This window comes from Zingiber officinale, chromosome 4B, assembly GCF_018446385.1.
Source record: "Zingiber officinale cultivar Zhangliang chromosome 4B, Zo_v1.1, whole genome shotgun sequence".
NCBI classification, from domain to species: domain Eukaryota; kingdom Viridiplantae; phylum Streptophyta; class Magnoliopsida; order Zingiberales; family Zingiberaceae; genus Zingiber; species Zingiber officinale.
The window spans coordinates 4,992,494-5,061,846 of record NC_055993.1 but is presented as its reverse complement, the minus strand read 5'-3'; the positions used below and the strand labels follow the sequence as shown (position 1 = coordinate 5,061,846).

Here is a 69,353-nt window from a genome sequence, read left to right as displayed (position 1 = left end):
AGTCGAGCCCAGAAGGGGTTCCCGGCGACGACCCTCCGACGCTCAAGTCAAGCAAGAGGAAAACAATGAAGTGGCTCCAAAGATGAGAGATTTTGTACCTCCGGCGAAGTCTAATGGCTCTTATATAGAGCTGTGGGGAGGCTTATGCACACCTACCGAGGCGTACACGTGTCCTTTACCATACCTTAGTATGGGCTTACCAGAGGAGCATGCATGACACCATACTGCTACAGTCCGAGCACCTCTCTGATGGGACAGCAGAACCTTCCGTCGTAGGATTCTGCGTATGGCTTGGTCATCGAACATGCCTGTTGCCAGAAGATGTTCCCCAATGTCCCCTTGTCCTTGTCTATTTTTCCCCGAGCCGAGCGTCCATCCGCTCGGCAGGTATCGGTCCGACCGGGCGTAGGTATCGGTCCGACCAGGAAGGTTTCACTCCATCGCGTGCTCGGCTGAGACTGTTCCTTCACCATTGATGCTTTACGCCTCGGCCGAGCGGGCTACCCGCTCGGCCCAGCGACCCTGTTCACCATGAGCGTCGGAAACCCGACTCCCCGTCGGGTTGTCTTTGATTCCGCCCGGACCCGTTCGACCGGTTGACCTGACCCTTCTCCGATCGGATGGACCTCATGCTGACCCTTTCACTACAAAAAAACAGGGCTTCAGAAACAGGTTTTTAAGACGGAATTAAAATCTGTTTCAGATTTAGGTCAATCAGAGACAGACTTACTACAGAATTACTAATCTGTTTCAATTTAATAAAATATAATGTTTGGAAAATAAATTGAGACGGAAATTGAAATGAATTTGAGACGGAATTACAAATAAATTTTTATAAACAAAAAAAAAATACAGATTACAAACAAAAATTGAAACGGTAAAATTTCTGTTAAAATATTTGTTTAAAATTTAATGGAAAGTTAAGACAGAAAAAATTTGTTTTAAATTTATATAAATTAGAGATAATTTTTTTTTGGTAGAAATAAAATCCATTTCATATTTATGTAATTTAGAGAAAGATTTGTTACATAATTTAGCAGTCTGTTTATAAATATAATATTTTTTAAAAATTAAGATAAAAATAAAAATAAAATTTTGACAAAATTATAAATAACTTTTAATAAATAAAAATAAAAATAGATTATAAATAGAATTTTAAATTATATATTTTTTTATCAAAAATTCCTTTAAAATTTAATGACAACTTGAGATGAAAATATTTATTTTAAATTTATACGAATCATATATTTGTTACACAAAATATAGATGTATTCCATTTAAAAAATATAATATAAAAGGAATTTAAGATGAAATACAAAACAAATTTAAAATAATATTTCATATAAATTTATAAAAAAATAAATATTAAATACATATAAAATATAAATATAAGTATTTTTTTCCCTTTCTCTAAATTTCTTTTCCCTTCCTCTTAAATCGCTCCTAACCTAATTCCTTCTCGTAGCCGACCTCCTCGCTCGAGCAAGTTGTGCACCTCGCATGGCGGTGAGGACACCTGGGCCATGGCAGCAAGGAGGCGCACGGTGGCAAGGACGCCTGCGGCCGCTTCAAAGCGGCCATTGGTAAGCCTCCAGTGCTCAACATCGTCACCTTCGCTAAGATCGAAAGCAACCAAATAAAGGTTTTTTCTTTCCCCAAATCGCATTACAGAATCCATGTTTTTAAATCCACCTATGCTCCACCACCATCGACGACCTCCTCTGGAACCACAGCCACAGCCTCCCTAACGCGCTAATCCCCAAGTCTGTCAACTGATTCTCCTACGACGACGCCTCCTGTCTCCTCGAGGTCCGACTCTATGGCCCCTACTATGCGCACTATGAAGACGAACTCATCTACTTTGACAGCAAGGAACGGGAGAACCTCAGCTATGACACTTCGCAAGGTGATCGAGTGAGCGCAGGAGGAGTTGTTCCTTTAATTCCCGGTCAAGGGGATCATGGTCATCGATCCCAGCTCTGGCGTGATCCTCCTTCGCCTTCGACATGCCGCCAGAATGCCGCCCGGAAGTGGAAGAAGTGACCGTAGGAATAGGTGAGTTGGCCAGATTGAAAATGAAGTGATCTTGCTGGGTGGCATTTCCTTTCATGTTGGATTAGGGATTGATTTTGATGTGATTGCTACTGCATTTGTTGACTATTGGATGATCGGCATCTACCAATGTGCCATTTTCTTGATTAATATCCCATTTCTTCTGCTTAGTTGATTCTAGTTTTAGTCTGCATTTCCTTTTGTAAGTTTTGGCTTTTGCTTCTCCAAATCGGTTGAGTTCCACACACTAGAACCTTGCTTACAAGCAATTGCTTAATTATTTTGCTTCATTTCACTGTCAATAGCATGCCAACTTGCTTGCCAAAGGCTTGGATACTAGTTCAACTTGTGTCCTCCATTTCTGTCACAAGATTTCTAGATACTGTATTAAATTAGTTACTGAGATCATTTTGCAATTGCAATCTCTTATGGTTATATTTCCTCTTGAGTTGTGTAGTCATTGTCTTTAGTTTTGTTCCTTTCCTGTGTCAGGTGTGTGGCTTTGTTCTCTGCTACTTCAAGTACGAGTAATTTTTCATCACTATTCGAGTTGAACTCATTGAATGTATCAGGTGTGTGTTTTCTTATTGCAAAGGATTTATTTTCAACTTCCAAATCTCTCTAATCACCAAAAGCAGGTATTTCTTTATTAGTTCCTTTCCATGTTGTTGTTTCTATTGATGTAATGTATTACACTTAGCTGCTTTAATGCCCATTTTAATCATTTTTTTCTGGGTTTTCCTTGCAAATAACCTATAGTTTTAAAAGGACTTGATTTTCTATCAAACTTCCTTGCATCCTGGTTTATACAATAGCAAACATGGTGTTTGAAGGAAGTTATGAATTATGAATATTAGTTGAATAATAATTGATTGTTTTTCTCTAACATATAGAGAAGAAATTTTTTACCAGATTAAATTTTTAACTTTCTTGACTTAGCCGATAACTGATTTTTTTCTCTGACCTTTCTAATGAAACATTCACAGGTGTAAATAATACTTCTATTTATTCTGAATATTTGACCATCTTCAAGCCTTTACAAAGATTCAAAATATTTGTTGAAAAATCTACCTACATTCTTCTTTTAATTTTTAGCAACGGTATCAGAGAGTTCATGGACAATAAATCAGTTTGAGTTAGTGTAAGTAAAAATAATTAATTGTTCATTATTGTTTTCGTGTGTGTATCTCATTTTTTTTTTGTTTTTAAATTTTTTATAGTAATATAAGTTATTATATTATGAACAGGAACAAGAAAGAGAAAAATAAAATGTTGATGACTACTCTACTAATTCTTCATTCAATCTTCAATCATGATGTGATGTGGCGGGCGGCAAATTTTCTACAGTGTTGTGATGTGATGGGTGACTCATGTAAGGGGAGGGTGTATGAACTTGAATGCGATCGACAGTTTGGAAGATCAAACAATTAAAGTTTCAACATATTTGCTCTAATAGGAAGAATAAAGAATTATCACAAGAAATTGAAGACATGCATGCTACTGGCAAGAGGGCGGAGGGAGAAATTATTAAAAGGAAAAGAAAATTGGAATCGTAATGTGTAATTGCTTTTATCTCGAGACAATGTGAATGTTTATTTATCTTAATGGTAATCATATTGTACTTTTAGATTTAGAAATTAGTTTTTTTAATATTTTAATTTATTTGAAATTTGTGATTGCTTGTTGCAAAGTAATATGTAAATATGAAATATTGATAAAATTAGTGATAAATTAGCAAATAAATTTATATGTGGATTTATAAACAGAATTATAAATGGATTGATAAACAGATTAACATTATATTTGTTAGATAATTTGAGACAGACTAAAAACAAATTTAAAACAAAATTAGAAACAAAATTTGCATTTGAAATTAATTTCATTTAGTTAAATTAAAAACAGATTCATAAACAGTTGTTTAATCTGTTTTTGAAATTAGAGACGAAATATTTCCGTCTCAAAATTAGCTACGGGGCTTTCACTAACTGATTTTTGAGACGGAATATTCCGTCTCAAACATTCATTAGAGACAGAAAAATGACTTTCAGAGACGGAATTTTTCGTCTCTGAAGCCATGTTTTCTTGTAGTGTTTTGACTTCTGACCTTCACGTGTCATTGGTTCTCCACAAAGGGGGTCCCCCGTCCTTACTGCCGGATTAGTATAAAAAAAATTAATTTTTATTAAAAAATAGCTAATTTAAATAATAATATAAAATTTTAATTTTATTATTAAAAATATTTAATTTATATTTATAAAATAAAATATTAATATTATGAAAATTTTCTAATTTAAAAAGTAAAAGTATTTTTATAACTTAATCTATTTAACCTTCGTTCATCTTCCTTTCCTTCCAAATAAAATAACATGTTACGAACCTTCCCTCCCTCCCAAATAAGTAAGAGTTAAATACTTTATTTCTCCTCACTTCCCCTCCCTTCTTCTTCCGTTAATAAACCTTTTCTCATTCCATCCAGCCAGAGGATAAATTGCAAGTATATAGAACATTTTATTTGCTCATTAACAACTGTAACATGACAAATAAGACTTTGACGTTTAGAAAAAAACAAAGAATTTCTTTCCTCTTGAAGACTGGACATTCCATTGTTCAGTCGATAGGAACGAAATGATTATCTATTAGCCCTTTAACTCGATAGCAAGACTGGGTACCACTGATTGTCCTTTTGATTCAGTTTATTGGGTATGTGCATAAAATATGTTAAGCAGGGATGGAATTTGTGATAGTGTGCAAGGGCTGTCCAAGAATAAGTCGGGATAGATTTGGATTAGATAAATAGATGTGAAAATTGGACATGCGAAGTTTAAGCATTTAGTTAAGAAAGACTTGCAAGAAATACGAGTCATGGCATGCGGTAGACACATGCAATGCAGCACGAGGGATGGGTACATTTATAGTAATTTTAGTCACTTGAGGTGAATCTAGAGTAAGATGTTATGATTAGACTCTTTAATGAATTAGGAGTTTAAGAGTAAGGTATAACTTATTGTGAGATATTTTTTTCTTCATAGGATGGATCTTCACATGTATTTTTCTGATTTTTTTTTATGGATGAAAACTTTAATAGCCAATCCATCGGCTCTAATCAATTTATAAAGAAAAATTATATGTAAAAAAAATGGAAATACTCAGATAAACATATAAAATGATAGATCATTAAAACTAAAAATGATGGAACGTGAATTTATGTATCTGTCCATCATCTGTATATCTGATGTCAACCCACGGCGTGTCACAAAAGAGAACGGAGAGGAGGCAAGAAGAAGAGACGGTCAAACAGAAGTAACCGCGACGACTCCGCCCGCGCTAGGATCGGACTCGAAGTCGTAACAGTTGAAGCCACGTGTCAACTTCTCGATGGCTTCCAGCCTGTAGCAGTAATAAAGACCCAAACTGGGCGCCACCAATGAATGAGAACATCAAAATTTAAATCTTAATAAGACAAATATTTTAAAGGGACCTATATGTACGCCAAATTTATTATTCTTTTAATGATCCTCTTTTATATATATATATATATATATATATATACAGTTTTGTTTCGCTGCGGAACAAAACTTACGGAACTGTGCGGAGCGCCCTCGTGGCAAAGTCCGCGTCACGAGCTGAGAAAACGCGAAAACGCTGCCACTATTCCACTTAAGCCCTAACGCGCATTCCTCCTCGACTTTCTTCTCTTCCCGTTGCCGCCGCGCCCAATTCCTCTCCCTCTGCGTCGTGGGTTTTGCCCTCGCCTTCCTCCTCGCCTTTCTTCTCGCCGTGGCCTTTCTTCTCGTCGCAGCCGCCCTCAGCTTCTCTCCCTCGCGTTGCGGGTTTTGCCCTAATGCGCCAAGTTCTGTGAGGTTTCCTTCTCGTCGAGCCGCCGCCCTCTACTGATCCTCCCTCGCGGATGCTGCTCTCGGCCGCCGCCCTCTACTGATCCTCCCTCGCGGGTGCTGCACTCGGCCTTACGTCGAGAAGACTTCGACGCCCCACTTGCCGCAGCCATCCTCGTCCAGCAGCTGTCGGCCTATCTAGGGTTTCCATCTCTCAACGCAACCAATTTCTTTGCAGGTACAACCAGCAGCTGTCTCAAATCACAGATTCTGCAATTATGTTATCGTTTCTCATTTAAATTATTGTAGCAGTGTCCGCACCAGATTGATACTCCACTTTAATTGAACTTGAAGTTTTGTTCCTCTAAGATGAATCTGTGATTTGTTATGTTATATTTTGCAATATACAGTTTTTCTGTTGAATTTAACAGGCATAGGAATTATCAAATGGGAAGAATTTATAAGATCAATTAACAATATCAGTGTGCATGATCAATGTTTTTATAAGTTTTGATGGTTTCTGTTTTGATGTAACATTTCTGTTCTTAGTCACATTGGCCAAATAACTCAACATGCATAGGAATTATAACTAGACATTCTCCTATAATGTCTACTAAATTAGTTAGCTTCACACTACCCTTATGCGTGATATTATAAAGAAGTCTGCACCTAATTGTTTATTTATGGTTTCTGTAGTGCTTTAAGTTGCAATCAAAACTTTAGAATGCTCCATATATTGTCACTTGAATACCATATATATTTTCCATTACTTATGTAAATAATAATGAGGTTTTAATTATGGTTTTTATCTAATTATATTTTGTCAATTATAATGTGATGGCGCCTAGAAATGGAAGAAATTAGAGTTGATGATCAGGAATACATTCTCCAAGTTTCAGAAGATCGAAAGCCACAAATTGGAATGGAATTCTCATCACTAGAGGATGCATATTCATTCTACAACCAATACGCAAGAGAAGCCGGATTTAGTTCAAGGATGCACACGAGCAAGAAAAATAAAATAACAAATGAAGTAACATGGAAACAAATTGTATGCTTTAAAGAAGGGCATACAGATCTAATGCGGTGGAATAAACATGCAAAAGTTGATCAACTGACAAGGGAAAGAGCACGTGGGTCAGTTAGAACGGGATGTAAGTCAAATATTGCATTTGTCAAGAAACAAATTGGACCTAATTGGGTTGTCAGTAATTTTGTAGAAACCCATAATCATCCACTTGCAACTCCATCAAAGGTGCATTTGCTACGCTCACATCGTAATGTTTCTGCTGCAAAGAAAGCTTTAACTCAACAATTTTCAGAGGCAAATGTGCCAACTTGTCAACAAATGAGATTATTAGAGATAGAGTATGGAGGACCTGAGGGTGTAGGTTGCACAGAAAGAGATATTAGAAACTTTGAAAGAAATCTAAGGGATGAACAAAAGGGTATTGATGCTGAAACACTCATCGAGTGTTTTACATCTGAGCAAGAGAAGAATTCGGCTTTTTTCTTTGATTACGAGACTAATTCAGATAACAGATTTAGTAGGTGCTTTTGGGCTGATCATGTATCAAGAAGAGCATACAGTGTATTTGGTGATGTAGTGGTATTTGATACAACATATAACACCAACAGATATGACTTGATTTTGGCACCATTTGTAGGAGTTAATCATCATCATCAAACAATTCTTTTTGGCTGTGGGTTTCTTAGTGATGAGAAAACTGATTCGTTTGCTTGGTTGCTTACAAAGTTCTTAGAAGCTATGCCAAAAGGTGCACCAAACATTATCATCACTGATCAGGATCCTGCTATGACAAAAGCTATTGCACAGATTTTCCCTCAAACAGTACATCGATATTGTTTGTGGCATATATTGAATAAATTCCCAGATAAATTGGACCCTTTGACTTTCCGAAACCACTATCAAAACATAAAGAATGTCATTGCAAATTCTACAACACCTGATGATTTTGAAAAGTCATGGGAAGAAGCTATCAAGTGTGCTAACTTAGGGAATAATGATTGGTTGTCTTTGATGTATGAACTGCGACACAGATGGGTGCCAATATATTTTAGCCATATATTTTGTGCTGGAATGTCAAGTAGTCAAAGATCCGAAGGCTCACATGCATTTTTCAAGAGATATGTCTCAAATAAGAACTCATTGATGGATTTTATCACCCGTTTTAATAGAGCACTAAGACACCAAAGACATAATGAGTTGGTTGCAGACCATATTGATATGAATGAGCATCCTAAGATTAATACAAACTGGCCAATGGAAACTCAAATGGTTAAGGTGTACACAAAAAAGAAATGGCTTGAATTTCAAAGTGAGATGACCGAGAGTCATGGTTATTACGTGCAACATGCATTTACAGGTGTTGATTCAGTGGTTTACCATGTGATGAAATTTCAAAGTTTTTCTTCCTCCAAATCAAGGGTGCTCACGCATGATAAACAAAGAGATTACATATCGTGTAGTTGCACAAAATTCGAGTTCGAGGGCATTCCATGCAGGCATATGTTAGCTTTTTTTCGTATCAACCAAGTGTTTCATTTGCCCGATACATATATACTTAAGCGATGGACAAGAGATGCAAAAGTTGGAGCAGTATATGGTTTGGGTGAGCAAAATGTTATCGATGATCTAGATCCAGAAAGGTTTTTGATGTCGAGACATTCAAGGTTATCCTATAAAGCTTCAGTATTAATTGATGATGCATCTTTGACTAATGAGGGGACAACCTTTTTGGATGAACAATTTGATTGTATCTATAATAAAATTCAAGAGTTGAATATTAGTAGAGCATGCAGTGATAGAAGTCAAAGGAAGAAATCCATGGATGAGGGTCTTGGTATTATTGATCCTTCTTTAGTTAGAACAAAGGGATGTGGGAAGAGATTGAAATCAGCGAAGGAGAAATCAACCTCAAATTCCAGGCTATGTCATGGATGTGGGCATCGAGGAGTGTCACATGACAAGCGTAATTGTCCAAATTTACAGCAAGGGTAAGTGTCGATTAATTCTGCAATTATATTATAATTTTACTTGCAAGAACAGATTAATTTTATTATATTTTATAAATATGACAATGTGTTAATTATCAGGTCAACTCAAGATAATTGTCACAACAGCGTTGACGATATATATGAACCAGATTTGGCATCTATATCTGGTATGACAAAGTTTTTTCTGTTGAATTATAGTGTTTTATTGAGAAAATGGAATTAATAATTACTTTTATTGTTACATGTTCTAATAACATGCATTAGGATGCTAACTATGATTGGTATTCATCTATTTGCTTTGTTGGTATGTTTGATTGGTTTATTGTGTTTATTATATGTTTAGTGTTATGATATTAGTATACATTGCTCTGCACTTTATTGAAACGTAGTGTGTATAACTTTTGTTAATCCTTCACCTCTTAAATAAGATTGCATTCATGCACATTATTCCTATTTATTAGTAATTTTCATTTACTTGACATTTTTCTTAGCCACTGGATTTACATGCGAAGTCTGGTGATAGAATATAAAGTTGCTTGGACACCTTGATGTGCTGGAAACTGACTTTGATATTGGTATAGACTGCTCTGCATTTTATTGAAAAGTACTCTGTGTAGAGAATGTTTATCATCCTTTGAGAATTAAAGAAAATACAAATAGGTATTTTAGTGTGGGTTTAAAATTTTGAGATTTGATACTTGCTAGTTTTTTACTTGCTGTTAATGTAGCACAGCGCATAAACCAGATTTCATAGCTTTGAGTCATTATGTGATTGTAGCACAGTACACAAAATGTACACAAACAATTAGAAGAGTAGTGAATGATATATTTTGTTATATTTTACAATCCTAAACATCATATTATTGCATAAAATAACCTCACAAAGATCAACTTCTTAACTTTATAGATCAAACAAATTTAGCTACATGGATGTCATATTATTTATTTCTTATATTGTTAATCTGATTCACATACTGGTTTAATTTTTATTTTATGTTGTGATATCATATTTTTTATCATTCATATACTGTTTATATTGTTTATCCAATTAGGCTGATATTTTGCTGCGTGGATATCTTGGTTGGAAACTTACTCTTTTCAGCGTGGTGTTCAAGTGCTTGAAAAAGTTTGTAAGAGGCACAGAAGATGACAGTTTGATAATTGAGTAGGAATTGTATTCCTAATGGATGTATTATCTGACATTAAAAACTATGTACTTTGGTAATTGAGTAGGAGTTGTATTCCTAATTTATGTATTATCTGACATCCAAAACTATTTACTTGTGGATGCTGGATGCAGTTCATGGAAATGAAAATCCTGACAACTCTAATGGCATTGTGTTTGATGTGTCTTTGATGCTACATATTTTTTCTTTAATTCTGGCTATATCTCTCATTGATTTCTTGTATGTGCCTTGCACATAAGATGGCACTGAGATATATCTGTATAATATACTAGTCTGTATAATATTGAGTAGTTGTATTCCTAATTCATGTATTATCTGATATCAAGTTCTTCCTTTTCCTAATAAGTCTAATCTTACTGCTTAAAATGTGTTCTTTGCCCAAAATAACATCAAGTTCATTGCAAGCATTCAAGTACACTGCTGCCACCTTGATGAACTTTGCTCATCAAATTCATTGCAAGCAGAAGCATTCGGTTTGAAGGATGAGATGGTGTTTGGTTGCATGCAAGCAGAATCAGCGTTCATACCTGATGACGAAAACATGCAGGTGGCTGGTTAATGGACTAATCAAAAATTAGAAAAAAATGCCATATGGTAGAACATCAAGTGAAATAAACATGATAATAAACATAATTAATTATATAATTTATCATGTTTTGAGAAATAAAAACAACTGCGAATCATAAGCAGAAGTATTTCCCATCCATGTAAAAGGAAAAGACCAAAAGTTTAGATAATTGTTGCAACCAGCTGCAGCATAATGTTCTGCTCATTTTAAGAACAGAGACCAATCCAAATCGACAGCCCATTTAGAGCTAAAATTGTATAGAGCAATTCATAACTAAATATGTAGCATCAAAGACAGAATACAACAATTCAAAAAAGTTAAGATAATTGCTGCAACCAACTGCAGCATAATGTTCTGCTCATTTTAAGAACAGAGACCAATCCAATTCGACAGCCCATTTAGAGCTAAAATTGTATAGAGCAATTCATAACTAAATATATAGCATCAAAGACAGAATACAACAATTCAAAAAAGTTTAGATAATTGCTACAACCAACTGCAGCATAATGTTCTGCTCATTTTAAGAACAGAGACCAATCCAATTTGGCAGCCCATTTAGAGCTAAAATTATATAGAGCAATTCATAACTAAATATGTAGCATCAAAGACGGAGTACAACAATTCAAAAAAGTAAATATGTATAGAACTACTCAAAACAATTGATTCATTACAACTTACAAAATCCATCCAAAAATTAAAAAAAAATATTCAAATATCATCATCCATCATTACATTTCTTTATCACATTACAACACTAGCACTACTTAACTAGACCAACCAACAAACAAAACAAGTATATAGCCAAAAGAAATAAATTGACTATGACTAATATCCAAACCATAAGTGGTACATTCCAATTTCTCATATTATGTCCAGGATAAACAATGTGTTCACTTCCAAATCTTGACTCCGTTCTTGGCAACATCCTACAATGTATATCATTGGTGTCTACATTTAGTCCAGTATCGGACCTCACCCACTTTAACCATCCATGCTGCCTACATCCATAATATAGTCTTTCTGGGTTCTTGATCGATCTAGAGACTAGCACAAATGCTATTAATCCGCAATCCCTGCAACGTACAGTTTCATATTGCGTTTGGTTGATGGTACTGTTACTTGATGATGCCATTCAATAACAACCTAAAATTAAAATTTCACAAAATTAAGTTAAACAATAGCAGTTTGCATAAGTAATGAAAAATATAGATGGCATTCAAGTGACAATATCTGGAGCATTCCAAAGAATTGATTGCAACTTAAAGCGCTACAAGAATATAACTATAGAAAGACTTGTATTGTATCTCAAAGATTAGTGAAAACTCTGTCAGCTAAACAACTTGTCAACTGATGTCGAACTTAAACAAATTGAGACTGTATATATATACACCTCTGCTCTCTTGTAGAAACAAAGAGTAAATTAAATTCAAACAAAATATAAAGATATTCAATCCACTTGAAACAGAGAGGCAACCATTTAAGTTGACCTTCAGTGCTTGAAATGACATGATCATTAGTAATGCTACTGCTACTTATCGCACTTCCTCAGCTTCTCAGGCAGCAATCAATCAATCTATCGTGATGTGCTAACAAACCTAGTAGGCCATAGAAAATAAATCACTTTGCTAGCTAGCGCTGATTGCATGAGCCTCTGAATGATTGAAGAAATCTAAGGTTCGAGTTGGACGATGATGAGCATCTGTCGATGGATTATTGTGTTCAACTTAAATTTGCTTTAACTCAACTTTACAAAGCATGAAGACTTGGCCACAGTTCAACAGAAAAACTGTATATTGCAAAATATAACATAACAAATCACAGATTCATCTTAGAGGAACAAAACTTCAAGTTCAATTAAAGTGGAGTATCAATCTGGTGCGGACACTGCTACAATAATTTAAATGAGAAACGATAACATAATTGCAGAATCTGTGATTTGAGACAGCTGCTGGTTGTACCTGCAAAGAAATTGGTTGCGTTGAGAGACGGAAACCCTAGATAGGCCGACAGCTGCTGGACGAGGATGGCTACGGCAAGTGGGGCGTCGAAGTCTTCTCGACGTAAGGCCGAGAGCAGCACCCGCAAGGGAGGATCAGTAGAGGGCGGCGGCCGAGAGCAGCACCCGCGAGGGAGGATCAGTAGAGGGCGGCGGCTCGACGAGAAGGAAACCTCACAGAACTTGGCGCGTTAGGGCAAAACCCGCGACGCGAGGGAGAGAAGCTGAGGGCGGCGACGGCGGCGGCGGCGAGAAGAAAGGCGAGGGCAAAACCCACGACGCAGAGGGAGAGGAATTGGGCGCGGCGGTAGCGGGAAGAGAAGAAAGTCGAGGAGGAATGCGCGTTAGGGCTTAAGTGGAATAGTGGCAGCGTTTTCGCGTTTTCTCAGCTCGTGACGCGGACTTTGCCACGAGGGCGGTCCGCACAGTTCCGCAAGTTTTGTTCCGCAGCGGAACAAAACTGTATATATATATATATAATTCTAAACAAAATATGGGTGAAATAGGTCATCAAAAGTGCATCATTGTGAAATAATTTCAAGTTTAATTTTTTAAGTTATCAATTTTTTTGGTTTTTTATGTCTTAAAGGCTTAAATATTAAAAATAAATTATAAGCAAAAGCGTTTGATAATAAAAATAAAATAAGAACATGAACAAAGTGATTAAGATAACATTAAAATGTAACAATACTCATTACTACAAATTCATCAACGGAACTAGAAATTATATTTTACCCAAGTTAAAAAGACTAGACTGATAAAGCATCCATATCAGTTATCCTATTCAAAAATTTTATCCTAAATTTTGAATAGGGTAACTAAAAATCCTCTACATCATTTACCTTATCCATTTCCTAAATTTAGATTCGATGAATAGTGATTCTCTAAATTTAGGAAATAAAATCTCTATCATAAAAATAAAATAATATTTTTTTAATCTCTCTCCTTCCACTCAATCTCTCTCCTTTCACTCATTCCATAAATATAATAATAAAAATAGAATAAAGAGAAGAAAATAATAAAAAAATTAAGGATGATGGAAATTTTAAGATATTTAATGTAGTGTGTAGTGAAAAGTGATTATCTAAATTTAATAAAATGGATCATTTATCCTAAATTTTAGATATAGTAATAGAGAAATTGATGTGAATGCTCTTAAATTGATGGTGATATAAGATCCTGGGTTAATAGTGGGTAAATTGACTTTAAAATTAAGAAGTAATAATTCATAAATTAATATAATATTTGGATGGATCCCCGGGTTCCGTGAAGCTTGGATACGCCCTAATATGAATTTAAGATCTTTAGACGCATTGAACACTTTTAATCAAAAAATACTAGATATTTTTACTTAAAAATATTTGATGGTCTTAAGAGGGCAAATGTAAATGATCCCAAAGAACATTAAAAGGGAGAGACAAATCTAAAATTTCGTATTTAAAATTCATCTATATTTCTCTCTATATATAAAATATAGATAGATGAATTTAGTGGTCCATTAATAGTATAATAGTGTAAATTTGATGCCAATCTAAACCTTTAAAGTCATTAATACTTTTGTCTAAAAAAAAATAATGTCTTTAAATGACTCAAAATTTAAAAAGAATATTTATATGGATTTAAATGTTTACTAGAAATGGGAACACTATCAATTAGACATAAATGTAGTTGTTAAGATTAGACATAAGTAAGATTCACCTTTTTTATTTTTATCACAGCCTAATTTAAGTTCAATATTTTTATTAGACATACATGAGTAAAAAGAAAAAAGAGATATTGATAAACAATAAATATTAAAAAAAATGAATCTTTTTAGTAAAATATGGTTAAATAAATGGGTCGATTGCTCATGTTTATAATGTTTATATTTATTTTGTTAAAAAATTATAAATTTTTGGAGGTAGATGGATTTCTGCCTCATTTATTTCAATAATCAATCTAATGGACGGAGTCAACGCTGTCTATTAATTAGTTAAACGCACTTGTCGAAATTAATTGGGGTCTTTTTCTCAATTTATTTTTAAAAAAGCATTGCAACATTCTATTTTATTTAATTTTTTTATCATTTGAAATACGCTTTAAAATAAGCCAATTTCAGCACAAAAAATCTGTTTATAATTAGGTAGCTCTGCAATCGGTTGAAATTTAATTGATTTTAAAAATCTTGCCAAATTTTCATGGCCTAGAAAATTAGTTATCTGGGTATTATAATTTATTTTGTGCTCTTTAATTTATTATATTATATGTTATTCTTTCTCTATTCTACAATATAGAAAGTTTAAAGCCAAAAATTTACTTACTATTTTATTTTGATTTTAGCTATAGATAATTTTAAAGCACATGTAATTTATATATATACTAAAAAAAATTGATGTTGTTACATGTTCCAATAAATTCTTTTTTTTTTCTCATAACATGAGGTTTATATATTGGATTCAAAAATCATTTTAAAAACATTTTCCATTGATTTTAGTATCCCATTCCAGGCACGCGTCACCCTACGATGATGAACAATATGTGAAAGACGACTATCAATGTACTATCATGAGCACTTTTAAATTTATCTGATAGATAGATTAGAAGAGGAGGACCGCTCACCTCCTATGCTAATTAAAACAACAACAACAATTAGTGAATTAGTTGGTTCTATAAGAATCTTAACAGATTATAAAAATAAATAAACTAAGCAACTAGCACTATGTTTTTTATTTCATTGTAACAAAAGATGATTATGCTAATCTCAAACGTCCTGACAATCGTCCTCGGGTTAATTTCTCAGTCCAATATCCATGGCAGAGGCATTCATTCACTCCACCATATTGGCGCCCTTCGCCAACCACCCGATGGCGACTGCAAGCCCAATTCGCTCGCCAGTGCTGCTGCATGCCGAGGTTGATCTATAAGAAATCCCTCGAGCCGCTGGAAGGCGCCACGAGCTCACGGGCATGGAGCTGGCGGGAGCAGAGTGCGGCACGAGGGCTCTGTCCCTGGCGTTCGCTGCCATGGCTGCTCTCCTCGTAGGCCTGGACAGAGAGACCGAGACGGTGGTATTCATCAGGAGAACGGCCACTGCCAGGGATTTGACTGCCCTTTGGTGCTCACTCTCTCCATCCATTAATTATTAATTTGGTGTGGCAGTTAAATCAATCAGTTCGTATGTATGTATCTGTTGTTTCTGCTGCAGGGTGATGACCGTGACTGCTTCTGTGGCCGCCGGGTATCACTTTCTGCAGCTCTGCCGGAGCATGGCTTCGGCCGGCCTTGGCCGGAGTTCGAGTCTGCAGAGCAAGTTGGCGGCGTGGCTCCAGTTCCTGCTAGACCAGGTAAAGCTCTTTTGATTGAAAAGTCTTGAGACGGAAGTAGACTTTCGACCATTAATGTATTCCAATTTATTTATTTATTGAAACTCTATTCAGATAGCAACAAAGGTAACTTGTGTTAGACTCAGGTTCAACTCACTTTTACTATGTTGCGACTAAATTGTAGGGAGCCGCATATGCCACCTTCCTAACAACCATGGCGGGGCTCCAAGGGTCGCTGGTGGGGGTGTTCGGCGTGCACAAATTGCAATGGATGAAGCTATGCAACATCTACGGTAGGTTCTGCCGGGAGATCGGCGGCGGTGTGATATGCGCGTTAGTCGCAACTTTTACCATGGCAATTGTGGCGGCCATCTCCGCCCACCGCCTTTTCAAGCTCTATCCTCGCGGCTCTTTACACTCAAAGTAAGCTTTTGGCACTTGTGGTGTCGCAAAAAAATTATGTGAGTTTATGATAAATATTTAAAATGGTAAAATAAAATTTTAAATTAATTGAATCGAACTTTTAAATTCACTTGATTTGTCGGTTAATTTGATTTAATCAAACTTTTGTTCACCATTGATGTTTCACCAACAATCATTCACTCGTTCTCCAACCTGATTCATGTGGATTCGATCAATGATCGGACCGACGAATGCGGGGTTGATATATATCTGAAACCTTGGCTAGAGGCAGTACGTGAGAGATTGGTAGGACCATGAGATTGAAGGCCTGGCTCGAGCAGCATGGAAACATGAATGAATGATATTTGTCAACACTTTATGTGACATTATTTACTTAGATCTACTCCTCTTAATGATTGCAACAGCCGGCTGTAACTTTAACTGTAACACTTAATTATGTATTCTATCTTTGTATATCTTCCATATAATTTACGCTAATTATCTAGCTAATTAGAAATTAAGTTACTAATTACAAATGTAAAATTTGGCTGGCAGTATGTATTATATATATCACAGTCTCACTTGCGCGTAATGGTTCATATGGAAAGAAGGCAAAATTAAAATTCTCCCCTTCTTTTTTTTTCGAAAAAAGAAGGAAAATCTTCCTCTTCTATTGATTATTTATTGATAATTCAAACCAAAATTAAGCCAAAAAAGGAAGGAAAAGAAAAATGAAACAGTATGATCTCTGTCAGTCCTCATGGTCGTGGAGAAGGCTGAAGAGATCGATCAGCAGCGGTATTTCTTCTGCTACGTCATACTCGAATTCTCCGGGCGGCCAGCTGCGGCACGGGGACGAAGAGGGCGGCGAGGTCGGTGGGCACGGGGAAGAACCCCTCCGGCGGCGGCGCGAGCTTCCTCTTGACCGGCCGCGGCTTCCTCGGCGGCGGAGGCGGCAGCAGAGCCGCTTCCGGCTTCGCGGTGGCCGACTTGGGCGTGACGCAGTGCTCGTCCGCTTCTTCCCCTCTCTGCCTGAGGCATTCTCCGCCGCTCCCATCGGCGTCGCCGCCGCTGGCCCTGCGAGTGCTAATTAGCGGCAGGGAAGGCGGCTGGAGGTCGATGAACTCGAAGCCCATGGCGGTATGATGAGAGAATTGAGGGCGGAGCGAGGCGGTGGTAATGGCGATGGAGGGAGGAGGAGAGGAGGCGTGGAGCGACATGAGATGGAGGTGGTGGTGGTGATGATGATGAGCTTTTGTAGGAAGGGAAAGGTGCAGAATATAGAAGTCATTAAGGTACAGATCAGGCCTCTGGTCCATGAGCTCAGTCGGTTCGATCAATTAACCCGAAGCATGACCCGGCTCGACTCAAGCTCGGCTAGCTCTTTTTCAACAAAACAAAGGCCTTCACGTAGAAATCATGGTTGAGCCTGATCATGTGCCTTCTACTGCCTCGATCCGGAGAGGAAGGTGTTTAAAAGCAAAACTTAATGCTGCATTCATGGCTTTGGATACCACCATTACTTCCCAAGATCCATCATATTTATGCACTACATTTTGAGAAAAGAGATCATCTTCCACAAGGCAATTCCGATTCAATCTGTTACACAGGCACGTAATTAACCTTAATTATCTTCCAGAAACAGAGGCACTGGTTTCTTATAGAAATGATCATTGAGTAATTATCCAAATCAGGCTTAAATAATACCTGAAAAATGCCTAAGATCGATCTCAAGTCTTGTTTCTTTTGAAGACAAAAGTGCTGAAAAAATAAAAAGAATTGCTGAAGCTTTCTCTGCTTTTTTTCCCCCCTTCTTTCTTTAATCCAACAACCATAAATTTTAACAGCTAATACTGCTCTAATTAAAGACAAATTTATGAGATAATTTCTGAACGAAACAGTGTTTTTTTTCCCCCATTCATGATCATTGGACCACCTACTGGAAGAGTGCAGCTAGAGAGCTTGCAATTTATTTGCACCTCTGGAATTGGTGACCTGCTCAGCACTTGTTCGCAAGTACCATAATTGAGTTCTTCTGCTTTAAATCTTCAAAAGGTTGTTAGAGAGGCAATTAATACAGTTTCCATTACTGTGAGGTCGGTTCATTCATTCGGAAAGGATCAGTCAGTGGCAAAGCTGCAGTGAATCCGGTCAGTTCAAAACAGTCTCAGCATTCTGCTCAGGTTGAATTTCCGACTGGTTCAATAAGAGAAACTGCGGCCGGAGAAGCAGGCTGGTTGAACCTTGGTTCGGGTTCAAATCCTTAATTATAAGCTCAATTATATGGTAAAAGGTGATTCGTTCTCTTCAGTACCCCGTCAATCCATCTCTAGATTAACACGGAAAAGATAAATCACAAATAGTTAACCATCGCACCGCCCAGAGGACAATTATATGCTCAACTATGGAACTTAGCGAGTGATATAATTATCACAATTTACTTATATCATTATCATATGAATAAATTGCTTTGGCACAAGAGTAAGAGCTAGAAATCATAGGTTTTGGATCCCGCATTGGAGAAAAATTCACTGCCCTATTATCAAATTTATAAATACAAATAACACTTTACATACAGGTACATGCTATATCTATATATTTCATTGCAAACTATAGGAATTAAGTATCATACAAACTTTATACAAATTTATAATTATTAATGTAAGTTGTATGTATATTTGCAGCCCTATGCAAACAAATGAGCGATAGAGACTGGTGAAAGATGATTACGATTACGACTCTTTTGGTTGATCCAAAAAAGCTTGTTCTCAAGGAATATACATTTTTCTTTTAGAAGAAAAAGTTGAACAATCACATTGGATATTACACAGACAAACACTCTACGGATGTGGATAACATGAAGAATCCCTCTCATGCATTTTTTTTGTTCTTCCCGATTGGTTAAATCCTAAGGAGACTTTAGTCTTCAGTTAGTTGCCAACCCTAAACATTGTGGACATGAAGTATCTTACAAGTGACTTGACTACCTGATGATACATCACAAACATGTAAAATCATATCACAGATATCGAGTGAAAAAAACTGAGCAGCGAGACTGATTCAAAAAAGAAGAAGAAGAAGAACACATAGAATTTCTTGGTCGAAGTTCTGTCGCCGGTATTGAGGATCTAGGCAACCCCAACTTCTGCAGAGTTGCTCTGGAGACAGGTTATAAAGATATAAACTGATAGAAAAAGGGGGGGAAAATTGTTAGGAACAAAGATTAGTGAGGCCAGGTGTGCAAAACCTTGTTTAAATATTAAGGACGATTAGATGGTCATTCTTGCTTGCCCTTTCTTTTGCTTTGGCTTAAGCATTTGGCATGGTTGGAGATAGAAAATTTGAAGGATTCCTGATTATACCCTGCAAATGACAGTAGCATATATCAGGGAATCGAAACATATGGTGCAAACATAATAGCTGAAGAGCACGAGCATGTGATGGTGGCGAACAACTGTGAATGTATGGGTCTTTCCTTAGCTGAAGAGCATGAGCAAGTGAATTGAATGATAGTACAAATCAGAAGTGATCTAGGTCTTTTCCTTAGCTACTAGAGTTATACAAGAATCATGAAGGTGGTGTTTTAGGTAACTCAATTGGACAACTATAGGGCGGAAATACATGTTCCATTCGATCTGTCCATTTGCAGCTCCTCATTTGGCTCAAAATTTTCTAACCGCTTCCTTTTATTCTGGCACTACGCTCTCAGTTCCAGGCATCATTGTGGATCGCTATCTTTAAAACACCTATTCTCTCCCTCGCCTGAGGTGACGGTTAGTATGGTTCTTCCTCAGTAAACTACTGATGTAATAATATCTTTCAACCTTAGAAAAGATGACAAGCAACATCTTAATCAGTTAAGATAGTCAAAGAATTTAAATGTTAATTCAAAGGCACCATAGTTTCCAATCTTTACTGAAGTGGCAAAGTCACTGAGTTTAATTATCAATTTGCTTATGAGAATTATCTTGTGAATGAGATGTTAAGGGAACCTACACGTCATCAGCAATTCAAATGATTGCCTAGGTTCAATAAACTTCTTAAGGATTTTGTGTTGAGCTATATTATGCAAGCTAGGACCATATGAGCACTGAAGAAAAAGTTGCAGCACTTATACTCATCTCTTGAGGTTGGATGCAACTATGATCCCAACTATAGAGGTCCATTCACAATAATTCAAAGTTGTGCTTTAAATTTTTTGTCATATTTACAGGCAGTGAAGGTAGAATTTGCAAAGCTGAACTGATTTTAGAGACATCTGAAAGTGTTCAAAAATACCTAGTAGCAAAATAAAAGATCTGTTGCAATGGAAAATGAAAATGATTGAAGGAAAACATGTCCTAAGCACCTTATTTACCCATGCAAGTCCGCACGCATTGCACAATGTTCTAGGTCCATTAGGTCCACGACGCATCACTGGTGTCGATGTCGCACTGATTCCACAGTTAAGACATCTGACAAAATATGAAAAGAGATATCTATTTTCTCAATCAAATTGTGTGAGATTATATCACAATATGGTTGATTTTAAATAATTTGTCACGTGAATTATATCATGTGATAATACCATGGTTACGATCTCCAGGTACAAGTACAAAGAACCATGTTTATCATACTACGATGATACTAATTTCAAAAGCTTACTTATATACTTCTGGTTCCTGGTTGGTCCTTGAACTATCATTTTCAGTAGCATGAGAAGTGGTGGCACCAGAATTGGGATCTTCATGTTGTGTCTTAGATGATGTGAACCGACCCTTATTCCGTTGCATCCTGTATCAAGATGATCGAACTTCCAGGCATAAAAGGAAAAAATAAAAACCAATAATAAAATGCAACAAGACAAATGTTTATGTTCATCTATCCAGAATGTGCAAATGACCAATACAATCGTTCAAATAGAAAATAAAGGTTCTAGATGAATTGATATTCTGGACTATCTAGGAGTTAAAAGTACAGATAAATTACTTCTGAATTCCATTGGGTTTTTTTTTTTTCCAACTTCCAGATGAAAGAATTGCAGAAGACAATCATGATTGGTATTTCCAAGTTTAACTAAAATAGTTATGAAGATGGGCATTATGTCAAGGAGGGTCATCTAGCAAAGGAGATGAACCTCCAACCACTAGTAGTTATGGGGTTCAGCAAGTGGATCCTGGATATAACCTTCAATCTTCACTGCAATAAACCAGTAAAGTTTTGGCAGTTTTGGCAGGCATTATTGTCACTTTCTACTGATTGCTTGTCCTTTTCTTTCTCGCATTGAAACTGCTTAATTTCGAACATAACTACTAGTGGCTAAATACAAATTTGCTAGTTTCGAACATGAGTATTCACATCTTGGGTTAAAGCAATTATGTTCTTAAAAATCAAAGATCAGTAAAAGGACAACAACTTGTCTTAACTAAATTATATGTCATTGTTTGAGGTATTTCCTGAAATATCAAGCAGAATGACAATTCCCACATAGAAAAGGATTTGTGAGTGGTTTTAAAAGTGACATTCTTACATTAACAAAAACCTAGCATCAAGATCTGGAAAGCTATCTAGAACTTTTCTTGAAACCACAAAATTAAACCATTGGATTGAATGGAGAAACTAAAACACACTTCCTACCTAAGGGCGTCCTCTTTGCGAACTTCGCCACGTATATTATTTTTAAAATTCCTTGATTTTTTCTTCTCTCTGAAGCTCGTCAACGAACCAATTCTGTGAGGAACACCCATTCCCTATCAAGAATTACAAGAATACAGGAGGCATAGAAGGTGACACATAAATTTTCCTCACATTTTGGATACACAAGATACCTTGTTCTGCACATTTCCTGCCTCCCAAGCAAAACCATCACAGCTTCAACCTGTAAAGAAGTTGAACCAGCAAGGATCAACCACGATCACCCTATCTTTGAGACTGCAATCACTCTGAATAATCTTGGAAGTGAGAAGAAGAAGAAGAAGAAGAAGAAGGAGGAGGAGGAAACGCCACCTTTTCAGGAGAAACGTTGTCGACCACGTAGACGTTGCCTTGGAACGATAAGACGAGCTGACTACCTGCATCCGCGCCGGGCATGGTCCCCCCGTTAGCGTCCCCTTGATTGCTCGGTTCGGAAGGCCCCTCCATCTCTACCTTCTCATTCTCCCCGGGCGCATACCGGCCGTCCTCCATCTCGTGGCCGCCAGCGTCCGCTGCAGCAAACAACTCCCCAGCGGGAGGATTAGGGTTCTCGCTCATCTCCGGATCTTCCTCCTAGCCCGGATTCTCGCCGGCCGATACTCTGGAGAAAATGGGACTCCGATCTAAAACGGCTACAAGAAAATGATGAATCCAGGATTTAGTCGAACAACGAGGCTATCGCCGAAACAAGAATCAACGAGACGGAGAAATCCCGGCTGTATCGAAGATCTAAAAAACTCCTTTAAAAAGACAAATTCAAAACCGTTATCTTATTTTCGCGCTCAAATTACGAAGGCAAACAAACAACGAAAATTGAAACCAATGCACTAAATATTCAAGTTTCGACTGACCTGTCACACAGTAGATTATCACACGAGAACAGGCATCGAATCGGGATTTCTTGAGGCGAGCGAGTTACCACATGATCAACACCCAAAGATAACACAAGAATACTCATCACAATCTCCTTCTACGCACCATTAAAGATCCCAAATTTAGTAGCAAGCCACCTTGTTACAAAAAAAATATTCAAGCTTTACAAACAAGACGGGAAAAACATAGAGCTATACAATCGAATTCCCCAAGAGCAAACTCTTCGAATCCATCATGAAACGCCAACAGCCAGCAAACTATGGAGTTGACATATATAATTAGATGTCAATTCGATCTAACAAACTCGATCGATGTCCTAGACGGGAATGATATCGGTCTTCGAAGTGTCCTCGCATCTCAACACGATCCCTTCGAGGCTCGTGGGGAGTATACATCGAGCCCACTGGCATCCAGTAGAGAAGGGCTCCGACGATGGAACTATCATCAGCACATTTTCATTCCTTTGGACGATCCCCATCACACTGACAGTGCTTCCCTCTTTGATGTAGCTGCAGGAAAAGATGATACGATGGGAAAATAAGTGGAATGCCAAGAACACTATTTCAGAGGAACAACTTTGATTGTTGTATCAAGAAAAAAGTGAGCTTTGCTTGATTCATCTTCCAACTTACCCTTCCTTCAGTCGCATCACCCGATCATCCGCAGAGAGGTTTCTTTCCCGCAGCCATCTGAGAAATTCCGGAGACAGGTCGTTGTTTGCATTGATGTCCACGACCACAGATTCGTCGACATATGGTGTTACTCTAGCACCATTTCCAGTTTTTACCAGAGCTCTAAGTCCAGATTGGAAATCTGATATATAAAAGTCAACCACGTGCCTCTGCCATTTTTTTTACTTCTCAGATATCACAAGAAATTAAAGCATATGCAAGCACGACTGTTGTAAAAGAAATGGCAAAATGATAGAATAGACAATTGATTTATTTATTTTTGTTTGTTTTCACCAATTGATCTTTGAATCATTATGTCAACTGTCATAATTCATCTATTTCAAAAATACTTGAAAGACAAACTTGAGTAGCTCCACATTTTACAATGATTAATCTATTTGATCGATTCAACTGATCATATTCCATTTATCATGCAGAATGACTTACCTCCAATGATCTCAGTCCCCAAGTAAAACGGCGATGCTGGGTGTTGGCGGCCGTTGAATCCCATCCTCTGTATTCATATAAGCTTGTAGATGTGTACACACATCTCGGAACCTTGTGGAAAGATGACTCAAGAGGGACATTTCCACATGTAACAACCTATTGGAAAGTTAAACTTCACCACTTTTGAGCAAAAAGAGAAACACTTGATAATCATAATAGCACTATAAATTTTTTTAAGAAACATTTTAGCAAAGAACCAACTAAGGTAACTTGTCCTCAAAATTGATTTGCTGAAGGACAAACTATTGAATTTGGAGAAAAGGTCATGCATAAGTTCTCTTCAGCTTCCCTTTAAAACCTTAAATCAATATGAAACAAGAACTCATCAAATTTCCCACATTTGAAGCTATTAAATTTAGTAAGAAACATCTTTGAGGAGAACACACTTAGCTATATTTTGTCTTGAACACTGATTGAGGCAATTAAATTTACCCAAAAATCAAAAGATAACAATTTCAAAAAAAAAAAATCATGAATAAGGTCCTTTGCATCTTTATTAGAACATCTTAACATAAAATATATTATGAAATAAGAAATTAGCAATCACCAGTTCTTCATACGACAAGAATTCACATACAAAAGCTGAAATTCAAAGTTTGTTAAAATGGTTAGTCAAAGAATATGGAGTGAAACCCAGTAAAACACATGCAAAAAAAGGATGTGAAATAGCTTGTGGATAGTGAATTGCGAAGAAATACTTTGGAGAAAACAATTGATGGGCATTCTAGCTAACACAACAAAACCATTACCCTTTTTATATGTTAATATTGTTAGTTCCAATGGTTACATACCCCGGTGACCTTGACATACTGGCCATCTTTTGCATTTCTCAGCTCAGCATCAGGATAACGGGCAATGAATCCTGTGATTGCTCTCCTTCCAAAGCAAGTATTCCAAATGGCAAGTGCAGCAACAATTCCAAATATAACCAGAATGACTATGAGAAGAATGGCATTGTGAACAGCACCAAGGATGAAGCCGCCTGCAATAAACCCCATCACAAACAACAAACCCACACACCACAAGAATGCCTTAGGCAAACCATCACTGAAAGAATAGTCATCCTCCTCACTTAGTTTGGTGACTGCCTGATTATGAACAATAGAGGCATTGTGTAGCTTCATTGAACCAGCTGAATCCAGAGGACCAGATACTTTTCTTGGTGCACCAGATGAGTTAAGAGGTCCAGATGAAATTGGTCCAGACGTGATGAGCCCTGTAGTTGGAAGCACTGGTGCTATTGGACCCGAACTTTGACGAACCATTGGAGTGACTCCTCCAGATTGAGGACCAGATGATTTCTTCATTGAATCCCCATGTTTAAGTGGCCCAGAGTTAGATTTCTGCCTATTGGAGCTTCCAGTGATTAGTGAAGGACCAGAACCTGGAACTGCAGTTGATAGAGAACCGGAATAGCTAGACCGGCCAGAGTTATTAGATGTGATAGGTCCAGATTGAGAAGTAGCACCTCCAAATGATGTGTTCCTAGAAGAAGCATTAAGAGGTCCAGATTTTCTGGACTTCTCCACATGCAAATCAAACATCTTCCCTAGTTCTCCAGACTTCTTTATATCACCACCTGTATAAGGCATGGCTGTGGAGCTCATTGTTGGTGGTTTCTCTTTCGGTGGCTCAGGACGACCTGAAACATACAAGCCATTGCTAAGCTGATGCGATGGGAATCTGGAACCCATCAGGTTTGTCAAGCTTCTTCCACTAGTTGTTGAAGAACCGAAGCACAGAGAATGTGTATTATCTGTCTCTGCTATCAACAAGGCTAAGTCGCAAAAGCAGAGGACAATAGCTTTGACTATCAACCCTGTTAATAGAACAGTGAACCATGTTAGACATCACGAATGAAAGCCAAACCAATTGCTAGCTTACAGATGAAAAAAGATGATGGATATAACTTGCCACACCCAATTTTTAAATATTAAGAATAAAATAAAGTAGGCAATGCACTCCAAGTCAGAATAAATACTCAATGATAGACGCTACAGTACATGCCAAACCAATGGAAAAGCATGCATGCTAGCACAATAAAATTATATGGTCTCAATTTTAATTACTGCCTTACAGTTGGCCGCACTCACAATGGTCCAGCAACTTTTGTTGAAAATGTACATACTGAAGACGGAAAATATGAAGCTGTCTTGAAATTATGAAAACAGGATGTTTTATTTGACTCCAATTTAGCATATAAGACAAGATTTGTTATGTATAGATTTGTTACTGCAAACCTAACGGGCTCAAATATTTACTGAACCTTCTATGCATTCAATTTAGCTATGATCAATACAAGATCCAATTTAATTGATTAATACAAGATCTCCATAGTATACTATTCCAGGTTTATTCTTACAAAATCATCCCAAGCATCATAGAGCCTATCCTCAACGTTGTTGATCATTTAGAAAAGCAGAGAATCTAGTGATGCTTTCTAGCATGGTTCACAAACATAATTGCAATATCAGCCATCAATCATGGATTGGTAATTTAGTATAAAGAGCATCTCAACAATTCGCTATCCATAGTCTCTCCTTTTCGTAACACGTGTAACTATGGCAGGCATAAACAGAACTTGAGCCAGTAGCTTGCAGACATTTATAAAGATTGGAATTGAGTAGAGAAATGAATTTTGTTATGATCAAAATTTATCCAGAATGAAAATTTTAAAGTGCAACTCGCACCTAGGCCAGGTTGTACACAGGCCGAAACCTAGCCCTTGTATCTAATATCTGCACCTTGGCTAATCCATACATAATTGTTTCTGCAAAAACTTCTAAACATTAAATATGTCACAGATTGAACCTTGACGATTTTGGTTAGAACTTATAGCATCTAGAAACCTGATCATGTTTGGCTGTATGATCACATACAATTGATATAATTAGCTTTCATAATGGCGTCTAAAGATGAGTTCTAGGAGTCAAATTGTTCAGGAGAGGGTGTAGATCATGTCAAAGTGCACAATCCTTCAACACAGATATAATATGCACTGATATCAGGTTGGTCTAGCCTTGCCTTGCTAATGTGTGTCTGGCCCACTGAATGAAATCCCCCAATGCATGCTGCCTTTTTTGTCTCTCTTCTATGATTAATTTATAGTAAATACATCTAAGTTGCAGCCAAAGCTACACGTTCTGTGACTCATTTCATTATGATACCACCATCAACTGTACATGGTTATAATAACAAAGCCAAACAGTAAATATTCGCTAAACAAGTATTCTGTGGAAATACACATAAAGGTGCCACAATATTAGCAAAGCAGCGACCTGTGACACATGGTTTGTAGGTTCATATCCAAAGGCATTTTTTTAATGATAAGTACACAGGAGATAAATTACATTAATAGCATTCCTCTCCACATAACAGAGATGGAGAGAACCCAATAAGAGTGTGAATATAGTAGATATTATAATTGTTAACTAAGAAACAAATTACTAGTTAATGAGCTCATCTACTGTATAAACTTAAATGATAAGCCATGTTCTTCAATACCTTTTTACTTTTTACCTACCCATCCGTACCTGTGTTAGACACCTAACATTGATACTTCAAGTGGACACTTGAGCCCCCAAGATGTAGCACAGGCACATGGCATCTCTAGCATAATGGTTAGGGGTCGAGTCCCTGAAACTGACGACCTGGTATTCACCCCACCATACACCCAGCGCCTGTGTACTTGCATTTACCTTCATCTATACCCGTGGGGCCGGCTCTAGGGGAGGCCGTTAAGGTAGTGGTTCTACCTTTCAAGTGGACACTGGACGCTGTTGTTCATGTGTAAAACTTTTTGAAATAATTGTGTTTCAAACTCACACTCATGCCGAATACTCGTATCCCAAGTCCAAGTAGCATAGATCATGTTATAGAAACAGATTAACAATAATGCCTAATATCATATATATTAAGATGCAGGAATCTGGGGGTAGTAAATGTTATCCATATTATCTGCATGATTATCATTTAGCATTAACTCCCACTATATGAAGATTCAATCTATACATCAATCTCCTCGATTCAGGGCCATATGATGCATGTACAAGACAACCTCAAAGTATTCAAGGAGAGCATAGGATGTTATCTATTTGAAATAATGACACATGTAAAGAACCAGAAAATATTACCGGCAGAACAGAAATTATTTTCAATAGGCTGTTTATCACCATAATCTGTTATTCAATCAGAAAAAATGAACAAAAATAATCTAAATGGTTGTTTTTTATTAAAATATATCTATAACTAACCAAGGTAAAGTCATAACATCAGCTAATCTCATTCATCTTGTTTTTCTAAGTACAACATCCTATCAAACTCTTTCTTCATCTATTATCAACACTCTTATATAGTGGTCAACAAGAAAAGGAATAAACTAATCATGAAACAAACAACTGCTGCACATTCTAAGGAAATTAGTATAAGCCAAAAGGAAAAGACAAATTCAAAAGTAAAATATAAAACAACGGAATACAAGCATGATAGAGTGCCAAGGGTCCCCACAGATCTGTCCATATGGCTTGAAATAAAGAGAAATAACCACTTAAATTAGAGAGATCAAACAAATTTATGAAGATAAAAAAAAATAACTACACAATAATGTCACAGCATAGAGAGTAACAAACTACTTGAATCATCAACTTTTTACTGAAATAAGGAAAGCCCTGGTGACCAGAAAAGTAAAAGCAGAAAATACTGCAGCCAAGACTAGAATCTAACAAAATTAGTGTAATTATAAATTTGTCCATAAATAAGTCAATTGTTCAAATCAAGGATTACACATCAAGCTTTGTGATCAAGTCTATTAACGCAGCCACTGATAAAAAAGAAAGTTCATAGGGTATCCATTAGCAGACAACTCTATGGCAAAAGTTTGTTTTTGTTTGACGATAAAAAAACAGATAAAGATCTTTTAAGATACAAAAAAAAATGCTATAAACATGCAATTATTATCACAATAACTGGCAGTCATTTCATCAAAACAAGATATTTTTTCAAACTATTCCTGGTAAACCAGATCATCCAGAAGCAGTTCAATCGACAATGAGGGAAGACAGGCTATAAAATCCAAGTACAAAACAATAATTTCCACAACCACCCTGTGTAATTGTCCAACTTCACCTCCATAAAATTCCGTCCAGGTCAAGTGACTATATAACTAAAAAGCGCGCTTTCAGATCCACCTAAGAACAGTAGACAGTAAAATCCAAAACCCACAGAACCCTCTAAAATACGAACTTTTAAGCTCACATTCACTCAGATCTAGCATCCCCACGCGGGAGCATGCCCGCCTTCCCATCCTACTCGAAAGGAACAGCATTTGTGCTATTGCAAACCCCTGAGTTGAAATCCCTACAGCCCACGCAGAAAGATACAATTCGTACAGCGGATAAGGGGGAAAGATCTGTCCAAACCTCGGAGCGAAGAAGCAGGCGCGAGATCGAACCTGTCGGAGGTTGACGGCCGATCAAAGGAGACAGGAAACGAGCTTAACCTGCAAAGGATCGCACAGAAACGGGGACAGAGAAGCAGAGAGAGAGAGAGGCGAGAGCTTTGCGCTGAGTAGCCAAGAAAACAAGGAAACCTCCAATGGAAAACAGAGTAAAACAAAAGGACGGAACATAATTTATACCAATTAACTCCAAAAAAAAGTCGTTATTTTAAAAATACCTCCAAATTTTTAACGGGATTTTTTAAAAACATGCGCTTTAAAAATTCCACAGATTTTTAAAAAAATACTATTTATGTTGATATTAAAGTATGGGAAATAATAAGAATAACATGAATAATAATTCAAATACAAAGTGAAATTAGCAAACAAATATGAAAACTTATCTTCCAACCTCTTGTAAAATTACTATACTAACTCTCATCTACCAACTCTCCTTGGAAGGTATTGAAACACTCTCTTCAATTCATTTAAAAACTATTTATGATCAAGTATTGAAACTACTCAACCAATATTTTCTCTAAAAATTACTTCTTTTCAAGATACAAATACTTGCTTTTGGTTCACCTTGCTCACAATTGATAGAACCCTTCAAATATGCATCACTTGTTAGGGCATCTCTAATTATTATAATTTTATATGAATTTTTTTATAGTCTAGTATGTTATTTTAATACCATATCAAAAATATAAAAATCTATCGCTCTTTGCCGGACCAAAAAATCTCCCTACATTATCAAAATTTTTTACATCATTAATTATTAATTTTGAGGTGAAATAATATGTTTGAAATTTTACTAATGCTATTAAACTATAACCTTAAATCTTGTATCCATAATAGTTAGAGCTTTTTTTAAAAACAAAATTATTTCACAAACCTTTTTAAAAATCTCTCATTGAAGATGTCCTAAACCATTAGACAAAAGCAATCACCTGAAAGGGCACTGTTAAGTGGCAAGGCAAGCTTTACCCACCCTGCATCCACTACATGGTCATTGTCAGTGTGGTTTTCTTTGCACGAGGGAAACAAGCTTTTGGTTGAAGCATGATAAGGAGAGTGGTTGGTGATAGCTATTGGTTGGTCAAACCACTCCACTTAGATTTCATTTTTCCTTTGTTTTTTAGTTTTATTTTTTACTGCCTATGTGATTAGAACTTTCTTATATTAGATTTTTTTTTTAAAAAAAAAAAACTCACTTTGTTAGTTCATTAGGATTTGAGATCGAGCCCAACTACTAGAAGGTCATTTTCTAGTATGATTTAATCACATGTAACCAGAGCTGGAGGACCACTTGAATCAGCTTTAGTTGTATTCATGTGTTATTTTGTAACTAGTTCAACATTAGATGATCAGAGTAGAATGACAGGATTTTAGTCCTTGAGTCTGTAAAAGAGAAGTTAGCTTTTAACTTTTGCGTCTCTTCATCTGATTGTGAATAAAAATACTAGCTATTGTAATAGAGGAAGAAGATATTCATAATTTGGATTCTGTTTCTGTCTCTTATGAACTTTTGTTGGCTATGTTGTTTTGAATAATGAGTAGAGGTGTGCCGTGGCTGTTGTTTCCTTGGCTCTTTTCCTTTCTTTTCCTCCGTGTCGTGTTGGGATATGTAACACTTTACCAAAACCATCATGATGAAACAACAGGAAGGGAGAGGGTAATAGATATATTGAATTGGGGTAATAGATATATGGTATACAGATATTATTTATAAGGATTAATTTTCAACAATGACCTCTGGAATGAGTATAATCATTATTTTTTATCATATATATTATTTTTTATCCCCATGAGATATTTAATTAGGGAGAGGGTAGAACTTTACTACAATGGACCTTTTCTTATTATATATATTATTCTTGTATTCCCATGAGTTATTTAATTGGCTTTTTTTTCTCGATTTTATAAAAATTCGAATCTTTACAACTTTACCCTGGGTGCAATATCTTCTTGTAGTATATGATTCTTGATAGGTTATTTAAATTGTTCACAACTTCACATATTAATTTGAATGCAGAGGCCGATAACATCTAAAAATACATGAGCAAATAATAATAATAATAATAAAAGGGCGACCTCTTATTCTCCTATTCGTTTAAATAGAAAGCTTTATGTTTTTTTTTAAAAAAAAAATCAAAATAGGATATCATCATATTTTTTTTATCGATATCATACCTATTTTATTAATTTTAGATATTCTTTTATACAATATATCAATTTTTCTATAATTTATTCTATATTTATTTTTTTTCCCTTTTATTATTTAATATCTATTTTCATTATTCAATCTATTTTTCCCTCTTCTCAAATTAAATAATATTTTAATATTTAACAAATAAATTTTATTCCTTAAATTTTAAGAAATACTATTTATTAAATCTAAATTTAGAAAATAGATAGAAGGAGATATCCTCTTATCCGCTTTTTCAGACCAAAGGGAGAACCGCTTACATAGGGATGATAATGGGGCGGGGTGGGACGGGGGCGGGTTTACCATTCTCATCCCCGCCCCGTTCTTATTTTTTCGAGTTCGAAGATTCCCCGAACTCGAACCCATGGAAATCAAATTCTCATCCCCGTCCCCATCCCCACCTCATTCCCCAATTAAATTTATATTATTATTATTATTTAATAATTATTATTAATGATAATATTAATATCAATATTAATAATATTATTATTATTAATATTTTCAAAAATTTTAATATTAATATTAACACTATTATTAATACTTTTTAAAAAAATCATATTATTATTTATTAATATTAATAATAATAATATTCGGGGCGGGTTCGAGGATGAAGATAGTATTCCCATACCCACCCCAAACCCGCCCCATCCCTAAAAAATCAGAGATCCTTACCCCCATTTCAAATTTTCCCCGCGGAATACTAAATCCGTAAGGAAAATTATCATCTCTATACTTACATGTATTGATACCATGACCCCTACCTACTTTATATATGGGATCATGACTTCCTATCAATATACATATATAAGTGGATTCTTCTTATACATAAAAAGATTTAGGTTAAATGAATAGGATACTAATACATAGATTTTTTTTTTATATATAAAATTTATATGTTTAGGGAACTGATATGGATGCTTTTACCATCATTATAATTATAACTAATATAATAATATCATATTGATATTAATGAGTGATTTTGATTAAATTAATCAATATTTTTATAGTTGTATTAAAATAGTCCCCGGGATTATAATGTCACGAGAAGATATTCAGATTGTCACCAAGATATTCGTAGTTTGAACCTCAATTATGACGTATTTATAGAAATTTTTTCTCCAAATGGAAGGCGCAATTAATTGATGCTGGGCTTCTGAGTTAGCCGCCGTGTGCGCTTCCCTATTTATTCTGATGACCAGTAAAAAATTTTGTTAGGGTCAAATCGATCACCTAAGAATAATCAACGAAGTTAATTGGAATTATCTTTTTTTTTTTTATAATTGTATTAAAGTAATTTGATTAAATTTGGATAATTTTAATTAAATTTGAATCATTTTATCTGCATGTAATAATTTTAATTAAGTTAATAAAAAATTGAATTTATTTACTATAACATATTATATCAATTGTACGCAGTCACAATTATTACACATTCTATCTAATTATTACACATTCTACCGGTTACAATTATATCTATTATAATAATACTAACTAAAGTTAAGTTATTTTGAAGATGAAAAATATGATGGATCATTATTATTATTATTTATTTTAAAAAATAAGTGCCTTTTAACTTTTCCCCCAAGTATCAAAATTTAGTCTATTTACATAATCTGTACTAAAAGCACAAAGTGAAATTCTAATTTTTTGAACTTTTGTAGGTTGATATTAAAATTTAATAATTGTAAGGGTAAAATGAAATCTTCCCAAATACTTAACCAATTCCATTTCCGTAACGTACGAGTCGGGCAAAGAACATTATTCAATTAGAATTGTGGAAGAATAAACGTTAATTAATTGGGATATTTTAAGTAGGATTTGAGATTTGAGATTTGAGAATTACAAAATTTTAAAATCTTTTCATATGATTTCACCCAGTGATTTTAAAATCTTTTCATTGATTTGCACGCGTCGCCTCATCTGCACGCAGAATTCGGCCGACTCCCGCCGTGGCCGGAGCTCCCAGCCATGTCGTCCGCCTCGGCGGAGCAGTAGCACAGCGACCCCTCCTTCCTCTTCTCCACCACCTTGAGCACGCTCTCGAACGCCGCCACCTCGCAGGGGATCCGCAGCACCCCCTCCTGCCCGAACCCGAACTCCTCCTCCGCCTCCTGCAGCAGCGCCGCGAAGGCCCGGTGGCCCAGGTACTCCGTCGGGATCACGAACCGCCGCATCTCCTCCCCCACGCTCACCGCCAGGTACCCCTTCGGCACCGCCGCCTCCCCTGACGCCGCCGCCGCCGCCGGGTTCTCGGAGAAGGACAGCGTTCTCTTCAAGAACTTGTTGATGCCGCCGCCGCCGCTCCCGGCGGCGGCCCCGGCCTTGGGCGTCACCGCGAGCTTCTTCCACTTCCTGAGGACCTGCTGCAGCTTCACGATCTCCGCGATCTTGTTGCTGGCCTTCTTGGACGACTCCATGGCCGGCTCTGCAATTGGTTGGAGAAGCTGATCGAGCAGCTTGAGCATTTAAAGGGAGTTCGTTTCGGTTCGAGTCAAACAACCTTTTACCTTTTACCGTTTATTGAATCTCTCACTGCACAAAACTCGATCGATTCGCCTGCGCATTATACGTAACAGTTCATGATCTCCATGCACACATCGTACCGTACGTGATCCACGAGCTAGTCCTGATCACTCCCCTCGCATATGACCTTTCTTTAAGCATCAATCAGCACGCGACCACGTTGCCTGGATTATGATAACCCTACAGGACGTTGCTCTCTTCAGTAGTTTATTGGATTAGGGTTCTCGGAACAACGTGCATGGAAGGTGGGGAGATAGCAGAGTCCATGTGAAGCCCCCCGAATGCTCTTCTGCCCATGATCATTTTATCCAAGTTGAGCATCTCAAGATTCTAGTTTGTAGTTTTACTAGCTTCCAAGTTTTGAGAATCCAAAGCCCTCCGTCGTCAAGTTTCGATTTTTTGCCCTTGTTTAATCGAGATTGGTTCCTAGATGATTATAAAACAGAGTTAAATCTCTGACTGCTCGAATCTTGTAATTAAAACTGAACTTTGTTTACGTTCTTCAAAGCTGATTGATCATCAGTTAAAGTACTCCCTGATTGCTGCAGTTAACACTCATCAGTTACTTCAGTTGGGGACAATTTTTCCAACCCTATGACCGTCCTCTGGTCCCTCGGATTGACTCAATAATTAAAATAGAAGATCAAAAGAAATCAGATCTGATGCGGATAGTGTTGGCGGCAGAAAGGAAATTAGGAAAAAAAGAGAGGGGCACTTAGGTCTTTTGAGAAGCTAGGGCTTTGAATAGGGCGGTAGAGATGAGGGAGAAAAGGAGGAGGCCGCCGCCAGCAGAGAGGAAGGGAGGTCTTCTTCCTCCCCATCGGGTACTGTTCGCCGGGGCCATCGCCGGCCGCCACCGCCTAGCCTCTTCTCCTCCTCGCGTTGCCGGCTTTCAGCTTCCCTCGCCTGTAGAGATCTTCGGCCGCTGCTTCCCATCTCACGCACAACCTCCATGTGACGTCGCCTCCGCCGCCGGCGGGCCTCCTGTCGCCATCTCCACACGCTACAGCCACTTCCGGCGGACGCCGTAGTTAGCAGGCGTCGCCGACTTCGAGTCCAGCGGGCGAAGCCGCCTCAGGCAGACGCCAGGGCTTCCTTTAGAGGCTTTCAGCGCCTCCCGCCGGCCATGTGCCTCCTCCAGAGGCTGCCGTTACCGGCATCTCATGCTGTAGCCACCGCCGCAGCCGTCTTTGGCGGCCAACACCTCCGGTTTCCCGACCGTCGATTCCGACGGCGGTACAGCCGCTGTCCTTGCCGCGTGCGGCACAGATCTGATCCAGTGCAGTGTTTCTGGACATCGGTTGTGTTTCGTTATTCGGATTGTTATCATGTAGTCGGACCGTGCTCCGTCCTGCGGATCTATATCGCGTCCGGCTTCGAGCTACTGGAGCCAGCTACGCGTTTTGTGGACATTTATCTACTATTCGGGATCGCGACGACTCCGTCAGCTCACTGATCCATCCGAGGGCGCCCCCCTGGGCCAGGAGGCCGGGGCGACCCGGTCGCTGGATACAGGTACAGTTGACCGGAGGAGGACTTCTGACGATCTGGTCAACGCAGCGGACAGCTCATCGACCGGGTCATGGGGATGCGGTCAACCTTCCAGACACGTCACACCGGCAGGTTCGTTTTCTCAGCTTCCAGACAGGAACAAGATCTATTTTGCAATCTTCTTGGATCATTAGCCAATATTCAGTCTTCCACTACTGCCAAGCAGTTTCCATGTGAGGAAGTAGGAAAAGAAGCTAGCTAGTGCATGATGAAGCTCAAGTCCACCACATGACGAGGCCTAAAACTTTAGTTGGCAAATGATTGAAAATGTTGATGACATGTTTGAAGCCGGGTAATATAGCGATTATTTTACGAGCTGACGAATTGAGGAGAAGACAAGAAAAAAAATTTCCAAGAAATTTTTTATTAAAACTTGAGACCTTAATGTTTTAACATCCAAACATGACTCTTATATAGACCCTAACCTAAGATTCAAATAAGGAAAAAAATTATAATAATTATAATTAATAGATTTTAATTTCAATCTTGTAAAAAAAAAGAAATAGATTTTTATCCGAAAAGGAAAATAATTAGTTTAGTTATCTTAACTCAAATCAAGACACGGATCAAAAGAAATATCCAAAAAGAAAAAATATCAAAAATAGCAAAAATCCCTAAAAAAGGTTTAAACTTCAGAATTTGGGACTAAAAATTGACAGTTACAATTTCACCCATAACAAATGTAGGTTTTTGAATTCTTCACACGTGACGACAGACAAAACCTGATTCTCAGTCTCGAGTCAAAAGTTATATCTGTTTAAAGTTTGAAGACTCATATCGAACTTCAATACGGGTTGGGTCTGCATAGGGATGTAAACGATTTGAACCGAGCCAAACAGTATTAGGCTCGAGCTCGGCTCATTTAAGTTATATTCGGGCTCGAGCTCGACTCGAGCACGAATCGAACTTTTATTACAAGGTTCGAGCTCGGCTCGATTTGGAATTATCAAGCTCGCAAATAGTTCGAACTCGGACTCATTTTTGGGCTCATTTTGGAGCTCGTTTTTTTTTTTCGTTTTAAAACTTATTTTAAAGTTCGTTTTAGAACTCGTTTTTTTCTCATTTTAGAACTCGTTTTTTGACTCGATTTAAGGCTCATTTTTTGGCTCGTGAGCTTACAAACGAACATGTTCACGAGCTCACGAGCCGAATATCCTTAAGCTTGAGCTAAGCTCGATAAAACTGTCGAGCTCGAAATCGAACTCGGCTCGATAAGATAGACGAATGAACTATCGAACGAGCTTTCTATCGAACTGAGCTCCGAATAACTCGTTTACATCCCTAGGTCTGCATCACTCAGTTTGATTTAGAGGAACCCTAACTTTATAAGACAGAAGAAACAACTAACTAATGGTGAAGAAAGACAGAAAGAAGATGGGGACATGATCCATATAATTACAATGGTTGAAACTATTACTCAAGCATCTATATATTTTCATGTCTATATATATATAGAGAAATAATATTCATCTAAGGATGCAAGTTCTCCTCTCCGAGTTCTCTGAGTCTGTTGAGCTCTGGCAGTATGACCGTCGCAAGGTCCGGCCTGTCCTTCTTCCTCAGCTCAGCGCACTTTATCGCTATCTTGGCCAAGCTCAAAGCTTCCTCAACCGGCCAATCAGTCACTGATTGGTCTAACATTTCAGGGAACGTTCCCTTATCGATCGCATGGCCCACGAAGTGCGTCAGCCCCATGGGCGGCTTGGCAGTTATCAACTGCAGCAGCAGGATTCCGAGTGAGTAGACGTCAGATTTCGTACCGAGCATGCCGGTCTGCTGATACTCCGGGTCTATATAACAGAACGTGCCCGCCGTAGCCGTCATTCGGTATTGGGTCACGTTGTTTGCTACGGACGGAGGAACTAGCCGAGCAAGCCCCACATCACTGATCTTGCTCACGTAGTTCCTGTCGAGGAGGATGTTCGCAGGCTTAAGGTCTCTGTGAACCAGTGGCTCAGGCTTGGTTTGGTGCAGAAAGAGAAGACTAGTGCCGATCTCTGCAGCGATTCGAAACCTATGCTGCCATGGAATAGGCGGCGTGTTCCCTCGCTTGAACAGACGATCTTCCAAGCTCCCAAGCGCCATGTGTTCGTATACAAGGCAACCATATTCTGGACAAGCCCCAAGCAGTAGCACCATGTTTGGATGTCGAATACAACATAGGATTTCAACCTGCACGATGAAGGAAGTAGAAAGTTGCATTAGCCAGCTGCGATCCTACAACAATGAGACATTTATCACCGAACGGTACCTCTTGCTGAAACTGTGACCTTCCGTGTGTAGCATCTGGACGCAGTACCTTGATAGCAACAGGGGTATGATCCAGATAGCATTTGTAAACAGGACCATAGCCGCCTTCGCCGATTTTCCTATTCTCCGCGAAGTGTTCAGTGGCTTCTTCTATCTCCTCTATCGTGTACCTTCTGTACCTGAGATCTGTTTGTGATAAATCGTTAAAACCCTTCTTCTCCTCTGTCTCGTTGTCTGACTGGATCTCTGCACTGAACTTCTTTGCCGTCATTTTGGTTGTCTTGAGGGATGCTTCTTCCAATCTCTTTTCTTCACCTATCTTCCAACGTTGAAGTTCCATGGCCTAGAACAGTACCATGTTTGTAAACAAGATCGACTTTGGGGGGAAATCTGTATATGAAAAATACTACCTTCTGTTTGGCTGTAAGTGCCTCTTTGCAGGCTGTGCTGTACATGTCCATTGTTTGCTGGAGTTCTAACCTCAACCTTCGTATCTCTCCTTCGACATCATCCTATAAGTTGCAAACCATGCGTATGTTGTCTAACATCAGAACAAACCTCTCATTTCTTAATAACTAGAACTTGCAATTACTTCCTGTCTTACCATAGATTGAGATGATGAGCTTGCATGAGATAGGTAAGAGGATTCATTTCCTGCAGAGAATGCACCCGTAGACTTGCGCGATGATTCGAAACTGTATTCGTAACTATCCGACAAGTTAGAAGATCTTGGAGGGTATCCACTAGTGCTTGGCCTGTCATTGCTCACAAATGATATATCACTCTCTACAAATATCTCTCCATATGATCTTTGGGTTGAACCTTGTGTCCCTCCTCTATTGAAAGGCGACCTAAATGAGGAAGATGATTCACCTTTCAACAATGTCAGAAGAACATTGAAAAATTCTACATTATGAACATTTCTTACCCGATTAACTCATTCTCTTTTTGCATATTCCATGGGCTAACTGAGGCCGCACTTGTACCTAGGAAATATGCAATCTTCTTCAGTCATACAACTAGCTAAAATCTCGAGTTTTCCTTGCAAGGCCAGTAAATCAACAGAATCAATAAACCTTTCATGGCGTTCTTGATGCTCTGGCTTGGTGGATCATGCATTACTGTTGGTGGAGCCTCTATTTGAGCACGAAGAGGAGAGACAGCCGACTGATGTCGAGTGGCATTCCTCGTGGAGGAGATCTTCCCCTTCGAGATGACATAGATAGTGCAAAAATCAGGCACCCCTTTGTAGATGGTGGTGCTGAGGTCTATACTTTTGAATGATCTAAGGAATATAAGGCATAAGTATGCTATCACCATGAGTTGCAAACCTATTCAATCGTTTTAACTTGACAATTACCTGATGAATCCGCCTTTTGGTGATGCACCAATCACCAACTTCTCTACTGCTGCAACTGTGACAAACTCTATGATCGCTTTAGCAACATCGATGCCTTCAACTATGACATCCTTGCATCCCACCTGTTCAGAAAAGCTCGAGTTGGAACTATTAAGGCTTGTCTGATCACAAGAAACATCTAAACGAACTAATCACTCACATTCTTTCGCGTACAGAAACATCTAAAGGGATTGATGATGTCCCTTGTGATGCTAGCAACATAATTGGCTTCATCCTCGTAACCCCCTGCAGCATTGCATCCAGAGTAACTTTAACCACAATTTAAATTTGAAATTTTGAATGTTCTCCAGGATTACATACTCGAGCTCTTGTTGTTGACATGGAGGAGGGTGAGGGTTTGCCCTGCAGTGACAACGTTGTCCAGAGCCCATTTGAAGGCACTGTGGCTGCTCTTATCTCTGTCTACTGCCACTACGATCTTGGGGGATACTTGACCTTGACGCATAATGCTCCCGCTGCAATCTCTCGTGTATGAATTCTCTTGCCTCCTTCCTTTCTTTCTTCTTGTTCTCTTTGTTGCTTTTGGATCTTCAAAATCCTCTGGAGCAGTCTCCTTTTATCTCTGTTGGGAACAGAGTGTGTTCTGTTTTAGGCCGTTTGAATCGTTGGCCATGCAATTGTTAGGAAGGAGAAGGAGTGAAGACAACGAGATTGTGCACTAATAAAATATAATTGTTGGACAAATATAGTAGCTGCAAGCTAGGGACATGACAACTGTTTTTTTTCCTAAAAAAGGAAGAAAAGAATTACACAATTTACCTCTTGAAAATAATTGGAAGATCATTCAAGAGTTAACAATGAACCGTGTCGAATGCCGGTTCAGATCGAACCCTCGATGAACTAAATTAGGCCGGTCTAGAAGTACGAGCCATTGTTACTCGGGTCGGGCCCATGGTTTCATTAGCCCATCGGTCGTGGTCAGCCAGAACCCTAATTGGCCAACTGCGCTCGCCATCACTATAAATATCTGATCCCTCGCCACCGGACTCACTCCGACGCCATCTGTGCTTGACATGGTTCCTCTGCCAAGTAACAAATTCCGTCGAGTAGAGGAGTTGGCCTCTGCGTCCCGATCGCCGAACACGGCGACCCAGATGAGCAAAAAGAGAAAGGTAGGCTTTTGAGATTCTCGTTCCTTTTTTTCATTCTCGAAGATCTATTTGGATTTCCGTAAAAATTTCCTCTATGTGATATTCTCTTCTCTGTCACAGTTCGTCGCAGATGGGGCTTTCTTCGCTGGCTCGCGGAGGACGGGTACTCGGGCGTCGAAGTCCGTGTTACACGGATGCGGACGGAGATCATCATCCGAGCCACCAGGACGCAGAATAATGTACTTGGTACTAATATATTTTTTTTCGATTCTTGTAGAGTTTTGGATGTTGGTAGTTTAGGGTTTTTTTGAGTTGTGTTATAATTCTCGTCTTAATAAAGGTGAGAATGGGAGATGGATTAGGGAGCTGACTTCAGTCGTTCGGAAAAGGTTCAAGTTTCCAGAGAATGGCGTGGAGCTTTATGCTGAAAAAGTTAACAATAGATGACTTTGTGCTATTGCTCAGGCCGAGTTTCTCCGGTACAAGCTTCTGGGAAGCCTTGCAGTTAGGCGGTAAGCTTTACATTTCCCGAGTCATCATTTTACATTTACTTATTTATAACTAAAATTTTTAGTTAAATTGAAATGGAATAGAAATGTTGTTGTTTGCATTTTTGTGACTGTATAAATGCATGAGCATGGTTTTTTTTGTTGAATTTTCTTTTTTTCGCATGTTGAATTTGTTAAATAGCTCTAGTTGCACCTCTTTTTAGAAGTTCCTTTTGACTTTGTTTTTTGAACTGTAACTCATGGTGCACAAAGAAGATACTGTCTCAGCAATGGCCAGACAACCGTAGAGATGGATCCACAGATAATTAGTTTACAATATGACTCATCTACTAATTCTATCTGACATTCATGCTTCACAATATTTGACCTTGATTCTTCTATAGGGCTTTCCATTGTTTGATCAAACATATACTTAGGCCAACATGAAGCCGTTGTATATATATTTGTTTCCCGGTGGCTTTGTTGAGGTCGGTAGTTGCATCTGTAGATATAAAAAGTTCCGTGATCATTTTGTGGAACATTGATTTCCGGTGCACAAATAACAAGCTGTTTTACAGCAGCGGTCAGACAACCGTAGAGATGGATCCACAGATGATTAGTTTGCAATACTGCTCATCTACTATTTCTATCTCACATTTATGCTTAATGCGCGGGCCTGATTCATTTATAGTTTTGCTTATCATTCAATTAAACAGAAACAAAAAAATTAAGCTTTATTTTTTATCCTATTTCTCTGTGAAGATTTTACGTTGAACTTTTGTGGTAGTGGTAGTTGCACCTTTTAATAAAGAGGATTCTTCTAGTTATTTATGGATCTTTGACTGAAGGTGCACAAAGAAAAAGCTGTTCTGCAGCAGCGGCCAGACAACCGTAGAGATCGGTCCACTGATGATTAGTTTACAATACTTCTCATCTACTAAATCTATCTCATATTTATCTTTAAAGCAAGTGAGCTGATTTATTTCTAGTGATGCCCATGGTTTGATCAAACAGAAAATTGAGCTCAAGTATCAGAACAAAATCTGAAAGTGTTTATATATGTTTTCTTGTTTCTTGATTACGGCTCCATGTTAAATGCATGGACTCAGTTGCACCTATTGATAGACAAGGTTCCTCACTTCCTCCTACTGTTTATGGAACATTGCTTCTAGGTGCAGAAGAAAAAGCTGTCTACAGCAGTGTCTAGACAACCGTAGAGATTGATCCACAGATGATTAGTTTACAATTCAAGCCATCGACTAATTCTTTCTCATATTTATCATCCTCAAAGTGCATGAGCCTGATTTAATTGATTGTGATGCCCATCGTGTAATGTAAAAGAAAATTGAATGGAGACTAGCTAAGGTCTCTAGGATTTGGCTTCTCTTAAAGCCTAGGGTGTGTTGCAGACTTGCAGTGGAGTCAATTCTAAATGAGTAAATGTCATCTTGGCTTGGTTGTTTGCATAAATTCAAACTGAACATAACATCACAATTTAATATTTTTTGTGCCAACTACATGTGTTTTTAAATAGTTTCTTTGTATTTGTTTTTGTTTGGTCAACCCTAAATGGGGGAGTTTCTCTCTTCAGCAGGTGATTAATGTGTGTTTTTATAATTTCATTGAGCATTGTATGAGATGCACTCATTTTCGATCCCTGGTAAGAGAATTTGGGGTTCTCGTAGGTAATAGTGAGCGGTAAGCTCAGGTCTCAACGTACTAAATCAATGAAGTTTAAAGATGGCCATATCCTCCGGTGAGCCGGTTAAAGAATACATCGATTCTGCTGTCTGGCATGTGCTGCTTAGGCAGGTCAGGGCCAACTACGCCGGTGCCGGAAAACGTTACCATCCATCCTCCCAAAGAGGAAGATGAGATGATTAGGCGCTCTGGTGCCACCGGGAGGAATTTATTGGAGTTGTAGATACGGTTGTAAAATTTTTTTTGAAATGTTAATTTTCATCTGACTAAGTTGTCAAATTATTCTAAATAATACGTTTTTTTATTAGTTTGTCTCTTAATGTAGGCATGATTTATTATAATAAAAATTATTTAATTTTCTAAATTTATTGTTAGGTTTTCCATTTTTTTTAAAAAATAAATCTATTTGTTTCTATTCATTTTTAAACTAAGATTTGGTTGTTTGGTTGAGCGTAATATAATTGAGCTTGTAAAGTAATCAAATTTGTAATGTAATGTAATGTAATCTTGATTACATTATTACGTTTGGTAATGAAATGTATGTAATCTTTGATTACAAAAGTGATTATATTTTTTTGTTTGATGTTCATTATTTTTATAAAGAATATAATTTGTATTATTATAAAATAACAAAAATATCTTACAACTTCTACCTGCAAGCGTTATATCTCTGTCGGAGCTTATGGTGGCCACTGTCGTCGATCGTTGGGCGTCGTCGGCCATCGTCGGCCAGTCGTCGGCCGTCGGCCATCGGGGGGCGGTGGTGGGCGGTGGCAGTGGCGGTGGGCGAAGATGGGCGGAGGCAAACTAGGAGGAAATTTGACATTCAAATTTTTGTTAAAAGGTAACCTCGTAATATAATCGGATTATAATGTGTTTGTTTTGTAATTCAGATTACAAAACTTCATTATATTTTGTAATCCAGATTACATTACAAGTTAAAAATGAAACCAAACAAAATAATCAATTTTGTAATATAATCTAGATTATAAGATAGATTATACCCTACCAAATGCAGCCTAAATGTACGATAATTTTAAGATTTTATTCTTTCTATTCTTAACTCCTTTTTTGATTTTGATTGAAATTAAAAAATTACATTGATACTTCATTCAAAGTGGAATTAAAAAATAATAATACTTTTTAAAACAATAATAGTTTAAAATTAATAAATCATAGTAGTGGTGGGCAATAATGAAAAATTACTTTGTAATATCATTTGTTATTGTTTTTTTTTTTTGGCTTAGATTATTATTAGTATGATTAGTTTAAATTAAACTAACTAAGCCGAATTAATCGAAACTGAATTAATTATTATTTTTTTAAAAAAATAACCTATTATTTGAACTTATTTTAAATTATTACTTAATTAATTGATATTATATTTATAATAGGCAGTCAGGTTAATTTTTTTTTTCCTTTTTAGTTGTAACTTTGATTTATAAATAGAGAAACCTTTACTATTCCCATAATATATATATTTAATATATATATTTATGTGATAAAAGATCATATACATATTACTTTTTTAATTTTTCTTTTTATTCTGCCATAAATATACTGTATAAAAATTTATTTTTTTGAAATGAATTGATCGATCTTTTTTTTATATATGAAGAAAATTTCATTGATTCTTTTATTGTGAATTATACAATTTTGATTGATTTTTTTTTTTGTCATTTTTTTTCTACTAATACTAATGAGACCATTTGCTCTGATAAATTGTATAAAATTTAAATTTGATTCCTAAGTTAATGATCAAATTAAAATTTATTGCTAATTTAATGACTAATATATTATATTCGATTGCTAAAAATTAACGATAAAAAAAAGTTAAAGACGACAATTTCTATCCCTATTAGATCGTTAAATATATTTAGCTTCCGAATTTTTTATTGTAAAATTATCATTTTCTTGTAGTGTTAATGCATATATGTGTTCTTGACCGCCTTAATAAAAAAAATACTTAGTATCTTGATCGATAAACTCATTCCACATTGAATCCCTTCAAACAATGTTATTTAGCAAGGGCGTTTCAAGAATAGGGGGAGCAGTCGAGGTGCGGGAGCGGCCGGAGGTGTCATTATTTATATTTTAAATTATTACTAAACTAACTTTTATTATAATAACTTTTATTATAATTATAACTGTTGGATATTGGGTTCTTAATGGATCAATACAGTTTTGTGGAAAAATCGGAATGTCATCAATAGATAAAAGTCGTAATTGACTTCAAAATTGAAATCTACGTTTCGAGTAGATAAAGTTAGACTATTAATTTGCTCAAAACCGATTAAAGGTGAATGAGAAATTAATTGTTTAAAGTCGACCCAAATAAACATTAATTATTCATTAATTATATATATAAGGAAATACATGGAAAAATAGTCCTACATCGAAAATTTTCGATGTGCATTCTTTACTTATTAATGATGTTGTGTTAATGAAGTTAACTCAGAAAAAGAGCTCTCTTCTCAGGGGCGAGGAGGTGCTCGCACCTGTGAGCTCGCCACCCGTCACGTACGCAATGAGCGCTTTGTAGGCGCACTTTGCACTTGGCAAACGGATGACAACCGTTGATCAAAGAGGTGTGATGGATTGCTTGTGATGCGATCTAGAGCATTGGATTGCGAAGAGTCACGATTTGACCGCTTGGGATGAGATTTGATCTGAAGCGTCAGATCGAATGAATCAGTAGATCCAGATCGCAATCGAATAATCGAATTCATCTATTCTACTCTCTCTTGAGCATTCATCTCATTTTGTGCATTTAAGAGTCCAAGAAGCCTACGAGAAGGTTCGTTGGTATCGAAATTAGGAGTGCTACGATTCCAAGACGTTCGTCGTTATATCTTGGAAACGAATTACTGCTATCCGTTAGCTCCATAGCGAAAATATATTTAGTAACTGATAAACAATTAAATACTCATTGCAAAAATTGTCATTTTTTTAGAATCTTATATAAGTTGTATAATACAAAATAGAAATAACAATTGAATTTAATATTAAATATATTGATCGGGTTTATTGAATATATTTTGATTAGGGTTACTGATGAAGTATCAGGGCTGATTTTGATACAAACTCTTTTATTGTTTTTGATTTAGACATTAAGGACCAAGTTGATGGATCCGAGTTTAAGAGGGATCGGAATGAGTTGGTTTTGCGTCTATAAGAATTGTAGCCGTTGAGGACCCTATTCCAGTAATCCTGATGCCTTTCTTGATAACCTGAATAAAAAAAATTTAACGATCGATTTTAATTATAGAGACCAAATTAAAATTGATCACTAATTTTAGATGATTTGTCAAATTCAGCCCAAGAACAAAACTATAAAAGTTTAGGTTCAAAGTCAATAATATTATATTATTATGGAGATATTTAAAATCTCTTGATCGTAACAATTGGTATCAGAGCGAGGTCGTTTTTTATGAGATTAATCGTTGAAAGAAGCACGAGTAAGAGTCATGATCCAAAATCGAACCATGTGGGTGAAACTTTAAACAAAGTAGGAGAGACCCTGAGTAGGTCAAGAGAGACTCGATGCTCAAGGGAAGGTCCTGAGCAAGTTAAGAGTGACTCGATACTTGAGGGAGGATCCTCTATTCCTTTGTTTGAGGGAAAGATTGTTAGGATACATCCCCAGAAAGACTCAAGCTTCCATAACTTATGATGGTGCAACTTGGAAACAACTTCATTGGGTACAACAAATTAGAAACAACTCAATTGGATATATCCCCAGAAAAACTCAAGCTTCCATAGCTTGGAATGTGACAATTTGGGAACAAACCCATCGACACAGCTTGGGAGCAACCCTTCTATCCCTCAGTCCTACTGACTTACTAGTCTGGGTTCTGAGCTCTATATTAATTATTAGGACCGAAGGAATTATTCAAAAGGTCTCATATCACTTATGGAGATATTTTTTTTTTTATAAGTGCATGATCTTTCTCATATGTTTTCAATATGAAACTTTATTTTATAATTTTACAACTCTATAACATTTTTGATGTACATCACATTTCGCATTTAACGGGCCGCTACGATAGGATAAATACCTTTTGTAATTTATTTCTTTATAGAGAATATGAAGTCATCCTATAAAAGTCGTTAAAATGACGACTTTTTTTTTCAATATAATAGATAAATAAATTTTTATGAATCTTTCTCGAATTTGAAAATTTTCCGAGTATTATTGTATTCAGTCTTTACTTTGATCAGTGTCGAGTCATCATTAAGTTATGTTAAAAAAATAAAAGAAATTCATATAACATTTGATGGTGTTGACGATGATAATGTATTATTTCTTTATTCTCTTGATGGGAGTAGAAATGGGTGTAGATGGTGTGCCTTTAATTATCGATGTCGCAATGATGTGATAAATGATTTTTTTTTCACTATCAAACTTTAACTTCTTATTCAAATTGTCTTTATAATAACCTTTTGTTGAGATTATCAATTTGTTTCTCTTTTCTGTGCTAGGACCGGAGTTATCATCGATCCTTCAATATTTCTACTATTGTGACCAAGGATATTTTTTTTTCCAAATTCTCTAGTCTTATTTCATACTTAGCTTCAAAAATCTATAATTTATTAGCTATGTTTGGTGAGAGATAATTAATATTATCAAATTTGATAAATTTTAAAATTGTAATATTGTAAGATAATCTGAGTTATAAAAATATAATAAAATTTTATAATCTAAATTAGAACATGAACAACATATAATCTAATTACATTTCAAGTTCAATAATATTACAAGCTTAATTATATTATCTCTAATTAAACATAAGACTCATACACTTGTTAATGGAGGCAGACTTACTTGGAGCTATGTAGTGATGATGAAGAAGAAACTTGACTCTGATACTAAGTCTATAGTAACCGCATCCTATCTTGTTAGGAATTAGGAGAAAGGATGAGAGTAAGAGGATGGGATGATCATTTTAAGAGACCAACTTCCAATAATGATCAAGATTAACCTCTAATAATCAAAATAATTTGATTATTTAATTGAATCATTTTATTGTCTTCTAAAAATTACACAATAATTTTATAATAAATATAAATTAATATAAAAATTATTAATAAATCTAATAAATTATTCTAATATTTTGAAAGGATAAATAATAATAAATTTAATATTTAATCTAAATTAATAATAATCTAATCTAAATTAATAACAAATTAAATAGTTTATCATAAAGATATGTCTATTTGGATCCTATCACCCCGGCTTAAAAGCGTTCACGTCGGCTTCTCTTCCCTTTTGCTTACCGCCCGATGAAGACAGTGACGTCGACCAAAGCACCACACCCTAATCTACCACCGGTGTTGAAGACATCAGATCCTCCTCCTCGAGTCAGCTTCGGCATTGTCTCTTTGAAGGGTTTGCTTCTAACCCATAATCATGATTCGTCGAAATAATCACGGATTCTACTGTTCTAATTCTAATATCATTTCATGAAACGATTGCGACACGTATATATATATATATATATATATATATATATATAAACAACAACAACAACAACATAATAATAATAATAATAATAATAATAATAATAAAAATAAAATCTATTATATATATAATGTTAATAATTAAAATTAATTAAAATGTAATCTAATTAAATTTATTTAGAATAATAATAATAATATAAATAATAGTTAACATGTAAATAAATTTATATAATTCTATAGATTTTTTAATTTTTTTTAAAAAAATTAAAATGATTTTTATTATATCTTATTATATTATATATTAAAATGATTATATTTTTATAAAATGAATTTTATTTATTAAAATCCAAGCTCTAAAATTTTATTAACTTGCGTCTTCTCCGTCTCTCACTCCTCACGCGTCGAAGCCCTTAATCGCCGCCGCCGTCGCCGCCTTCTTCGACAGCGCTACAGCTTCCCGATCAGGCCACGCCGGAGCACCTCCGACGCCATTTTACGATTCATCCGGAGGTAATCATTTCCGTTCCGGCCGTTCCGATCCGTTCTTTTACCGTTATAACCACGTTATTTACCGGAACTTTGGAACGGCGTGAGCCGTTCTTGTGCCGGAAATCCCGTTCTGGCCATTCCACGTCCGTTCCGACGAACCATGCCATAACCCTAACTTATCTTCTTCTCATACGCTAGTAATACTTCCGGTTTTCTCACACCTCGCCCCCAAAAATCCGACAGCCGAGCTTCCTTTCTCCTTTCTCCTGTTGCTCCTCCTGATTTGGAAAATTGCCTTGCAACTCGGTCCGCATACTCCGATGGCGTACCTCGCATATTTCTGGATCTTCTAGACACTTTGGGGCCGATGAGGACTGATGCCAGCCTCTATAGTTTTCTATTTCATATTAGTAACCTTGTCTAGTTGCATATTGAATGAATAACATTGGTGAAGAGGAAAGTTGGATCAAATGAATGGATAACATTTAAACATGCTATGTTACTGTTAGAGTGCCGTTGTTAATTTTGGGTTAGCTTCTTATATGTGTTTACAATCATCTATTGCATAATTCTGGTAAGATTTTGTCTTTTCAGGTTCCTTGCAGAGGTTGATCTTTATAAAAATGGTTGAGCTTCTCTTTGAAGACATCTTTACTTTGACAAAAATAGACCCAGATGGTAAAAAGTTTGATAAAGGTATGCTACATGATCTATGTTTGTAATAGATGTTGTGCATCTTATGACTTGTGATATTCATGTTTTGATGAAACTAGTAGCAGAATTGATTTGTTATTTATACTTTAAACTGTGAGAAGAAAAATTGTTATGCTAAATATTTGCATCATGAACAGAAGGTGGTTATTTGTTTCATTCTTCTGTTATATAATGGTTTTTCTGTTGATAATCGTGATTATTTGTCAGAATCTTTGTGTATTAATCTCAGAATTATATAGCTATTAAATCTGCATTTTATTTAACTTTATAAGTTCAGTCCTATTCAAAAGCTTCCGAGCGAAATGGAGTGTGAGTTTTGATTTGTTTCAAGCATTGTGAAAGCTCCTTTAAGGGTGCTGTGCCTATTTCCTTAATCTTAAAGCTTGGTCTGGTAACTTCCATACAATACTGCCTTTTTGAGCCTAAAATTCAATTTATACCTACTAGATTCCTTCACACCTTTTGAAGGTTCCAGAGACACCCTTTTTACCGGTCCATCCCTAGCTTTTGGAAGTTTGATTTTCCATTTTTAGTTTTGCTACACACTCCCCATAGTTCGTAGGATCGTGATCCTATGCAAGATTGATTTGGGGTCAGGATCGGTAGGATTGGATCGTTAGGGTTTGGGGTCTTTGGGCAAAAAAAAGGGCTACAAGATGACACAGTTTAAGAGCAACCCCAACAAAACAAAATGTGTAGACTCGTTGTAATGTCGCATCGTACTGATTTTTCTGATCCTATTCAATCCCACTGATTCTACTCCTGTTCCACCACAAAAGACGAATCCAAACGATCTCGAATCGATTTGGTATTTCTGGATCATAGGATTGTACGATCCGGATCATGATTGATCCTCCCTACTTATCTCTTAAAATTTATAATTTTCGATTTCAAGTATATAATTTAGCAATCAATACATTTTTTAGAAAGGTGATCAGATGATGATTGATTAGTTAGTGTATTGGGTTATATATATATATATATATATAAATGCACTTTTGGCATATTAGCATGTGCCTAATGTTGAACTAATACTCCTATTTCCACCATTATCATTAAGTTGTGCCATTATCAACTATTTTGGGTTGGTTGCATAGATCTTATCCCTCCTTTGAACTTTACTCAATATTTTATTGCTAGCAAAAGTCTCTTGCTGCTAATAGTCTCTTCTCTCTAATAGAATTTTCTTTAATTTCCTTTTCTCTCTTTCCTTGTCTAATAATAATATTCATTGATTGTCTTGTTTCATGTTACCATGTGTAGTTTGATGTATTATCTTAATGTTTAATTTAATGGTCTCTGCATGTTATTTAGTTCCAACTTGCTAGCAAGCATAGTTATTAAAGGCATTTGCCTAGCTGTGCAAGGCGCAGCCAGACGAGCCTCTTGCTCTTGTGTGCCTTAAGTGCGCACCTTGTGAGAGGAGGAAGAAATCAGTCTTGAGAAAACTGATGAAGATTCAGTTATACAAATCTGAAACATCTGGTGATGATGATAATGATATGATTGAAGATGATGAAGATTTAGATATTTGATGTTTTTTTAATGTGAATTATGTGCATAATGTATTTATTTACTAGTGAATTTTATATTTATATTTTTGTTTAATATTTTATGAATTATAGTTTTGTTAGCAAATATTTTGGCAGAAATTCCCTATATATGTTTGAATTGAAAAAATTTATACCTAGAGTGTCTTACTTCAGTAAGGCGCCTCAGGTCCCATAACACCTATACGCTTTTGGGCGTCTCACGTCTTAAATAACTATGCTAACAAGCATGTAACCATGCTTCATTGCAAGTGAGAGCCTTATCCAACTGTAGTTTTTTATGTGGCTTCTCTATCATTCTTTACCATATGCTTGAAATTATTTTACTTGATGATTAAGTTGCAGGAAAATATTATGCAAGTGCCTTGTTATGCAGTATTCTAATAGTAGATTTAAAAAATAGCTCCAATTAAGTTCTGTCATCGTATCTGTCATGTGACTTGGAGTTAGAGGTTACGGGTTCAAGTCTTGGAAGCAACCTCTTGCAAAATAGGATAAGGCTACATACCCTTCCCGTGACTCCATATTGGTGGAAGTTTTGTGCACCGAATTACCCTTTTTTATGGTATCTGTGAGACTTATATCGAATGGCTCATTTACTTTTTCTTTATTTTTTAAATTTCAAGTTATGTTCAGAAATATCAGTATTTTGCTTTAATGCGAAGCAACTTTTGTTGTAGTTTCTCGGATAGAAGCACGCAGTGAGCAGTTTGATATGTTCATGCATCTAGATGTGAACACTGAAATTTATCCACTCCATGTTGGAGATAAGTTCACAATGGTTCTATCTCCAACACTCAATCTGGATGGAACTCCCGACACTGGTTACTTCTTGCAGGTACTAATTAGTATGACTGTGAGTTTTATTTCTTTGATCTTTTAAATTTTATCAAGAAGGTGAAACTCTTGTGCTTGATGATCGAATGTGTCTATTTATTTAATTTTTTGTTTGTTTTACTTATTTTGAGTTAATATCTCAAATCATATTGAAGGTTATCATTTATGTTACAGTTTTATTCACTATATTTTTTCTAAGAATTATCGGTTTATTCTCAGGGTAACAGAAAATCACTTGCCGACAAATTTGAGTATGTGATGCACGGGAAGCTATACAAAATCTCAGAGGAAGCTTCAGGCGGACAGAATATTAAAGTGTATGTTTTTTTCCCTTCCTAAATGAGAATTGCCTCTTTTTTATTTTGTTATAATCAGACTTACAAGTAGGAGCAAGTTCTTCAGCAATTGACCAAAGAATGCATTTAAAATTGTGGAATTCTCAAAAGACATACTTATTTTTCAGATTTCTCAAAGGGCGCATTTGTTTTCTATTTTACCCCTCTCGTCATCCACTGTAGTACTGCATTCAAATAACAGTACCACTATGCTACTGCATTTCAAAAATCAAAATCAGAGTGGTGTTGTTTTCATGATAGGTTTTAGGATTTATGCAACACCAAAGTGACAGTGTCGTTCTTTGAATGCAACATTAGTGGTTGGCGGGAGGAGTAAAATGGGAAACAAGTGCATCATTTGTGAAATCTGACAGTTTGATGTGCCTTTTGGGAATTCCGTAATTTTAATTGTGCTTGGTCACTTGTTTCTTTTATCTAGATTATGTATGTTTCTTCGTTATGCTTTTTTACGTCCTCCCAGAATCGGGTTCTGATGCTCACACAATTAAAATGCAAATATTTACCGGAAAGAATGGAAATTAAGTTCACTGGAGGTCAAGTTATGCACTAGGCATCCTCACACTGTCCATTCGTGTGAGAGTGACAAGGTTAAACTCCGCCCGACATTTGCTATTATACATATTCTAACCCTATCTGAATCTAGTGAATCTGGCTCGCTTACCACTAGACTAAGCAAGCATCGACAAATTCAGGGTGCTTTGATATGGTTCTAACTGCTTTCTTTCCCTTTTTCATTTCTTCAGAGAAATATATGCATCGTTCGGAGGACTGCTTATGATGCTCAAGGGCGACCCCTCCAATGCCGCTCAATTCGAGTTGGATCAGAGAGTCTTTCTTCTGATAAGAAAAGTGTAATTTGTATGTTCCTCAGATATGACTACTCATCTTGAGGCTAGATAATGACTTAGCTTTTGAGACTTTTGTCTTTGGATTCTGCATGATGTGTACTTGGATTTTCTGTTTCCTTATTATTATGACTCAAAATTATCTAGTGAGTTTGGTTATATTCTGACATTATGAAATCTAAAATAATCTGGTTTTCATCTTTGCTTTATAATAAATTTTTGTATTTGATTGGTTGGGGGAAAAATTATACATGATAATCAAAAAGTATATCTTCCATCATTTTTAAACTGAAGATATAGTTAGGTGAAGATTTTGTTTTCTGGAATTTAATTTCATCAACTGTTGTCTGTGAAATAAAATGGAGATTAAAGTAGCTAAAATAAAATTTTGTAAATGAGCCAACGCGAAGTTCGTGGTATTTAAATTTATTTGACAAGATAACCTAGTCTAGTTTAGTCTCCTCTGTTTGGAAGGGGTGAGGTAAGGTTCATTAATGGAAGGGGATGGAAGGGGAAGGGAGGGAAAGGAAAGGAAAGTAATATATTTATCTTACCCTTGTTTGGAAGGGAGGGAAAGTTTATGTGAGAGGAAAGGGATGGAATGAAGGTTAAATATACAAATTTATAAAAATATCCTCTTATTTTTTTAATAAATCTGCATGTGAAAAAATAAATAAGGATATAATTGTAATAATTTCCCCTTACCATTCCTTACACCCCAATTTGGGGTGTAAGGAATTTCGCTTATTCCCGAGCATGCAAGGGGAGGTTTTACCCTTCTCTCTCCTTCCCCTTCATAGCTTACTCTCTCCCAAACAAGAGTAAAAATTCATTTTACCTATGTTTACCTTTTCCTCCCCTTTACTCACCTCCTCCCAAACAGAGGGTAAAATAGAATGAATCACTATTGAAATGGTTATTCATGTTTAATTTTAGTTTGATCTTTTTTAGCTTGAGTTTTAGCTTAATTTTTTTAAAATCAATTTAGATATTATTGGCCTCTCAATTTTATTTTAAATTTGATGTTATTGAGCTCTCAACTCAATTTTAAACTTGGTTGGTTGGATATTAAACTTAATAATATAAATTTATTTGTTCATTTTGAAATAATTTTTGTTTGTTTAGAATGTTTGTTTATAAACATTGTTTACGAATATTAATAAGTTGAACATATGTGTTCAAATTTGCTCGCTTAGTTTAACGAGTTGTTCATTTAATTGATCTATGTATATTAAATGAAAAAAACAAGTTATTATCAAGTTAGAACACCAAATTTGTTTATTTTGATTTTTTTTGTTAATTTAGTATATTTGTTCATTCATATTGTTTACGAAAAATTAACGAGTTGAATATATGTGTTTAAACTTGTTCATTTAATTTAACGAATTATTTAAATTTATTTATATAATTAAATTTATGTGTATTGAATGAATATAAATAAATTTTTATCAAATTAAATACCAAACTTGTTGACAAATATTCAATTTATTTACATCCTGTGAATTTTTCTGATGCTGCGAAATTTTTTGTGTTCTAATTACTAAGTTATCTGCAGCGGATTGTGGGGCTATTTCCTTGGATCCACTAAAATTATATTTTTTGGTAGTTAAAATGGCACCATGCTTTCCTCGGCGCCGATCTCAGGCTTCGTCCTCTGGCCGCCTTCTCCTTCATCTTATCTCGCCGCCTTCTCCTTCATCTTATCTTCCACTAAGGTGGGAGAAGCAGAGTGAAGGGTAAAGAAGAAAAAGGAAAATTTAAAATTCTATTTGAAAGAAGTTAACTGTGGAAAAGAAAGATAAGGAAGGATAAGTATAACCCTTCTTACCCATGAAATTAAAAACTTTACACCTTGATTTAGGATGTATGGAAGGATAAAAGAACTAAAAAAAATTTATGTTCCAATTTTATTTTTATTTTATTATATTAATTTTAGAAATTATTATTGTGTTCTTTGCATCGTGACTAAAAATACTCGCACCGCTAGATTTACACAACTCGATGCTCGTACTCTATCGATGCCGACGTTGACTTTGATATTGATACCGACTTTTACCTTGACTTTGATGTCGACATCGACTTTGAAGTTGACGTCGACATCGACTTTAACAAATAAGCTATAATTGCTTGAATGCGTAAGTCTTAACTAATAAATGTGTACAAGATGCACTAAGTTTCTAAACACGTAAGCCTTTAACAAAATTAAGGATAATTTTATAAATTTATATATTTAATCTTCATTATCCTCATTTTCCTTCTAAGTATAGTAGCACATGTTATCTTAATGACTATTCCCTCTCTCTCAAATAAAAAAATTATAAATATTTTACTTCTCTTCCCTTGCTGTTAATGAAGCCTCACTCACCCTAACCAGAGGATAAGATTTCACTCTCCCTTCGCCCAAAGCACTGCCCTCTCATAGACTACCGACCCTTAAAGAAAACAAGAGCTTCGAGGTAGGAATCGTCTCATGCGAGGGATGGTACTCTTATGCCATCTCCCTCCTCAACCCCCTCGCCGGTGCTCATATTCATCTCCCCGAGGCCGATCTGTTCACCAGAAGAATTCAGTATAACATGCACTTTGACCCCCTTCATCCCGAGGCAACGATGGAGTACGTTGAAATTCAATACTTAATCCACCGGATGGCGATGTCTTCTAACCCATCGTCCAACACAGATTGCACCATCGTCGTCATATCAGCCGTTGGCAAGGCATTGGCATCGCTTCGCATGGGGGTCGATGGCTCTTCTTGGAACTTGATGAACAACCAGAGCAAGTACGAGGATGTTACTTATTTCTGCTGCTACCCTCATCTTTTTTTGGCTGTCGACTGTTTCGGAGAAGTTTCCATTATTTCAGGCGCCTACCTTAATAAACTGTGCACGATGGTCTTTGGTTTTTCTTCAATGCTGCCTAAAAAAGCTGATGATTGGAAGTTTACAAATTTGTCCACCAAATATATTAGAGTCTATCGGAAGGTAACTGATCATGAGGGATACATATATCCTTTAAGGATAAAAAGCTGTCATTCTACAAAACCAAGAGGGTTAGTGAGTAAATCATATTTGGAGATTGCACTGGTGGTTCAGGATTCATCAAGCTTTTCAGTATGAAATCGATGAATAAGGTATGTTTTTATGGAATGCCATCGCTGCCCTATAAGTGTTCGGGTTTCTGAAGGTCATTTTGTAGACATCTAGTCAGAAAGTGAACCTGATGTCTATTCGGAGACATCCGATAAAATTGGAACAATACAGAGAAAGTGAACCTGATTAAAGTGAGGCTAATTATGCATTTCTAATTGTAAAAAGTTGCAAGATTTATTTGGGTAAAGATGGGGGATCATGGATCCTTTCATCCATTGAAATCTGGGTGAAAAGATACGATACAACATATATGAGAGTTGACGAACTGTTTAGTGAAGCCGATCATGAATGGGAAGAGCTATAGCTGTTGTTATAGCCATTGCAAGATTTCCATGGAAATATATATAGAAGTAATACTTCAAGCCTTTTAAAGTATTTTTGATTCATTTCAAGAAGAAAACACATCAACTGTTCCAATAAGAAGTTGATCCCTTCACAAGTTTATTGAAATTGAGCATTTAATATATATTAAATCGAAAGGAACTGAATGGAATGATCCCAGAAACCAGTTTATCTTTTGCCAGATGAGAAGGCACCGAGATTTGTCATGGCGATGCTAGTGAAGTTGTTCACTTCGGGAGATTGTCTTAGTGATGATGATGGTCTTGAACATAACGAAGACCACAGTATTTGCAGACAGCAGGTGTTTCCAGGTCAAGGCAAATAAACTCTATTGGATGGCCGAGGGCAGGATTACTAGCTGCATACAAGGAACGAACAATTAGAAAAGCTCGAAGCCATGGCAGAACCTAGAAGTGTGAAGTTGGGATTACCTCCTTCACAAGCAACAATGCGCCCTTCAACTTTAATTGGAGGCACTTCGTTGATCAACTCCATCGGTGATTTCTTGCTCATATCCTGTTGTTTATTTTCATCAGTCAGTCAATTTAAACATTTAGGTGTGAGTCAGATATATTTATTATCGAGAAGAATGACCAAAAGGAATTAAGCAATACAAACAAAAAATAGAAGAAACAACCGCCATACATTCTTCGCAGGAATTCCAATTTGGTAGACCATGCTTGATGTTAGGGATAAAATAAGACATTGGAGCAGGAAAATAGTTCTTAGAATCTAGAAATATTCACTTTGTATGAAATATCACACTTTGATCAACATGCTGGACATTATTGTGAAGGCAAAAACCACTTTTTGCCCAGATAAAGAACTATGGACTATATCTAATACAGTTATGTAGGGACAGTAATGGGTTAATTGGGGTCTGCCACATCTCCAGTGCAGGACGGTGAAATGACCAGGGAAACTTTACCATTCTTGTTCCCATTCCCATTATTCTGGGACTGGGCTGAGAAAGGAAAATGAAAACACTAAAATATAGGATGAAAAAAAAGAGATTAACTTTACATTAAAAATTTAAGTGTGCCAAATGGGAAAATGGGTGAGCAGCAAAACTATAGAAGATAATCTTAATTTGATCTCATCACCTGTCTTATTAAAGATTGGGTACACGTAAGCTGAGCAATAAACCAAATAATTTCTAACAAATTTCATTTTACCTCGTATTTTCTCCTTAATGGACCCTTTTGTCACAATTCAAGGTATGATTCGTTAACTTAATCTGACTATAAGTAGATCAACATTATTATTCTTACAATAATGTTCAAACTATAAACTAAAAAGCTAATTAAAAGATTAGAAGCAACTAAACAATGACTCAAACAAAAAACAGAAAATACTAGAGTAATTATTGGTATAGCCGTGATCCTAGCTTTGCTAATACACCTCTTATAGCAGTTACTAGAATGGTAGAATAATTCATGACCACCAACTAGGCAAATCCATGATTTTATCTCATTCCAAACTTAAATTTGTCACCTTTGTTTTTGGTTTGGCTAGAAAATAATTAGTTGCAGCATCAAACTTTTTAATTGTAATTGTTGCTTAAGTTTGGCCCTCTAACCAATTATTGCAAGAGACATTTATGTTTGTGGCCCAAGCACATATGCAACAATTACTACTAGATTGTCTATACAATTCAACTAACAACTCTAATATGAGATCATTGTAAGTAAATAATGTAGTTTATCAAGAATCCAGTCATCGGAAACGCACACAAGAACCAAATTAATGGTCAACTAACAGAGAATGTGCTTGTGTTAGATTTTCCCCACTCTACAAAGGATGACACCCAGTAGACTGTAAAATCTATCACAGAATATCACAAGATCTTATTTTGATAATGTATGCAAGCAATCCCCACTTTGGAGAATGCAGATTTTGAACCCAATGCAACAACTTCCAAGGTTTTTCAAAAACCTGATAAGTTGGCACCTTCCTGCGCAGGAAGTTATCTCAAAATGTGGTGCTGAGACTTGGATCTTTTAACCTCGTAGTTCTTGCATTATTTATTTTTCATGGATCTCATTTTAAACTCTAGTAGTCTTGTAAGAGAACACTAGATATAGAACAATCCATCTTAATTATGTTTAGTGTGCTTGGGTAGCTAGAAAAAAGGATGAAGTATCTTAAATGAGTAGCCATCTCACCCATGTCTTTGACTACTATTCATTCCTTCTCAATGAAGGCACATTTCAATTGAGGAACTTGGCAACAACTTCAAAGGTTGTTATCAACTTGGCAGTTGGCACCTTTAGTGACCATACAATGACATGCATTTTGAATCACATCAGGGTACACCGTCAAGATGAACTGCCTATCTGAGACCTATCATAGCATATATCTCTTGATGTTTTTACTATTTTTATACAGAATGAATTGCAAAATTTTACTGCTTCTGTTTTCCATTGATGTTAACAATCAGATAGGTTCTACCACTTCATATCCTAGTTGGCTACCCATTTTAACAAAGAAATACTCTTCTATGCAAATCTTTGTCTAATCCTTTTGTTTGATAATTTTTTTTTTAAAAAAAATACTAGAATTCTAGAATATTATCATCCCATAGAACTAGATTGATTTTCATTAGATTGACTGTGCAAAAAAAATTCATTTTCACAAAACATGAATACCTATATAACAAAGAAAGCCGGCATATTTCATGAAGCCGGAAACTTGTACTATTTATGTGTATTTACATAAATGTTCTTCTGGACCTTAAGTTTCTAAGCTAACCCAAGCAACAATGTAACTCATACTAATGATTTTAGTCTTCCTCAAGATCCTATTTCTACACCTTACAAAGAAATTTTCCTCAGAAGCAAAGAAATTTCAACTGAAAAATTCATCAGTAGCCAACTGACACCTTCAGATTATTCGGATCACTTAAGCATAAAAATCCATACCTTTTCCCTTCCAGGAAAAAAAAATACGGGAGTAAATCCATTTTTGCGCCTACTGCAAAAAGATCTAACAAGGGCAGACGAACATGAAATACCAAGAACTCATTTAAAGCTGTAGAAAATCAAAAAGGAACTACAAAATTCAAGGGGGAAAAATATCCCAGATCTGAACGACGACAAATACCTGCATCCATTTGGTAGTGTGCTCGCTGACGAGAGAATTGAACGCCCTCGCCCTCGAAGGATAGCGGAAGGGATTTAGGGTTTTCAAGAGGCCGGGAAGGTTTCGCGTCGCCATGCCCGAGATCTATTGTAAAGATGAGAATTGAAAAATTAATTGTAAAATAATATGTTCTCAATAATAATGAAGATAACTCTATTGTGGGCCGAGATGTTTTTGAAATGGGCCGGCCCAATATATTTTACTATTTAATCTAGTCTGGGAGAGTCGGAGAGAGAGGCAGCAGCCGCCGATCCAGTCCCCTCTGCGTCCGGCCACTTCCATGGAACCTTCACCGGTCCTTTCGGCGGCGCAACCTTCTCAGTCGGCGGAGCTCGACCAGGACGTTTCGCCGCCGCCTTGTGTACCGATTGCAACGGCTCTTTCACCTCAAGAGCCGGCGGAAACAGAACCGGGGCCGACTGAACTAGTTGCGCCACTCCCTCCACCGGCACAGGACACGGAGACGAAACCCCAATCCGATCCGGTGGTGGAAGCGTTGCGCCTCAAGTCCCTGGCGGAGGATAAGCTCCGCTCGTCATGCCTCAGGTCCGCCATCAAGTACGCGAAGCGCGCTGCTCGGCTTGCACCCGATCTCGACGGCATCTCCCAGATGGTCGCTGCCATCAAAGTCCTCCGTGCCGATTCCTCCGACCATTACAAGGTGCTTCGCCTCCCACCTTTCTCGTCGCCGTTGGCCGTTCGCAAGCAGTATAAAACCCTATCCCTCGCTCTCCGCCCAGACCATGCCGCTGCTAGCCTACCTTCTTGCGCTGAAGATGCCTTTAAGTGCGTCACCGAATCTTTCCGAGTCCTCTCCGATCGCTCCCTCAAGCGTGACTACGACCTCCGTCTCCGCCTCTCCCTTTCGTCCGCCGCCGCCACGAAGGATGGGAGAGCGGTCCCTCCCTCCACCTTCTGGACTGCCTGCACCACCTGCCGCCTCCTCCACGAGTTCAAACGCAAGTACGTTGGTTATCGCCTTGTGTGCCCTAGCTGCCGCAAGAGTTTCCTTGCAGTCGAGGTCCCCGGTGATGGTGGAAAATCCTGCGCCAATGAGAATGGAGTGAAGATCGAGGAGGACACCGTTAGGATAACACATTCGAGGTCCAATACTAGGTCTAGGATTCCTCGATTCCCGGAGCCGTTGGGGGATAAGAAGAGGAAAACAGAGAGTCCCACCTCTGCTGTCGCAAAGACACCCCGATCAAGACCAGAGAAAACTTTGGCAGAGATGGTGAAGGAGCTGTGGAAGTCAAAAGAGAAGAGAAAGAGTGGGGGCGCAGGCATGGATGGGGGTAAAGGAAAGGAAGCTGTTTTGGGGCCTGTGAAACAGGAATACGAGGACGTGAGCCTTATGGCAGTGGAGGACTCTGATTTCTATGATTTCGACAAAGATAGACTAGAGAAAAGCTTCAGGAAGGGACAGATTTGGGCTATATACGACGATGATGATGGGATGCCTAGGCTTTATGGACTAATTGATGATGTGCAATCTATACATCCTTTCAGAATGAAGATGAACTGGTTAGACATTCAGAACAATGGGAATGGATCTTTGGTGTTCATGGAGAGGTCTGGATTGTGTATCTCTTGTGGACAGTTCAAGTTGGGCAGGAGTGCCGACATAAATTCTGTCAACTTCTTCTCCCATTTGGTGAACTGTGAGAGGGCCGCACTGGAGCTTTATAGGATTTATCCTAAAAAGGGTTCTGTATGGGCTCTTTATGGCGAGCAAAATGCAGGGGAAGAGGGAAGATACTATGACATAGTTGTGTGCCTCACCAGTCATAGTGAGGTTTATGGGTTGAGCATTGCCTTTCTTGAGAAGGCGAAAGGGTATAAGACAATATTTAAGAGGCAAGAAATTGGATGCCATGCAATCAAGTTCCTTCAAAAAGACGAACTGAAGTTGTTATCACACCAAGTACCTGCCCGTAAAATTTCAGAAGCTGAAGGATTAGATCTCCCAGGAGATTGCTGGGAGCTGGATCCTGCTTCACTTCCTCCACATTTACTTAAAATTTGTTGTGCTTGACAATTGCAAAAAACTTTTTGGACACTGGCTGTGCGATGCTTCTGAAGGAAATGCAAAGGCAGGATTCTTTCAATTGCTGGTCTGTGGTTTTCTTTCTCCATATTTGCCGCCACCAAATAAGTTTATTCTTGTATATTTTGGTTTTTTAACTCAGTTTTCTGGTTTTATCTTATGTGAAGGGCAACTTCTTATTTCAGAACCAAAATGTTTAGTTTGCACTATAGCCTGTCTTAAAACTACAACCATCTGGAAAAACATGCATGCTAGATGGTGTTCTTTGCTAATTTCCTCCATTATATTTAGATACTTACACTTGTGTTTGATGCAGTATATCATGCGTATGATTTGGCAAAACACGATTTTCTTACTTAACTTTACCTGCTGTGACAACTCTGCAACTGTTTTTTTTTTCCTTTTGTTAATGATCTTGCTTATCTGATTCGCTGACAATATAAATCAAAATTAGGAAAGGCACTATGGCCTTTTTATGTGGAATTGCTTCACCTAAATAAATTGAACCCATCTATGGGTCCAATTTTTATACCATACCACATGAATAAATAGACAACCCAACTCAATATCAGTCCACCTAGCTCTCCAATCTTGATCACTACATATCCACACTGTTGGATCAGCAAACACATATCAGCTACACACTGCAATACTTCTTGCAAACCAAACTTACCAGTCGAGTTGTTGTATCAATTATACCATCACATCACCAAGGACTATCTACATCAATCGGTTAAAACATACAAAGATCACCTGATAGAATGAAAAGTAAATTGGTAGGATCCTACCTAGGTGATCAACATCTACTCATTCCATATGCAGTTTTTCCACTCTATATTTGATGTATAAACAATTATAAATCATAAGAATCATGAAGTCAATCAAAAATCACTAACATAAACTCACAAGAAGCACACTATCTCCATTATCATCACATTGTTACCTAACATCGCATAGGATCAAATCATTGATCTAGTCACTTTTGCCACACCAACAAATCTCTGGTGATGGTTCAGAGAGCTGCTCGAACTGCAGGTTGCCATAGTGTTGCTGTAAAGGATCAACACAGTAAAGTAAAAGGGATTCAATTTTCAACTGCTAATTGGTGAAAAGAAGGGAAGGGGTGCAATGGGTTGAGGTTTATGGTTGGGTGAGGGGAAGAAGACTTGTGTAGTGATGGGTGCTGCAATGATTGTCAAGGGACCTTTCATTGGAGAGGAGCTATATGTGGGAGGTCTCAACAAAAAAAATGGCATTGTGGAGGGGGAGGGACTGCAGTTCTGTCTACTAGCAGGAGGGGAGAAAGAAGGTGCAAAGTGATAGTGGAGGGGCCACAGAGGGCTAGGCCGCCAAGTAGATTGTCTGTCTATGCTGGTGGAAAGCTGGTGGTGGCTGAGGGCTGTGGGAAGAGGCTATCATTTGGAGTAGATGTGACCATAATGGCTTGTCAAACAGGACCAGATAGACGTTGCTTGAATCATTCTGGAAAGGGAAGGGACTGCTGAAGATAGTTTTAATAGCTGGGGAGGCTAGGACAGTGAGTAATCGACAGTGTGTTTGAGAACTCAGAGATTTCCAGATTACATTATAGTTAGTGTGATTGTGCATGTATAAATGCCCATAGTTGCAATGTCGTTGTTGAGCTATGTTACACAGTGATGTTGATAGTTGCATTGTGGATGATTTTGTTATGAAACTCAATGATGGTTGAGATATAGCGGATATATTGTTACATTTAAGTATAGTTCTATTATTGCATCCATGATAATGGGTTACGATGCATTGTTACTATTTTTGTTGATACACCACAAGGCTTGTTTATACCTTTAATCATATTCTCATTGAATTCTTGTGACATGTGCACACCTTGCTTTGCTTCTTGTTTCAAAAAGGATTATTGAGTTGGCTACTATAGGGTTATCTCATGTTTTAATATGTACCTCTTTGACATTAGTAATTATTGGTCGTTACCCTCTCCTAATTCGTCGGTTGCATTGACAGGAAAAGGCTTGATGGATACTTTATGAGATCCCACTTGAACTAATAGCTGCACCATTGTTGTAAAGGATGCTGCTTGCTATTGAGAATGTTACAAAGCCTTTGATTGAGCTCATCCTGCATCTAATCTCCTTTTGACACCCTGCGTGTGTTCATGATCTGTCACAGATGTTAATGTTTATGATATTCTTAACATTGAGCAAATCAAGGAAGCTGCAACTAAGCTTCTCGTCAAGCCTATGATTCCAAATTCAAGGATTCACTTGTACATTCGTGTGTACACCCCAAGTCTGATTGATCTGGTTTTTTGTTAGATCAATCACTACTCCACTTGTACCCTAGTGTTCTGTTTTGCTTATGCTAATTGGCTATCTGTTTTGGCTACGTTATTGTGGATGCAATACTCTGTTGTTCTTTAGTGTACACATTTGTTCTATCTATTTATTTCTTAACACATTATATTAGCCCCTGGACTCTTCTGACCGCATTTCATGTTTTGCCTTTCTATCTGTCGGAAAGTAATTTATTCTGGTCAGTGAAAAACTAATGTTCATTCAATTTGTCTCTAGCGCATCTAACGCACTGTTGTTTTGGGCAGAGATCTGCCACTGGTATATCTAAGAAAATAGAGTCAATAAAGGAGGGATCTTCTGAAATGCCTTACCTAGCACCGTGTTTGTGCAAGGTTTTGTGTCACTAGCAAGATTGGAATTTATTAATACAGCAATAGGTCATTTCTTCTTTGATTCGTGTTTAAAATCTATGCTTCTGTTAAATGAAATCTGATGAAGTTGTCTGACGCTTGGGTGTCAAAGGCAGTTGACTCGTGTTTTACTCACTTGAATACGACGTGCCTCGCAGTTTTATCCTCCTTCCACTGATTTTATTCTGCTAAATAGTTCATTTTCATTTTTTGATTCATTAGTATTTCGGCACTCCTAGATGGTGTAATCTGCATAAATAAAAAAATATCCCATAACATTAATTCTGGGAGTTAATTGGAATTCTCTTTTAGAGCGAAAAGTTTTTGTGGCTTTATGGCAAAATTTGAGTATCTGGAACAAGATGGCCAAATCGGGAGATTTCCACCCCTCTTATATTTCCGTCTGTCCATTTCAATCAATAGAAATCATGAGTGATTATTATTTTTAAACAGTTGAAAAGTATATTGGCCTATTGAAAAGGATAAATACACAGTTATTAGTCGAGATTTGATCCTAAATTTCATGATGATAATAAAAAAAATAATTAATCAGTTTAGATAATGTCGAACATGATGATCGGCCTAATCCCACATAATTTTTTCATCAATCATCTAAATAAATTAGGAAAGTACACATGAAAATCATCTGACGGGAGATTCGAATACATATAGAATATATAACTACCATAAATCATTGAAATAAAGTAATTTATTTTTGTGCTTTATATATGATCCTATCCGAAAACGGTGAAAACGGCTGACTAAAAATTTATGTTAGAACAATCTAAATGTCTTAGGTTTTGATATTTGGACAAAAATTTAAGTTAAGTTTATTATTGTATTTGATATACATTATGAGTGTGCATGATATAAGTACAACAAGTCCAAGTATAATCTTAATAAAAGAGAAAAGTCCAAGAGGAGTCTTCGTGGTGTAAGTTCAATTATGTAGTCTTGGCAACGTAAGTGCAAGTGTGATTTGGCAATGGTTGAAGTCCCGGAGGTGAGGAGCCTCTTGGCAAAGGAAGACCCGATAGCAAGGACAAGGTCGAATGAAGCTCTAGAAGACAATGTGTGAAAAATGGAGAGGCATTTGAGGGACACGAGACTGATGGAGGAGAAACTAGGTCTAGGTTGGTCGGATGAGGACAAGTGCTGAGTCAATGTACTCTGGGGTCAAATCCTAGGATTATGGTTTGAGCAGTTAGCTGGGCTAGAGCACAAAATATTTTTGTGCCCGATAGCTACGAAAATAGTAAATTGCACTATAGCAGTTACTGTAGCAACACTGTAGCAGTAATGTAGCAGCACTGTAGTTTTCGACTGGTGTTTTCATCAGTCGACTGGTAGCAAGCTGTTGGCATGTAACAGTCGAATTTCACAAAGAACTAGTTGATTGGTAATTGTACTAGGCGATTAGTGACGGGAAAATAACTTGGTGTTTTCCTCCCGAGCTCTATTGTGCTTGGGCATGGTTGACGAAATTAATGGTGGTTAACCCTAATTAGAGTCTCCAAGTGCTCAAGGGTTCTAGTGTGGTCTTGTGCGAGTTGTGGTGAGGTTTCTGCACCCACAAGGAGTTACGCGAGCTAGTCGGAAGTTCTTCGGGGAATCATCCACCAACAAATCGAGATTGTTCACCTTACAGACAACCGTGGAGTGGGAGCTTTATCTCCGAACCACATAAATGGGTGTATCTTTGTGATTTGCTTGTCTTCATTCTTCTTGTTTTAGTTTAGTTTTCTATTTGTTAGTTTGTTTTGTATTCTGTTGTACACTAACATTATAGGAAGTGAACGATTTAGGTGAGACTCTATTCAACTCCTCTAGCGAACATCGAGGTCCCAACAATATGGCTCTGTGGTTAAGCGAATGAAGACTCCGCTCCGCCCTACAAAACTAAGAACGTCAGTGCCGAGCTAGGGAAGGGGTTTCAGCGTTGACCCTCAGACGCTCAAGTCAATCACAGGCAACAGTGGAGAGTAAAGAAAATTATAGCAACAAGAGTGTAATAACAAATAACGCATACCTCCTCCAGTGTATGAGCACTCTTTTATATAGTGGCCCTATAGCATACGTGCACGCTTCTCAAAGTGTTTGCACGTTTCCCAATTGTCCTATTAAAGGACAAATCAGGAAAGTGTCTCTGACACCTTTCCTTAACAAGGTGTGTAAATCCTTGACATGACAGTGAAAGCTTTCGCCGTACGATTTGTCTATTGACCATACCTTGCTGTCAGCGACACCAACTCTCAGATGGATATGATGGGCTAAGCAAGGGGTCCTACTATTTGATCGAGCGAGAGAGCCACTCGGTCGGGATCCCCCACCCAGTCGCTCTAGGTTGTTCTTCTCCTTGATCGCTCGACTGGTAGGTTGTTTCTAGTACGGTCAGACAGGCAATCCGGTTAGACTAGCTCTTATAAGGTCGTCGCAGTTGTGAACATCTGTTCTCCTCTCTTTAGTTGTCTGGCAATCAGGTCGTTGCCTATCGCCTGGCGAGACGAACGATCTAGTCGGACGAGCCTTCAAGCGGCACCATGATACTGGGCCATCCTTGCGTTGAGTGGTCGATCATGCCCGATCGAACCCTTCAGGCTTAATCGGCTCATTGCCACTCGCTCGGCCAGCTCTACCCAACCATTCTATACTTTTAACTACCTTGATTTTAACCTCCACATCTATTATTTTTTCCACTTTTAACACGTCCTTAGTGAGCTCTTTTTACCACCACATCAATATTATAAATTCATATTTTCCTTGACTATTTAAATTCAGCTACAGCCGCAACTAGATTACTAATAATGTTTAAATAATTAATTATATATGTTTCTACTTCGTGGTCCATTTAGAAATATTTTTTTATCTTACTATTTTATTAAAAATCTCCCCCCTTTACTAACTAATTTTGGTAAAGCCTAAAATGAATTTATGTTAATGTCCTTTTTTCTATTCACACTAAAAATAATTCCAAAATTTATTAGTAATTTTACAAGTGAAACAATCAGTGATCTAAAGTTCGAGACTCAGCTACGACGTAATATTATAAATTTTTCTCATCATTAATTTTCCCGGGTTGTTTTATATAAAAAAATATAGTTCTCTTTAGTCCGACATCTTAGAATTGATAACATTATGATCAAAGAAACTTCTATAAATATTTTAGATTGATGTTAAAAAAATATACTTTTCTTAGTTTTTTTTTACTAAGATAAATATAATATTAAATTAAAATATTTTTTTGCATAGGAAATTTGTTCCCTATTGTATAAGGGTGACACTAAAAAATTTAAACAATTCAAATTTGTAAAGACTCAAATAATCTATATATTATTATATTATTTATATATTATTATATTATCACTAGTCTGAATTAAAATTCAGATACTATTAAAAGATAAATTTGTTAAATTTATATCTAAATACAGACAAAACAAAAGAGAGTGAAAAATAAAAAGAGCATAGGCTTGAACATTTCATTAAAATCTAACCGACCAAACTATATTATTCAAAATTGACTATTAAATTTTTTTAATCAATTGAATCGATTAAATTTTATTATTAAAATTAAATAAATTAAATTAATATAAAATCGATTAATTTAATTGGTACTAATATTTTAATAAAAACTTAATTATTTTAATAAAAAAAATTAAAATCTTATTATTTAAAGATAAATTTGTTAAATATAATATCTAGATAGAAAAATAAAGGCACACCAAAAGAGTTCATTAACTTTTCTTTACTAAATTTCTATCTTCCTAGAATAATTATTATATTTGAATCAATATTCAGGTACAACTCAACCGAAACAGATTGAATTGAATTATTCCAAACCAAACTAATCAAAAAAATGTTAAATAACCGACGGAATTTTATCATTAAAATCGAATAGATATAAAAGTAATTAATTCAGTTGAATTAATTAATTTTTAATTTTTTTAAATAATATTTTAAACTTCTACCAAACTTACAATTATAAGATAAATTGGTTAAATTTGATATATAGATTGATAAAAGAACACAAAGAGCCTAAATACTAATAACAAAAAGTGATAATTTTTTTATTTCTTTACTTAAATATCTCTATCCTCTGATAACACTTATTACATTCTGTTGAATATTAGTTTAGAACATCTTTAAATTAACAAAAGTGTATAAACCGGTTATCAAATTAATTAATTTTAAAACATTTTACTATTAAAATTGAACCGATATAAAATTTTGTTTAGTCTGTTACCGAATTAGTAATTTTTTTAAAATAACTAAGTCGTTCTATCAATTAGACCATTACATCACTTGATAGAAAGAAAATACCCCTCTGTTAATCAATATCTCATTCACACAATTTGTTTTTTCAATTTCAAATTGAAAAAAAAAACAATAATTCAATTTTTTTTTGAAGTTGAAGGACTAAGTTTTCGTTCAATCTATGATGTAACGTCTACCAAGGTGGCACCAAGAAACCTCTGCCATCGTAACTTCCTCTATTGTCGTAGCATCCTCATCAAGTTCCTCCTCTTGATCTGTTCTATTTTTTTCATATTTGATATATAGATTGATAAAAGAACACAAAGAGCCTAAATACTAATAACAAAAAGTGATAATTTTTTTATTTCTTTACTTAAATATCTCTATCCTCTGATAACACTTATTACATTATGTTGAATATTAGGTTAGAACTTCTTTAAATTAACAAAAGTGTATAAATCGGTTATCAAATTAATTAATTTTAAAACATTTTACTATTAAAATTGAACCGATATAAAATTTTGGTTAGTCTGTTACCGAATTAGTAATTTTTTTAAAATAACTGAGTCGGTTCTATCAATTAGACCATTACATCACTTGATAGAAAGAAAATACCCCTCTGTTAATCAACATCTCATTCACACAATTTGTTTTTTCAATTTCAAATTGAAAAAAAAAATCAATAAATCAATTTTTTTTTGAAGGTGAAGGACTAAGTTTTC

At 36.6% G+C, this 69,353-nt stretch overlaps 8 protein-coding genes, 2 long non-coding RNA genes, 4 other non-coding genes and 1 pseudogene across 17 annotated transcripts; 10 read left to right on the top strand and 5 right to left on the bottom strand.

Annotated features, from left to right (window-relative positions):
- Positions 1-1,436: 1,436 nt before the first annotated feature.
- Positions 1,437-3,689, top strand: LOC121974540. The gene is made up of 4 exons (XR_006110018.1): positions 1,437-1,583; positions 1,672-2,055; positions 2,545-2,624; positions 3,300-3,689. It is a non-coding gene; the product is annotated as an uncharacterized LOC121974540 (long non-coding RNA).
- An 11,877-nt stretch (positions 3,690-15,566) lies between these two features.
- LOC121974539 (CASP-like protein 2C1) lies at positions 15,567-16,790 on the top strand. The gene is made up of 4 exons (XM_042525651.1): positions 15,567-15,748; positions 15,839-15,977; positions 16,141-16,379; positions 16,645-16,790. Exons 1-4 carry the CDS (start codon positions 15,600-15,602, stop codon positions 16,655-16,657), a joined length of 540 nt encoding a protein of 179 aa, XP_042381585.1. The 5' UTR covers positions 15,567-15,599; the 3' UTR covers positions 16,658-16,790.
- A 2,393-nt stretch (positions 16,791-19,183) lies between these two features.
- LOC121974538 (GATA transcription factor 24-like) lies at positions 19,184-23,007 on the bottom strand. 3 transcript variants are annotated; one of them, XR_006110016.1, is made up of 8 exons: positions 22,883-23,007; positions 22,344-22,663; positions 22,166-22,215; positions 21,975-22,067; positions 21,003-21,131; positions 20,707-20,812; positions 19,606-19,721; positions 19,184-19,516 (listed from the first exon to the last, which is right to left on the bottom strand). XR_006110016.1 is itself a non-coding variant. In XM_042525650.1 (7 exons), the coding sequence occupies exons 2-7, from the start codon at positions 22,587-22,589 to the stop codon at positions 19,668-19,670; spliced, it is 678 nt and encodes a 225-aa protein (XP_042381584.1). In that variant the 5' UTR covers positions 22,590-22,663; positions 22,883-23,007; the 3' UTR covers positions 19,184-19,667. The 3 variants fall into 3 exon arrangements, 1 of the variants encoding a protein (XP_042381584.1); XR_006110017.1 differs by lacking the exon at positions 22,883-23,007 and having other exon boundaries at positions 21,975-22,087; positions 22,344-22,743; XM_042525650.1 differs by having other exon boundaries at positions 19,184-19,721.
- Positions 22,986-29,677, bottom strand: LOC121974537 (uncharacterized membrane protein At1g16860-like). Of its 2 annotated transcripts, none has more exons than XM_042525648.1 (5): positions 29,500-29,677; positions 24,874-25,901; positions 24,023-24,178; positions 23,537-23,745; positions 22,986-23,413 (listed from the first exon to the last, which is right to left on the bottom strand). In XM_042525648.1, exons 2-5 carry the CDS (start codon positions 25,774-25,776, stop codon positions 23,221-23,223), a joined length of 1,461 nt encoding a protein of 486 aa, XP_042381582.1. In that variant the 5' UTR covers positions 25,777-25,901; positions 29,500-29,677; the 3' UTR covers positions 22,986-23,220. The 2 variants fall into 2 exon arrangements, with proteins under 2 accessions (XP_042381582.1, XP_042381583.1); XM_042525649.1 differs by lacking the exon at positions 29,500-29,677 and adding an exon at positions 26,773-26,881.
- A 3,786-nt stretch (positions 29,678-33,463) lies between these two features.
- LOC121974534 (auxin-responsive protein SAUR67-like) lies at positions 33,464-34,916 on the bottom strand. The gene has a single exon (XM_042525646.1). The coding sequence runs from the start codon at positions 34,188-34,190 to the stop codon at positions 33,642-33,644; it is 549 nt and encodes a 182-aa protein (XP_042381580.1). The 5' UTR covers positions 34,191-34,916; the 3' UTR covers positions 33,464-33,641.
- Positions 34,917-35,554: 638 nt separating this feature from the next.
- On the top strand, positions 35,555-36,119 carry LOC121974536. The gene is made up of 2 exons (XR_006110015.1): positions 35,555-35,871; positions 35,966-36,119. It is a non-coding gene; the product is annotated as an uncharacterized LOC121974536 (long non-coding RNA).
- An 805-nt stretch (positions 36,120-36,924) lies between these two features.
- On the bottom strand, positions 36,925-39,914 carry LOC121977268 (U-box domain-containing protein 52-like). Its single transcript, XM_042529854.1, has 9 exons — positions 39,770-39,914; positions 39,609-39,676; positions 39,410-39,531; positions 39,126-39,334; positions 38,978-39,035; positions 38,654-38,900; positions 38,382-38,561; positions 38,051-38,350; positions 36,925-37,971 (listed from the first exon to the last, which is right to left on the bottom strand). The coding sequence occupies exons 1-9, from the start codon at positions 39,912-39,914 to the stop codon at positions 37,270-37,272; spliced, it is 2,031 nt and encodes a 676-aa protein (XP_042385788.1). The 3' UTR covers positions 36,925-37,269.
- LOC121974535 lies at positions 39,306-42,562 on the top strand (annotated as a pseudogene).
- LOC121979005 lies at positions 41,257-41,417 on the top strand. The gene has a single exon (XR_006111305.1). It is a non-coding gene; the product is annotated as a small nucleolar RNA snoR143 (small nucleolar RNA).
- On the top strand, positions 41,551-41,707 carry LOC121979003. Its single transcript, XR_006111303.1, has one exon. It is a non-coding gene; the product is annotated as a small nucleolar RNA snoR143 (small nucleolar RNA).
- LOC121979004 lies at positions 41,842-42,004 on the top strand. The gene has a single exon (XR_006111304.1). It is a non-coding gene; the product is annotated as a small nucleolar RNA snoR143 (small nucleolar RNA).
- On the top strand, positions 42,158-42,326 carry LOC121979007. The gene has a single exon (XR_006111306.1). It is a non-coding gene; the product is annotated as a small nucleolar RNA snoR143 (small nucleolar RNA).
- Positions 42,563-48,577: 6,015 nt separating the features above from the next.
- LOC121974533 (DNA-directed RNA polymerases II, IV and V subunit 8B-like) lies at positions 48,578-53,159 on the top strand. The gene is made up of 5 exons (XM_042525645.1): positions 48,578-48,719; positions 49,293-49,394; positions 51,643-51,800; positions 52,019-52,116; positions 52,899-53,159. The coding sequence occupies exons 2-5, from the start codon at positions 49,322-49,324 to the stop codon at positions 53,008-53,010; spliced, it is 441 nt and encodes a 146-aa protein (XP_042381579.1). The 5' UTR covers positions 48,578-48,719; positions 49,293-49,321; the 3' UTR covers positions 53,011-53,159.
- Positions 53,160-56,500: 3,341 nt separating this feature from the next.
- On the bottom strand, positions 56,501-59,747 carry LOC121974532 (NADH dehydrogenase [ubiquinone] iron-sulfur protein 6, mitochondrial-like). Its single transcript, XM_042525644.1, has 3 exons — positions 59,594-59,747; positions 56,923-57,007; positions 56,501-56,849 (listed from the first exon to the last, which is right to left on the bottom strand). The coding sequence occupies exons 1-3, from the start codon at positions 59,705-59,707 to the stop codon at positions 56,737-56,739; spliced, it is 312 nt and encodes a 103-aa protein (XP_042381578.1). The 5' UTR covers positions 59,708-59,747; the 3' UTR covers positions 56,501-56,736.
- Positions 59,748-59,845: 98 nt separating this feature from the next.
- Positions 59,846-64,100, top strand: LOC121974530. The gene is made up of 2 exons (XM_042525643.1): positions 59,846-61,746; positions 63,681-64,100. The coding sequence occupies exon 1, from the start codon at positions 59,913-59,915 to the stop codon at positions 61,665-61,667; it is 1,755 nt and encodes a 584-aa protein (XP_042381577.1). The 5' UTR covers positions 59,846-59,912; the 3' UTR covers positions 61,668-61,746; positions 63,681-64,100.
- The last annotated feature ends 5,253 nt before the right edge of the window (positions 64,101-69,353 follow it).

Excerpts from the sequence above, each read along its gene's own strand:
- LOC121974532 (XM_042525644.1), bottom strand. The coding sequence starts at position 59,707 with ATGGCGACGCGAAACCTTCCCGGCCTCTTGAAAACCCTAAATCCCTTC. Across the intron at positions 57,008-59,593 it reads ACACTACCAAATGGATGCAG|GATATGAGCAAGAAATCACC; the intron begins GTATTTGTCGTC and ends AATAAACAACAG. Across the intron at positions 56,850-56,922 it reads CATTGTTGCTTGTGAAGGAG|CTAGTAATCCTGCCCTCGGC; the intron begins GTAATCCCAACT and ends CCTTGTATGCAG.
- LOC121974534 (XM_042525646.1), bottom strand. The coding sequence starts at position 34,190 with ATGCTCAAGCTGCTCGATCAGCTTCTCCAACCAATTGCAGAGCCGGCC.
- LOC121974538 (XM_042525650.1), bottom strand. The coding sequence starts at position 22,589 with ATGAGCGAGAACCCTAATCCTCCCGCTGGGGAGTTGTTTGCTGCAGCG. Across the intron at positions 22,216-22,343 it reads ACAACGTTTCTCCTGAAAAG|GTTGAAGCTGTGATGGTTTT; the intron begins GTGGCGTTTCCT and ends ACTTCTTTACAG. Across the intron at positions 20,813-21,002 it reads CAGGAACCAGAAGTATATAA|ATGTCTTAACTGTGGAATCA; the intron begins GTAAGCTTTTGA and ends ATATTTTGTCAG.
- LOC121974530 (XM_042525643.1), top strand. The coding sequence starts at position 59,913 with ATGGAACCTTCACCGGTCCTTTCGGCGGCGCAACCTTCTCAGTCGGCG.
- LOC121974537 (XM_042525648.1), bottom strand. The coding sequence starts at position 25,776 with ATGGGTTCCAGATTCCCATCGCATCAGCTTAGCAATGGCTTGTATGTT. Across the intron at positions 24,179-24,873 it reads AGTATGTCAAGGTCACCGGG|GTTGTTACATGTGGAAATGT; the intron begins GTATGTAACCAT and ends ACTTTCCAATAG. Across the intron at positions 23,746-24,022 it reads GGGGACTGAGATCATTGGAG|AGGCACGTGGTTGACTTTTA; the intron begins GTAAGTCATTCT and ends AAAAAATGGCAG.
- LOC121974533 (XM_042525645.1), top strand. The coding sequence starts at position 49,322 with ATGGTTGAGCTTCTCTTTGAAGACATCTTTACTTTGACAAAAATAGAC. Across the intron at positions 51,801-52,018 it reads ACACTGGTTACTTCTTGCAG|GGTAACAGAAAATCACTTGC; the intron begins GTACTAATTAGT and ends GTTTATTCTCAG. Across the intron at positions 52,117-52,898 it reads GGCGGACAGAATATTAAAGT|AGAAATATATGCATCGTTCG; the intron begins GTATGTTTTTTT and ends TCATTTCTTCAG.
- LOC121974539 (XM_042525651.1), top strand. The coding sequence starts at position 15,600 with ATGGAGCTGGCGGGAGCAGAGTGCGGCACGAGGGCTCTGTCCCTGGCG. Across the intron at positions 15,749-15,838 it reads AGGGATTTGACTGCCCTTTG|GGTGATGACCGTGACTGCTT; the intron begins GTGCTCACTCTC and ends TTTCTGCTGCAG. Across the intron at positions 15,978-16,140 it reads TCCAGTTCCTGCTAGACCAG|GGAGCCGCATATGCCACCTT; the intron begins GTAAAGCTCTTT and ends ACTAAATTGTAG.
- LOC121977268 (XM_042529854.1), bottom strand. The coding sequence starts at position 39,914 with ATGCGTCAAGGTCAAGTATCCCCCAAGATCGTAGTGGCAGTAGACAGA. Across the intron at positions 39,335-39,409 it reads CCAAAAGGCGGATTCATCAG|ATCATTCAAAAGTATAGACC; the intron begins GTAATTGTCAAG and ends TATATTCCTTAG. Across the intron at positions 39,036-39,125 it reads CATCAAGAACGCCATGAAAG|GTACAAGTGCGGCCTCAGTT; the intron begins GTTTATTGATTC and ends CATATTTCCTAG.